This window comes from Symphalangus syndactylus, chromosome 4 (genome assembly GCF_028878055.3).
Source record: "Symphalangus syndactylus isolate Jambi chromosome 4, NHGRI_mSymSyn1-v2.1_pri, whole genome shotgun sequence".
In the NCBI taxonomy this organism is placed as follows: domain Eukaryota; kingdom Metazoa; phylum Chordata; class Mammalia; order Primates; family Hylobatidae; genus Symphalangus; species Symphalangus syndactylus.
The window spans coordinates 159,528,781-159,600,869 of record NC_072426.2 but is presented as its reverse complement, the minus strand read 5'-3'; the positions used below and the strand labels follow the sequence as shown (position 1 = coordinate 159,600,869).

The following is a 72,089-nucleotide window of genomic DNA, read 5'->3' as shown; positions in this document are numbered from 1 at the left end:
TGAGACTCCCTGTGTGTATGTTACCGCACCGAGAGTTAGGAACATGGAAGCTTATAGGATAGGACCTGTTCTAGGACATTCTGATGTACGTGGGAAGGGGGAGAATACTAATAAAACATAAGAAACCACACAATAAATTATGAGGAAAATGGCAAACAAAAGGAGGAACAATGGCAACAAATACATATTTCACATGAGGACTGGAGGAAGTCAAAGAGGCCCTGAAGGCGGAGGTGGCCCAGGATGGTCTGTGGAACTGAGCCAGGCAGTGGAAAAAGCACAGGAGCTGGCTGTTTGGCAATAAGGAAGCTCATTTAAAAACAGGCACAGTTTTCCTTTCTGTCCCTGGTCGACATCATCCCAGACTGCTTCACGGATGAATCTGCTTCATGGATGAATTCTTATGAAACATTTAAGGAAGAAATAATTCAAGTCACAAAAAAGCGTTTAGAAAACCCTAATACAAACCTCTGACAAGAGCTTCTGACAAGAACACACACACCAGCATCCCTCATTAACATGAATGCAAAAATCTAGAACAAAATTTTGGTAAATTAAATCTAATGTTATAGAAAAATAATGTATCATCACAAAGTGAGGTTTATCCCAAAACTATTATGTTAAAGTTTGAAAAAAAATCAATATAATTTAAAGAAGAAAACTCAGATGATCAGCTCAAGATTCAGAAAAAAACATTTAACAAAATCCAACATTCATTCATAATGAAAAAAAAAAAGGGCATCTGTGCAAATCTTACAACTAACATTACACTTAATGGTAAAATACTGAACTCATTTCCCCCGAAATGAGAATCAAAGCGAATATGTCCCCTCTCACCACTTGCATTAATTATTCTACTAAATATCTAATCCAATGCAATAAGGAAAAAAAAGATAAAAGAGAAGAAATATTGGAAATGAAGAAGTAAAACTATATTTGCAAATAACATGATTTTATATAGAAAACTCACAGAAATCTAAGAAAAAAATCTGCATTTATACTAAATTGGATAAGTTGAAATCAACATGACTTCAGGATATGAGGTATATATATATGTAAATTTTCTATATTTCTATATACAGACAAATTTATACAGACCAGTTCCAATAAAATAAATATAAAAAATAGAAAAGAATTTTTTAATTGATTAAAATATATAAAAATATTAAAATATATTAAAAAACTCTACAATTAAAAACTACAAAACACTATTGAGAGAAATGTAGAAAGACCTAAGTACGTGGAGAGATATATAATCCTCATAGTTGTAAAGTCATTAATTTTTCCTAATTTGTCCATAAATGCAATTGAATTTCAAAGTTGCAGCAGGGTTAGAATTTTTTGAGGGGGAGTATATATTGATAAGTTGATTCTGACATATATATGGAATGTAAAGGACTCAGGATAGGCAAAACAACTTCAAAAAGAATAACAAAATTGGATAGCATACTCCACCTGATTTTAAAGCACATTATAGAGCTATCGTGAGATGTGATATCAACATGTGGATAGACAGACCGATCCACAGAGCAGAATGGAGATTTCAGATACAGCTCCACAATACATGGTCAATCAATTTTCAGAAAAAATGCAACAAAATAATTTATTTTTTAATTTTCATTTTTTGAGACAGAGTCTCACTGTATTACCCAGGCTGGAGTTTGGTGGCATGATCACGGCTCACTGCAGCCTCAACCTCCCTGGCTCAGGTGATCCTCCCACCTCAGCCTCCTGAGTAGCTGGGACTACAGGTGCACGCCACCACGCCCAGTTAATTTTGGTATTTTTTGTAGAGAAGGTTTTGCCAAGTTGCCAGAACTGGTTTTGAACTTCTGAGCTAAAGTGATGCTCTTGCCTCTGCCTCCCAAAGTGCTGCAGTTATACGTGTGAGCCACTGTGCTCAGCTGCGACAAAATAATTCAGTAAGGAAAACTTCCAGCCAAAAACACATAATCAATTAAATATTAAAATGATTGAAAATTGGTCCATATATTATGCCATATATAAAAATTAACTTGAAACATGTTACATTTTTAAATTGAAAAGCTGAAACTGTAAAGCTCCTAGAAAAATATAGGATATCTTTACAACCTGTGGTTATGCAAAGATTTCCTAGAGAGAACTCAGAACAAATCACAAAAGAAAAAAATAACTACATTTAATCAAAATTAAAACTTCTTTCAAGGAATGCACAATAAAAAAGCAAGCCACAAACTGAATATAATTATTCATTAACAGCAACAACAACAACAAATGCCCATAGGGAGAGAGCGGCAATGAGCTACAACAACAGCCTGGTTAAAACCCCAAGACTAACAGTTAATGCTGGAGAGAACGTACAGTTAACTCTCATTCTCTCTTGTTTGGGTGTCAACTGGTACAACCATTTTGCAAAACGATTCGGTATTATCTAATAAAGCTGAATAAAAGCTTTCCCTTTAAGCTAGCAATTTCACTCCTTGCTGTATACCCAACAGAAATGCACAAATATGTGTACCTACATATGAGAATGTGTGCAGCAGGATTATTCATGGTTGCCAACATTGGAAACAACTGAAATGTCCATCAACTGTTGAATAGCTCATTCATGTTTTGTGTGTTTATAAAATGAACCAACTTATAGCTTGAAAATGAATGAACCACTGCTACCCACAATAGTATGCAGTGAGAGGAAAAGAATAGAGAGGAGGAGTGAGAGGAAGAGCGTGGAGATGAGATGGGAAATGCAGTCCACTGTTTGCAGGGACTTTTCAGTTATGGTAAGGAGATTGAGGTTTTTGATCTCTCTGATGACAAGGGCATGAAAGATTTTAGGGAGGGATTGATTTAATATGATTTACATATTTTTAAAGAGTTAACTCTGGCTGCTCTGTGGAGAATGGGTTGGGTTGTGGGTTAAGTGAGGAAGCCAGGAGACTCATTAGGATGTTGCTGAAGAGGTCGAAGAATAAGTGCCTGGAGCTAGAAGGTAGTGAAGCCTGTTAAAGATTGTTGAAAACGAATAGAATAAACTATCCCCAAAAGCCAAAGAAAAAAAAAAAAAAAAAAAAAGCCAGCATTTGCTTCTTGGTATATTTAATTCAGACTAATTATTTTTAAAAAGTTTTAGCCAGACGCAGTGGCTTACACCTGTAATCCTAGCACTTTGGGAGGCCGAGGCAGGCGGATCACCTGAGGTTGGGAGTTTGAGACCAGCCTGACTAACATGGAGAAACCTCGTCTCTACTAAAAATACAAAATTAGCTGGGCGTGGTGGTGCATGCCTGTAATCCCAGCTACTCAGGAGGCCGAGGCAGGAGAATCACTTGAGCACAGGAGGTGGAGATTGCAGTGAGCCAAGATCACACCATTGCACTCCAGCCTGGGCAACAAGAGCAAAACTCTGTCTCAAAAAAAAAAAAAAAAAAAAAAAAATCGTTCTTCTCTTTTGCCATACAGATTCTGCTTATATAAGAGCTAAGCAGAATTTAGACTCCCACATAGTTTTTAATTATGTAGGAAAAAATAACTTGTTCGTCTCAAAAAAAAAATTTTGTTCTTCTCTTTTGCCATACGGATTCTGCTTATGTAAGAACTAAGCAGAATTTAGACTCCTACATAATTTTTAATTATGTAAGGAGTCTAGCACATCACACAGTCATTTAGAGCCAGCTGCCAAGCTAGGCAGTATTCCATCCTAACTCTCATGAGGCAGCGCTCTCCGGGTAGATGGGAAGCTGGCCCCCACAGAGCTTTGTTTTCCAAATTCATGAATCACTAGACTTTTATATATTATTTATGAGAGTTCTAAGGATGCCATGTTTAGTTATTAGGTTACAGAGGCTTTCTGTTATTTTGGTGTTTATGCTTTAACAGAAACAGTGGTGGCTGGCACCATGCTGTTATGTTTCTGCTTATGTTCATGGTAATGTCAGTTATTAGCTTGTGTAGTTTAGGGGAAAGCTCAGGTCATTTGATTGCTAATGATTAATGAGAATAGATTCAATTCAAGTTATATTTTTTTATTTTGCAACAAACAGATGACCTTTTTTTCAAAAACTCCCTCCCACATATCTCTTAATGAAATCTAGCAATGCAGAATCACTAATCATGCACTCAGAATATGAATGAGACTATTATTAGAGTACATAGGAACTGAATTTAGCACACTTGTGTTATTGGAGAATCCTCCAGGTGTTGATTAATTGAGATTGATGGTATTGTCAGTGAATAAAGATCCCGTGATTTTTGCCCTTGTACTTCTGATTCAAATGAGATGCAGTGAAATACAATTCCCACCTGTATCGGCAGCACTTTACAAGAAGTGACAGCTATTGCTTTCCTGAAGAACTCAGATGAGGAACCCATGTAGAGTGATAGATTCACAAGTGATGGTTTCCTGCATGCTGGTTCATGCAGGGAACTTTGTGCTCTAAACAAACGGAGAATATGTTGTCCCTGTATGCAACATGTATACGAACTCGAAGTCCAATTAAAAATGTTCTGGACATTTATTTCAGTCAACTCTGCCATGAAGTTGGTCTATAAAATCCACACGAAGTCACTTCAACTGTATTATTCGATTTTGTTGTGAATTCTAGAGCCACGATTAAATTGATTCCTGATGCTAGGTGGATTTGGTCCAAGGAGATTTTTGATAGCAGGCAATGTTCTAAGGTTACAACCCGTTCTGAAACTTCAGGCCCTTCTGCAATGCTTATTTGCTGTCTCTCCCCAGTGAGAATATCATCTTCGTGAAGATAAATACTTTGTCTATTGTATTCACCCTGTATTCTCAGCACCTATAACAGGGTCTGGCACAGAGACTGGAGCTTAATAGATACTGTGGTGGTATTAATGTTGTCCACCAACTATTTCCATTTCTACCATGAAGCTCATGAAAAGACTACACTTCCACACACACTTTCCTTGAATTGAGGTCTAGCCTGTGACTTGCTCTATAAGCAAAAGTGACTTGCATCACTTCTGAGTGGACGCTGTATACTGGCCAGTGTGTTATTCACCATGCTGTCTTTCCTTCTGACATGGTGACCAGCAATGTTCCAGGTACAGACTGCTCTTTCTAGCTGATTGAGAATGACATGGAGCAGAATTTTCAGTTGGCTGAGGATGGAGATCAGAGAGTTGTTTGTTGCCGAAATACGAACTATCCTATCCTGATGTATGTGGATATTGAAGAATGAATGAATGAATGGGCACATTTTTAGGAGGACCTTTAAACTTAAATCTGGCCTTGTTTGCAAGGATGCTACACTTGAAAGAATAACAGTTTGAAAAAAAAATTAGTCCATATCCAAAAACAAAATTAATAATAGGTACTTTTTACTGAGGACTTAGGAAACTTAAGTATAGTATTTATTAACTTTAGTGTTTAATTTTGTAGATGAAAAAGCTCAAAGTCAAGCAGACTCATCTACTTTCCCAGAGAACACAGTTCATAAGAGGGATGGATTTAAACCAGGGGTGACTGTCTTTAAAATCTGTGTTTCAGACAGACATTTGAGTTTCAAGAATTGTGAAGTTTGCTTAGAAAATCCACAGATGGCCGGGCGCGGTGGTTCAAGCCTGTAATCCCAGCACTTTGGGAGGCCGAGGTGGGCGGATCACAAGGTCAGGAGATCGAGACCATCCTCGCTAACATGGTGAAACCCCGTCTCTACTAAAAATACAAAAAATTAGCCGGGCGTGATGGCGGGCGCCTGTAGTCCCAGCTACTCGGGAGGCTGAGGCAGGAGAATGGCGTGAACCTGGGAGGCGGAGCTTGCAGTGAGCCGAGATCGTGCCACTGCACTCCAGCCCAGGCGACAGAGCAAGAGTCCGTCCCAAAAAAAAAAAAAAAAAGAAAATCCACGTGTAATTTTTTATACTAACATATCAAAAGATGCAAAAAAATAGACTTTATGTACAGAACTCCTAAGTTCATATAAAGTTCATATATAGAACTAGGTTCATATAAAGAATTCCTGAAACCAGTCAGAAGAGCCAAATAGCAAGACACATGCAACTCACAAAGGGACAAATAAACAAAATAAATGTATACAATAAAACATAAAAAATGGAGAAAATCATCAGTGTTAAATTAAGTTTAGCTTAAAGCTGCCTTCTCACATATTTTAAGTTTGGATTTAAAGTTTTTCTCTATGTAGTGAACTGTAACCTAACTGGATGTGGAAACAAGTAGATGAGTCTCAGCCAATTACAGCAGCTGAGTTTCAGCCAGTCATAGGTGGCCAATTGTTCAGATGTGTTCAAATAAGGCAACCACAGAGCTGTAGGTAATCTTGCTGTTGTACTTCACTTCTGTTTGCTGTTCACTACTTTCCCTGTTTTGTCCATAAACATTATCTATTCCAACCATGTAGCAGCTCTGGAGTAGATCTGAACCTATTCTAGTTCTGGGAGCTGCCCAATTCATTAGTAGGTTTTCACACCAACTACCATTGATTGCTTATATACCTAATGACTCAGTAACTCTACTTCCAGGTGAGAAAGTGTTTCATACACAGAACAGGAGACCTGGCCAAGAGTGTTTAAAGCAGCTCCATTCACAATAAGCGAATTCTTGTAAACAACTCATTGCCCATTAAAGAAGTGTGGGTGAATAATTCATGGTCTGTTCACACTATGAATGTCATATTATTATAAAAACAAATGAACCACAGAAACAACAATAGGATGAATTTTAACAATACTATATTTAGAGAAAAAAGTAAAGTTCCAAAAAATTGCATATGGCACTTTAATAAAACAAACAATCGAGATTTCAAAAGAATTTACTTATGCACATGCATAGATAAAACCCTGTTGAAAGAAAAGCCAGGGAATTATGAATCTAGGATTAGGATGTTGGTTACCTTGAGTGGGTTGATAGGGGTATCATACATTTAGACATAAGTCATTGTAAAGGACCTACATTTTGTTTTGAGCCGTGGGTTCCTTAATACTCATTTTATTTATTTATTTATATGATACTTTAAGTTCTGGGATACATGTGCAGAATGTGCAGGTTTGTTACGTAGGTATACATGTGCAATGGTGGTTTGCTGCACCCGTCAACCCGTCATCTACATTAGGTATTTCTCCTAATGCTATCCCTCCCTTAGTCCCCCACCCCTCAACAGGCCCTGGTGTGTGATCTTCCCCTCCCTGTCTCCATGTGTTCTCATTGTTCACCTCCCACTTATGAATGAGAACATGCAGTGTTTGGTTTTCTGTTCCTGTGTTAGTTTGCTGAGAATGATGGTTTCCAGCTTCATCCATGTCCCTGTAAAGGACGTGAATTCATCCTTTTTTATGGCTGCATAGTATTCCATAGTGTATATGTGCCACATTTTCTTTATCCGGTCTATCATTGATAGGCATTTGGGTTGGTTCCAAGTCTTTGCTATTGTGAACAGTGCCGCGATAAACATACATGTGCATGTGTCTTTATAGTAGAATGATTTATAATCCTTTGGGTATATACCCAGTAATGGGATTGCTGGGTCAAGTGGTATTTCTGGTTCTAGATCCTTGAAGAATTGCCACACTGACTTCCACAATGGTTGAACTAATTTACACTCTCACCAACTGTGTAAAAGATTCCTATTTCTCCACATCCTCTCCAGCATCTGTTTCCTGACTTTTTAATGATCGCCATTCTAACTGGTGTGAGACGGTATCTCATTGTGGTTTTTCATTTCATTTTTAAAAATGATTAATTAAATAACTACAGGTCAATGATGAGAAGGTCTTCTCCCTTCTGGCCTGACTGTAATAAATTGTGACTCTGACAGAACTATCTTGCAAAAGCAATGGAATTGTGAGGTTTACTCCAACAAATACATTATTATTATTATCATCATCATTTTGAAATGGAATCTTGCTCTGTTGCCCAGGCTGGAGTGCAGTGGCGTGATCTCAGCTCATGGCAACCTCCGCCTCCCGGGTTCAAGTGATTCTCCTGCCTCAGCCTCCCAAGTAGCTGGGACTACAGGTGCCCGGTACCACGCCTGGCTAATTTTTATATTTTTAGTAGAGACGGGGTTTCACCATGTTGGCCAGGCTGGTCTCGAACTCCTGACCTTGTGATCTGCCTGCTTCGGCCTCCCAAAGTGCTGGGATTACAGGCATGAGCCACCGTGCCCGGCCGAATACGTTATTTTTTAAATGTCATTTTAATCATCTCATCCAGATCTAATTGAATTACTATTTCAATAGAAGGTGCTATATTTTAGTGGCTCTCTCAAACTAAAACTGCAAAATGCTGTTCAAACCATTAGCCACAGTTCACTGCGTTATCCTTTCTAAACTCATTTCTAGTAAACTTCTCCTTTAAGTTAATTGACGTTTACATGTTTTTGTCTTGTTCTTTAAGAAGATACTGAGTAAATGTGGCGATAAAACAATCTACAGTTCTGCCATCTCCCCCCACCATCATCACCTCCATCAGAGAATAGGATGACCGAGAGTTTTTAAAATAAATTAGTGTTTTGTGAGCCAAGCTCATCTGAAAAATATGAAATATTCAATTGAATTTTGTTTTGAGGATCATTGAACAATAGTAGGTTTTGCTTGTTTTTAAATTTCCACTTTGACAAATTTTCTCTTAACCTTCAAAGTTTATGTAGCAGACACGAGCAAGACATTTAAACCAAAGAAAAAAGGCCAAGAAAGGAGAAAGGTGAATGGGTGAGGAAACAATTTTACAGGTCATCACTAGTTTTGTTGAAAGTGATTTGCCGTATATATCTACAATGCTTCTTAAAGCACATAATTTAATATTTAACTTACCTATAATATTATAGTTACTAATACAAACTGCTAACCATAGCATTAATATAACACTTTTCCTGTGGAAGTGTAAGGAGTTATAATGATAGAAACAATTGTATTACAGAATCAGGGACATTTGTTAAATATCCTGAAACTCTCTAGATTTAAGGTTTTAAATTTGAAAACTTTAAAAATATTTTATTATAGGCAATGCAAAGTGGAGAATGGTATAATTAACCTGCATGCATGCATCATGCAGCTTCACCAAGGATCAATTTATGTCTAATCTTGTTTGATCTTGTTTGGTCTTTGTTCACCCACTGGAATCTGGGCTAGGCTGTTGTCATGTTCCTGCATGTATTGGCAGGTGAAGAGGAGCAATTATACAATGCTACTGAAGGCAGCTGGCAAGTCACATCATGTTAACAGGAACTGCTTGAGACATTGTGTCTACATAACGCCAAGCAGCCAGACTGAATGTTATTTTCTGAGGGGACTGGTATTTTGGCTTAATTGACCAAAGAAACAACATGCTTTTTTATGTATGTATACAGTATAAGGTGCAGACCCACCATCAGGCACAGGTTTGCTGGTAGTGGCTGCAGATGCAATTAAAATGGATTTTTCTTTTCACATAGTGTATAGAGGATAGAATGGAATAACTTGGAGGCCTTTTTTCTGTTCAGCCCATACAGGAACAGTAGTCCCACTTAACCAGTATTGCCCTGTGTTCCAAAAGAAAGCAAAGTGAACATTTTAACGTGGACTGGACACCATTACTCCTGCATCTGTCAATGAATATAGTAATCGTGTCAGGCTTGTAGTCAGACAGACAGTTTAAATCCTTGTTCTGCCACTTAGTAGCTGAATGTTCTTGAGCAAGTTACTTGATTATTCTTTGAATCAGTCTTCTCATCTGCAAAATGGGCAGAATAAGAGTACTTACCTCATTGGGAGGGTGTGATGACTAAATATATGGATACATGTGAAGCTCTTCAGCATAGCATTTGGCCCATAGTAAGTCCTCAAATAATATTATTTTCTCTTAGGTTTTATCAGGTGCTATGCTCAGCTTTGTAACTTATAATCCAGCCAGGACTTGGAGAAGTGCTCATCTTTCTTGTAGGAAATTTCCACACTGAGTGTGGACTCGGCTCCAAGAAATCTCAGTTGATTGCTGTGTAGACCTTAAAGTCAACTGAAACCATGATTTTCTTTATTTAAAAGACAATAGAACATTATAGAACATTACTTATCCTGTTGGCATACCCACTGAGCATTATGGTTTTCTTCTTTAGTGAATGTGAATAGATCTCAACTCCTTAAACACAGGGGTTATATCATCTACTTCATTTTTAAAATGCTCTTTCGATTTAAAAAAACATTGTGTCTCTGTTCATAATAGGTACTTAATAAAATTGGATAAGAAGTCAAAAAACTAGAAATGAGATTATTTATTTGCCATGTCTAATATTGGTTATCACTCAAGGTCCATATAAAATTTGAATATTACAAAAATTGTTTGAGCATCCAACCCTAATGAGAAAACAAGGCAATGTAGAAAGTGTATGAAAATAATAAAACATTTCAACCCCAAAATAAATTATTTGCTTCACTTGGAAGAAATAAATATGCAATTTTTCAGCACAAATGTTTACTAGCAAGTGGAAGCCTTTTCTGTTTCTTCTTCCTTCCATTGATTGGGACATAATTCACACCAGACAGTCAACAGGCAAAACTTTAGCCTCGTAAAAAAGGAAATAATTTGAGAGAATTCTGAAGCTAAAGAATGCTAAGTAGATGGGAGACATTTTCACTTAGGAGGGTTTGAATAAAATATCCAAATGAACAGGTATGGACTCACCAGCCTGTGGGACATACTATGCATTTTCTTTTATCCTTAATTATTTTTCCTTTCTCTTAATTATCTCAATACAGGCAGCTGAGACATGAAAGATGCTCCCTTTTTTTAATCATTTAATCTTTAAAGAGACTAGGGCCCACGGCTCACTGGTACAATTCAAAGTTTGAGAACCTTGGTGAAGAAATGCGTATGTTGGGCCTATGCACTAGGCCCAAGAAACCAGGCCCAGCCAAAACAGAGGCACCCATAGGCAAACGCACATCATCAAATGGAAACTTTACGGAAGCAAATGGGTCCTGGAACAAACCAGTTTCCCCTGAAATCAGGAGTTCAGTCTACCTGAGTCCACTAATAAGGAAACCCCTTCTGCTTTAATGCTTACAATAAGAGTAACCTGAAGTTAACCAGTCAGTTTTTCTCCACGGTTCTGTTTCTTTGTTCCTATCTTGCAAAATCTACTTTTCCGGCATTGCCCAGTGGGGGTGCCCATTCTATTTTGTAGAATGGAGGCTGCCCCGATTCATTAATCATGAATAAAAGCCAATTTGATCTATAACTAAATTTGGAGTGAGAGTAACTTTGTCTTTGACATACTCATAGGGATTCAGAATTTTGTGAATATAGAATCTTCTCATCTTAAAAAGCCATTCAAGGATGAACCAAAGGACTTTCGGTTTGCTGACCCTGTGCAATGACCCTGGGCAGAGCCCTTCACACAGTGGGAACATGTCTGCAGCAGGCAGGGTTTATTGATGCTGACTGCCTGAATCGACCTAGGTGACCCAGCAACATCATCCTGTACTCCCCTGCAGGCCCGGGGGAGGAAGGAGGGACTGCTGTCTCCAACTCAACGGAATTTAAATGCTAAAATCCATGTCATTTGCTCACAAACATCACTTCAGTTCTGGTTGTTATGTCAATAAGGATAAAGTAACAGCAACAAAAAATAAGACAAGTAGCCATCTTAACATACTTTAAAAACGTGTATTGATCCTAACCTTGGTGTAGGAGGTCATTATTTCAGAGTAATCTCCAACTTTTAAAAGTTAGATGTGTGAAAGTGTGTGTGAAAGTTTACAGTTTCTTCCTGTTTTGATATCACTACCAGTCCTACTGAGATCCCAGAAGAAAGACAATAGAGGCAACAGATTTAGGCTGCGAAGAACGTAAGTTATCATACACCTGGCTAGTACAAACATTTCTCCCATGGGCTCTCTGTCTGCCAGCTGCCTCAGCAGTAATTTGTTTAAAAATCCTGTATTGTGGAGATTGATATTGATGCATCTCTTTGCAAACTAATCTATGAATCACTTTTGCAGTGATTAAAAATGTTTTGGAAGCTGTCAGAAATTAAGAATGAGTTCGTTAGCACATCAATAGACTCATTAAGGTGACTGGCAAAATCATTGGAGTGATTAACTTCCTAGAAATTTGATTTTGTTTTTAGTATAATTCCTTCCTGCTAAGCAAAATAGTAGTTTATTTGGTAATTTTTATTGTGCTAATGATAGTAATCATTAATATTTAATCATGCCTGGCCTCCAGAAAAATCATGACTTACGCAAAGATTGTTTAGATCCATTTACCACTTTGTAATTTTATTTGTATTTACTTTATTAATTTATGCACCAAATATTTGTTGTCCATGTAAGGTTGTTGGCGACCTTGACCTTGACAAGTGCAGTTTTGGAGGAGTAGAGGAAGTGAAAGACAGATTGAAGTGGACTTGAGGGAGCGTGGGATGAGAAAATTGGAAATAACTTTGAGAAGCTTTGCTACAAAGGATGACAAAGAAATGGGGTATTAAATGTGATGGAATTGAGTGCAAGAGAAGGTGTTTTAAACAGAAGAAATGACAACATGTTTGTGTGCTGATGGGATGACTCAGTGGATATTGAAGACATGGTGATGGAGGAGACAGGGGACAAATGCTGGCGTGTTGTCTTTCAGTAGGGGAGAGAGGTTGAGGTAATGAACAAGTAGAGAGGTCGACATGATTCATGACTGTTACTCAAGGCAGGCCATTTGGGTATTTGGGTAGCCAGGTTAGAATTGTGATGGTGAGTGAGTGAGGACACCATCTTCTGAGGATAACTTTTGTTTTCTCATTGAAGTAAAATGCAACTGTGAGAATTGTGGAGGCATTTTGGGGATTTGAGGAGGATGAAGGTGGGCAGCTGGGCGAGTGAGAGGACTAAGGAAGAGCAGAAATGCCTCCTGGTAGTACACATGGTTCCCTTGAGGTACAGGGTCATGAATTTACTGCGTGGCCATCATGATAGATAGTCAGCTGTCTGGGTACTGGGATGGAGCAGGCAGTGAACTAGATCTACCCCTCGGTGGGCATATTAAAGTGACAGGAAGAAAAGGCAGTGGTGTTGAGGCCTGCACAAGAGATGATTATTATGAGAGCCATAGCATCAGATTCGGAGGTGGAGAGCAGTGCATTCCTGAAGGCAAGGGGAACAGGAAATGCTGTGGTCACAGGACACACAGTCATGATTACAGAGGAAATCTCTGAGCAGGGTGTTAGAGAGAGCAAGCTAGGGAGTGGAAGTGCTAGGCAGAGCACAGAAAGCTTGATATTGAAATTCCTCATTTTCCCATCTGTTGGGGTGATCAGAAGCAACACCAGGTCGTTGGGGCGATGAAGTCCAGCAGAGTCAAAGGAATGAGAAAAAGACAGTTTGAGAGAGAAAGTGGGACCAGGGGGCCATCGCGAGTGTGGAGGCTGCAAAGGCCTGGAGCTCTGGGAGCCCACGCTATTTATTGGTGCTCAAACAAACAGGTGGTGAGGATGGGGGAGGTGGGTGTTGAAAGGAAACAGTGTATCAAGTGAATGAGAAACATATGGCTGCTTGAGATAATGGGAGTGCTAGAAGCAAGGATCCAGCAAGTCTAGCAGACATGCAAGCCCTGCCAGTCAGCTTCTCTCCCAACACTCAGCTTTTCTCCCAACACCATCCATACATATCCCACCTCACTGAGCAGCTGGGACAGTTAAATGGGCAATGCATACAAATAGAGCACACAGCACAAAGCCCAGAACAAAGCAGATAGCAGATGAGGCTGGTTTGCTCTTTCTTCTTTAGAGTGCTGCAGTCTCAGCCCTTGGCCAAGGGCTCTAGTAACTCAAAAAGGAATGGAAAATTGAGAGGCAATGCTGGGTATCATTACTGATTAAGCAACATTAAATAATGAACTATATAGACAACAAGCTTCTCCGGAAAGCTGCCTTCTGCTTAACAGTCTTATTAAATACCTATCCAGCTGCTCCTTTGGATGAGGTCACACTAGAGACAGGATATGCCATTCTAGCTGCTGCATCTCAAGGAAAGCAAGGAAGCCCCCAAAATGGGAATGAGATGCTTAAGAAGATGATTCCATCAGCTCCGGGGGTCAAACAGTGGTGGGATACATCAGTCTGCTCAGGCTGCCATATAAAACATCATAGACTGGGTGGCTTAAGTGACAGAGATTTAGTTCTGGACACTGGAAATCCTAGATCAAGTGCCAGCAGGCTTGGTGTCTGGCTCTCCTGTTGGGTTGCAGATGGCTGCCATCTTGCTGTGTGCTTGCATGGCCTTTCCTCAGTGCATGCATGGGATGGGGATGCCAGGAAGGGCTGGTGTTCCTTCTTATAAGGACACTAATCCTATTGGATTAGAGCCCCACCCTGATTACATCATTTAACCTTAATTACCCCATCAAGGTCCCACCTCTAAATGTAGCCACACTGAGGGTTAGTGATTCAACATATGAATTTTGGAGAAGGTGAGACATGCATTCAGTCCATATCCTGGGGACTCTTACATCTAAAAAGAAGGCTTACAGCGAGGATGTCGTCTGGTTGTAAGTGATCAAATTCAGATTGCTACTAACTTTTGAATTTGAATGATTATTAAATTATAATATAGAACACATGATTTCTAGGGAACAGTCTTCTTAGTGGGGCTCTAGCCAGAAACCTCTTTCTTCTCTCCCTCTGCAAGAAGCTAACTGTGTTCAGTGACAGGCAGCTAGAGACACCTCAGCTAATGCTGGTCCTCAGTGCTTGCAACAGTGTGGAAGGGCTGAAGATGCAAGATCCAGACTTGGCTCTTGAAACAACTCCCAGCTCCCAAAGTCACTCTGCCTCTGCCCTGATTGGGAGAATAGCTTTTACTACCGGCACAGGAAACCAAGAAATCAGGAAGCTCTTGCTTTGAGAGCTTTCTAGGTTCTGATACAGGCCACTCATTCATTCATCTGTTCATTCTTTCAACAATAAGTGACACCGATTGAATAAACGAATGAATAAGAATAAATGCTTCCATCAAGTGTCATTAGTTTGAGAACCATGTCACCTTGGCCAGGACCAGTAAAGCTACCATAAGTGCTGCAGGAAGCTGCAGAGTTGGGAAGCCGCCTGCCAAATCCTGATTTGGCTGCTACTAGCTCCGGCATCATGCCCCCTCTACCGGGATCCATGTTAGCAAAACGGAGTTATGTTTTTTTCCCACTTGACTCAATTCCAAATCTAACTCTCTTTGGTCATCTGCTGGATAGAACCTCAGTCACTTCCAGAACTCCAGGCTCCAGGCTTAAGTATGTTAACATATTTCATTGTCTACTTGGGAAGAAAGATCCAAGATCTTGTTTTTAATAAAGGTCTTTGTTATAGACTGAACTGTGTCATCCCAAAATTCATATGGTGAAGCCCTCACTAACCCCCAGTGTGACTGTGTTTGGAGACTGGGTTTTTAGGGAAGTAATTAAGGTTAAATTAGGTCATAGGGTGGGGTCCTAATCTGATAGGATTGGTGGGTGTCTCCATAAAAAGAGGAAGAGACACCTGAGATCTTGCTCTGTCTCCACTGGGAAAAGCCATGTGAGGACACCGTGAGAAGGCGGCCGTCTGCAAGCCAGGCAGAGAGGCCTCACTGGGAACCAACGCTGATGGCACTTTGATCTCAGACTGACAAGCTTCAGAATTGTGAGAAAATGTGTTTCTGTTGGTTAGTTACCCTGCCTGAGGTATTTTGTCATAGCAGCCCTAAAAGACAAATGTAGTCATTATGAAACAATTGGAAAAGTTGGTAAAAATGAAGCTTGCCAACTAATTAAACTGCTGTTTTCCACTAGGCATTTTTTTTTAATGCAAAAGAAGGAACTAAACAAAATGACTGAATGAACTGATAATCAGGTATGTTCCTGAGACCAGAAATAGGGACGTAATGGGATTAGCCACGTGAGGTGTAGCTTTGCAGTGAAGGGCATGAGTGGGTTGCTGTAGACTGTTAGGAACATTAGCATAATGCAAGAAGACAGCAGCCGGGAATGACAGAGGCCGCATTCAAATTATGGTGGAGACCAGTGTTTTGAAAATTGTGTTTTCACAGCACCTGTGGTTCCTGAAGATACCTCAGATACACCACAGGCCACTCGAGGGAGGCCATGCAGGGTAGGGTTTAAAGCCCCACCCTTCCCACCTCAGTTAAAGTCACTCTTCATTATTTGTTTTGCGATTTGACAGTTTCAGGATTCAAATAGAAGAAAGTGAGACCTCATCCGTGGGTAGGTTCAGTGATGAACACTGGACAATGGATATGTTTCTAGCAACGTTTAAGGCTGGATATTCATGAATCAGGAGCAAAAGCAGGAGTTTTAGGAGCTGGTATTAGAGAGACTTGTAGAAGAAATGAAGAAGACATCTGGAAGATCGAATTTGGGCATTCTAGGAAAGAAATGTCCTTTCTCATGAAGGATCCAGAGATGACAGCCAATGCTCAAAGCCCCGGAGCGGTTGCAGAGCGGAGGTACAGAAACGCCCTGGACAAGAGGGGAATGCAGAGCCTCACCTAGAGAGCTGCAGACCGTCCTTTCAGACCTGGGGCAGCACAAGCCAAAAACGTGCAAACCGGAGATTCATTCCCAGACGCCGACCCACAGTATGTGTGCACAGGGAACCGTAAGAGAGAGAGGCTGAGCTCTGTTTATATTTTTTCTAACAATAATTTTTATCAAAGTACCTCTTTTGTTCAATCTCCTCCTCATTTCCCCTTCCTTCCACCATCTCTCTATATACATACATATACACTGTGTGTGTAGATGTGTACATATGTATGTGCGTATATATACAGAGAAGCACAGTGTGTATGTGCGTATATATATATATAGAGAGAGAGAGAGAAGCACACTGCATGTATACTTTTTTCACAAATACTACCTGCAGGTAAGTTGCAGACATCATGACACTTCACCCTAATAATGCAGCAGGCATATATAAAATAGGACATTTTCTTCACGACCTCAATGTCATTCGTGTTCAAGAAACATAATTCTATATCATTTAATGCTAATCATTATTCAGAATTTCTCTGTCAACTCTCCAAAAAGCTTTTACACAGTTGTGCTTTTCTAAACTCTGAATCCAAACACATTGATGTACTGCTGAGCTTTTATGCCACTTAAATCTCTTTTAATCTAGGGCAACGCCCCACCCCCAACCACTTCTTAAATTTGTCTTTCATGACATTAAGTTTGGGAAAAGAAAAGGCTTTTTGGCTTGGGGAGTGTGTTATATTCTGATTTTTAAATTTTTCATCATGATATTATTTAACTTTTTCAATTATCCCCTTTATTTCTTGGCACCTGGAATTTAGATGTAAATGTTTCATTCAACTCAGATGACTATTAGGCAGAACAACTTCATAGGTGATGCTGTGTGTGTAGTGCATTCTTTTTTTTTTTTTTTTTTTTTTTTTTTTTGAGACAGAGTCTCACTCTGTCACCCAGGCTGGAGTGCAGTGGCGTGATCTCGGCTCACTGCAATCTCCTCCTCCCGTGTTCGAGTGATTCTGGTGCCCCAGCCACCCAAGTAAGTGCGACTATAGGCACATGCTGAAAAAGCAGCTGTCCAAGTGGCCTGGTTGGGGTAAAACTGAAGAACTAGTCAGCTAGGGCTTGGAGCAGGTAAAAACCCAGCTCCCTATCTCAAGGATGGGAAATTAACCCTCGTAAAATTGAAGGAACTGTACAAACTGTAAAATTCCTTGGCATCCTATGGAATGCAGGGCAATAGTCCATTTTTCTGAAAGCTAAGGCTAAAACACTAGAATCTGCAACCCCTACCACTAAAAAGGAGGCCCAAAAATTTATTGGCTTGTTTGGATTCTGGAGACATCATATCCCCCACTTGGGTAGCATTTTAAAATCTCTGCATGCAGTCACTAGAAAACGCCATGACTTTCACTGGAGAGAGAAAGAGAGTATGGCTTTTAAACAAGCCAAACTTGCGGTGCAATTGGCCCTGGATCCTTGGCCCTTATGGGATGGGCCAGTAGAACTGCAAGTAACCATCCTAGATCAACATGCTAACTGGAGCCTTAGGCAGAAACAAGAGAGGGTATTTTTGGGGTTTTGGACCCAGAAACTGTCAGAGGCTGGCAAAGCTCATACACATATCAAGAAGCAATTGTTAGCTTGCTATTGGGCTTTCCTGGAAATGGAGGGCTTGTGCTTCAACCATGATGTCTTTACGAAGGCCTGAAATTCCTATTATGGGCCATGGGTTCCCCCAAAACTCACCGGATAGGGCACACCCAAGAAAGTAGCAACATGAAATGATACATACAAGGCCAGGCTAAGCCGAAACCAAAGGGGGTATCACTTTTACATGAGGACGTACAAAACTTGCCAGTTGAGGAAGCCACCAAGCAAGTCCTGCAGATAGGGAAGGAAAGCTCCCCCGCCCAGTGGGGCAAATCCTTTAAAGAACTAGGCCCAGAGGATCAGAAACACGTCTGGTCTACTGATGGATCCGCCAGATACATGGGTGGGACTCAATGCTGGAAAGCCATGGCTTGTGATCCTGTTAAAAACGTAGGCATCTCTGATGAAAGAAAGGGTGGAAGCGCCCAGCTGGCTGAACTAGTATCCACCCTCCAAACTAATTAGGAGGAGGCGGGAGGGATTTGGCACTGGTATACCAAGCCTTGGTCAGTAGCATATGGCCGTACTACCCGGATGCCCCAGTGGCAGCTAAACAAATGGTTAATTGAGAATAAAGAGGTTTGGGGAAAACAATACTGGGAAGGTATCTGAATTCTGGCGCACACCACCATGACCACTGTTTTCCACATTGATGCCCATGTATCTCTGCTTTCTCAAGACTAATCAGCAGGCAGATCAACAGGCCCAAATTTCCACCATAACTACAAACTTGAATGCGGATGAATGAATTACAACACATTCCTGTCTGGCAATGAGGGACATTATAATGTATGGTGGTATAATTGATAGTGGTTACCGGGGAGAGTGAAAGGTCATTTTATACAGTACCACTCCAGATTATTTTGCTATAAAACCACAGATGTGGGTTGCTCAATTGTTAATGGTACCTTGTCAACAATCAACCCCTGAGGAACTCTCTGCCCCAACAGAGGCTACATACAGAACTGAGGGATTCAGATCCACTGGTACAGATAAAATCCTAGAGCCAAAGTATGGGAGCCAAATTTTTTGGCCTCCTTTTTAGTGGTAGGGGTTGCAGATTCTAGCCATACTTTGGGGCCACAACAACAGCACTTGCAATCCAACCTGGACTTCCTTTGACCAAATCAAGCAATCTATCTTTGCCCAAGTGAGATGAAAGGTGAACTCCACCCTTGCCTTGTGGCAAAAGCCTTGGTATTCTGCCCCGTATGACTGGAACAGTTTATATTGGGGACCTGCGGTGCTGGTGACCGGATTCCATATAGCCCCCCACTTTGTCTGGAGGCTTAAATGGCTCCTCTAATGTTACTCTGGGGTTTCTTCCTCCAGAAAATTGTCAACACATGCTCCAAATCGACAACATTGCCCCCAGTGAAACACTATCTCTTTCCCTTGGGGGGCCCTCTGGGTATGTGGATCCTATGGTGGGGATACCTGCCCCCACATTGGACGGGGAGATGCACTTGGGGGTGGCCATTAATTCCATTCACTATCCAGGATAATATTCCCCTCCCCAGTAATCTAGATGCTTACGAACATCACTGGTTGCGAATACGCCAGACTCCTGGTGGTGGTACCCTATCAGTATTCTCTCCTGCCGCCAGTACAATCCTGCTTCAGCAACAAATTAAAATGTTAAGCTTACATGGAGTAAAAGCCCTTAACGATAGTAGCACTGGGTTTACGTTGTTATCAGATGTATTTGCTCAGCTTTGTACTGTTGTGTTGCAACATCGAATGGCATTAGATATGCTTACCGCAGCCCAAGGAGGGGTCTGCACCTTACCGCATACTGAATGTGTGTAGATCCCTGGCAATTCTCACAATATGACTCTCCTTGCAAAGTCATGCTGGGTGTGGTTTTTGTTAACTGTGCTTTTAGTTCTCCTGTGCTAACCCCGTGTCTTAAATCTATATCAACTATGCCTTCCCCATGTATCTCTGTAAGGGCAATTTCCTACAATTGAGTATCAAATTGAGGCCGAATGTGGAGGAAAAGTTAAATATTAAATTTGAACTCAATTGAACATGGACACAAACAATGGTCACCAAGTCCCGGAACAGGTCGTGTGAGCCCCTTGAGGCTTCATCCAATGCTGTTTTGGAGAAATCTCTATTTCAATTTATTCCTGTACGTTACTTATTGAAAAATAATAGACAATTGCAAAAACAAGTCGACCTTTCTGTGTTCCTTGAGCCCAGTCTCAAAGGGCCCTCGCGACTGGGCCTCATGCCAAGCAACTCATTACAAAAAGAGCTAGGGTCCCAGACCGCGCCAAAGCTTCAGGAGACCTCTCCTTGTCTGTGCACGGACGAGTGTCCAACTCCGGAGCCCAGACTGTTGCTTCCCGGTCTGTGGTGAATCCTTTATAGCCTGGTGAGTGTATATATATTCCCTTCTCCCCTTCTCATCACAATTTGCTTATTATATCAGTTTGCTTATTATATCAATTTGCTTATTGTATCATTTGCTTATTATATCTGCATTGTCATTTACATGGGATAAAGGTTGTTTATCCTTAAAGATATTGTGTGTGTGTCTTTTCTTCTCCCCTCGTGTATTTCCCACACAGAACAAATACCAGGCTAATTTTTGTTATTTTTGGTAGAGGCAGGGTTTCACCATGTTGGCCAGGCTGGTCTTGAACGCCTGGCCTCAAGCGATCTGCCTGCCTTGGCCTCCGAAAGTGCTGGGATTACAGGCATGAGCCACTGCACTCGGCCTCATTGTGCATTACTTCTTGGTCACATAATGTCAGGGTGTTTCACTATCAGTGGTATTATGTTGAATCCTTTGGATAAGGTAGTGACTTTCAGGTACTTCCATTACAAAGGCTGTTTTTTCCCTTCCAGAGGGCTGATGCTTTGACAGCTTCTGAATATTATATCCCAAAAAGCTTTCACCTAAAGGCTTTAGCGTCCGTCATGATCTTGGCCTGAATGGATTATCTCACTGGGAGTTGTAGCATGGTTGTTTTTCATCCTATCATTCTTTCTACGTCGATTAGCTGGCATTATTCTGTAAAGAAGACCTTTCACCTATTAGCTGGAAAGGAATATAATTTTCTCTAAAAAGGTACAGTAAAATGCTTGATTCTTTCTTTTAAATTACCAATTTTAGAGCAAAGAGTTGATATTACAGTTCCCTCTAATAGTGGCAAATGAGTTAAATTTCTCGGGTTTCTCTTTTCTGATGTCATTTATACGCTGGTGGAATGTTACTTATTTAATATACTGCTATCAATCATTCCTTCTCAAAGCTCGAATTGCCCCACATTTGGCCAATGAGAACTCCTTTACGTTGACCTTTTGACCCACCCGATTCGTTTGTGGAACTCCTTGCTTTCTGCCCGTTGCTTTGCATCACTTCATGCTTTAGGGCTGGGGTCTACCTTTGCTGAGATCAAAATCACAGCGCTGTGCTGTGTGTGCACATTTGCCTGTGTACCTGTCCCTATACCTTTATTTTTCAGCCTTTCTAAAGCTTGTTTAGGTGTGCTTGTTCTATGTGGCAGACCATTGGATTTTATTTTGTGAACTAATCTATAATTTTAATTTAAAATGATGATGTACTAGTTTCCTATTGCTTCTATAACAAATTACCAAAGACTTTGTTGCTTAGAACAACACAGTTCTGGAGGTCAGAGGTACAGGATGGGTCAGCAGGCCTTGCTCCTTCTGGAGGCTCCTGGGAACAATCTGTTCCCTCAGCTTTTCCAGCTTCTAGAGGCTGCCGGCAGCCTTGACTCAGGGTCCCACATCGCTTGGACCTCTGTTTCTCTCTCCCTGGCACACCTGCCTCTCTTCTAAGCACTATTGAGGTTGCATTGGGCCCACCTGGATGACCAGGAGCCTCTCGCCATCTCAAAGCCCTTACCTTAATCACATCTGCAAAGTCCCTTTTGCCTTGTAATGTGATGTATTCCCAGGTTTTGGGGATTGTGAGGTAGATAGACATCTTTGAGGGGCTAATTTTTTTGCCTACCACATGTGAGTTAAGCCAGTTTACATATATTAATATGACTGATGTGTTTGTTCTGTCATTCTTTTATGTTATATTTACCGTATTATATTTATAATGTGTTTTTCACCTTGTCATTTATTGCCTTTGCTCTTTCTGGTAGAGGTTGGAGGAGGGTTGTCTATTCATTTATTTATTCAGTTACTTGACAAGTATGCTTTTGTTGTGTTTTCAAATAATATTTATAATCGACAAATAGAATGGTAACATTGACTTTGTGTTTGGTGTACAGTTCTATAAATTCTAACACATGCATAGGTTGCCACAATTGGCATATGCACCACCACTCCATCATCCCAGAACACTCCTTTGTGCTAGGAATTAGCCTTTATACTGAAGCTCTCATCTCACTCGTAACCTCTGGCAACCACCCGTTGCTCTTTCTGTTCAAAATAAAATTATAGTAGGTATGCTTTGTGTTCACTTTTTGATGGTAACCTTCCTGTTAATACCTTGAATAAAATTCTTAATTTCCTTTTCCCTACTTAGGTTCCCACTACTTAGTTTATTGGCTTTGATTACATATATATATATTTTTTTATTTTTTCTTTTTCTTTTTTTTTTTTTTTTGACACAGAGTCTCGCACTGTCGCCCGGTCTGGAGTGAAACGGTGCGATCTTGGCTCACTGCAAGCTCCGCCTCTTGGGTTCACTCAATTCTCCTGCCTCAGCCTCCCAAGTATGATGATATTTTTCACACACATCTGTTATCCATGCAGCATACAGTGAGCTTAGTCTGCTTTCCCTCTCCTTCTCTCATTTTTAAAGTGAAATTATTTTTACTTTCTCAGGGTTTTTAACATCTACACACTACTCTTCCATCCTTATCCTAATCTTTGTTTAAATCTAAGGTTTACATGTAAATATAATTAATACTCATTACGAGTACTATGTTCAAAGTTTCTCCCATTGTCATATCTGTGGAGGAAGTTTGTTTTGTAGTTGATTTCTCAGGAAAGATTTGTGGTTACAATATTCAGAGTGTTTCTGTATGTTTAAAGTTATTGGCTGGGTGCGGTGGTTCACGCCTGTAATCCCAGCACTTTGGGAGGCCAAGGTGGGTGGATCACGAGGTCAGGAGATCGAGACCACGGTGAAACCCCGTCTCTACTAAAAATACAAAAAATTAGCTGGGCGCGGTGGCTGGTGCCTGTAGTCCCAGCTACTCGGGAGGCTGAGGCAGGAGAATGGCGTGAACCCGGGAGGCGGAGCTTGCAGTGAGCTGAGATCACACCACTGCGCTCCAGCCTGGGCGACAGTGAGACTCCGTCTCAAAAAAAAAAAAAATCAAAATGTAGGAAACTACTAGAATAATACATGGAAGTATATAACTAGAAATATAACACTGGTGTTTGTGAACTCTTCCACAACATATATATTATACTATTTCTGGGAATAGAACCAGCATAAGTGCGTTATGCTTCCCCCTTTTAACAATATTCATAATTTACAACAATTTCATACCAGAAAGGAATCATTTGCCAGAAAATTATACCTAGATGTGTGTGTCACACTTTCTTTACTCCTATAGATTGCATGCTGCAGATAATTCTCCTTCAGGCCCCGAGGCCTTGCTTCTCTGTGGCTTTGTTGTAAATTCCCATCTGGAAGCCTAGGACCAGTCAAATCCTTGCACTTCTTTTTTGAGAAAGGTAGGACACAAGTTCCAAGACTAGACATATGATTTTGCCACGGGCCCAGATCTAGACCTTTGCTTCTCCAGATACTGTGTGAAAAATTGGAGGGAAAGAAATTCCTGCTGCTTACAGATTTGTCACTTGCTAACCCCAAGTGGCACGTCCCTTAGTGACATATCTAAAGAACCCCACGCTCTGCTCCTGGGGTCTGCTCATGGAACTGGGCAGTTGAGACCATGTGAAGGGAGTTTCAGGGAGAGGAAGATCGCATAGGGCTGGTCCAACAGAGGACACATGTCTTCCATCCAGTTCTTACCTATCAAAACTGGGGACCAACTGAATGAGAAGTGACTGGTGCAGGACTATTACCTGAACCTTAGTTTGATGCCAGGTTTTAAGATTGAAATGATCTCAGATGGACATTGTCTATTTCAAGTTAATCTGGAAAAATGATAGGGCTTTCTAGGAAACATTGGTCCTGGATGAGAAGGAAGAGGGTGTTTCAAGGTTCAAAAGGTGGTAAGTGGGAGTTTGGCTTCCCTGGGAATTCAGGAAAGAGAACTCGTGAACTAGTACAAATTATATACCCTAGTTTTCACAGACATTCACTTTGAATTTCCTAACAATTAAATTCCGGTTAACTTTGTCTAGCTCATCTGCTCTTAACTTTAAGGTATTGGCCCCCATAATGCTGGCACTTTGTAAGAAGGTTCATATAAAGCTACCTAGGAATATTTATAACTTAAAAAACAAACATATTGGCTGGGCATGGTGGCTCAAGCCTGTAATCCCAGCACTTTGGGAGGCCAAGGCAGGCACATCATGAGGTCAGGAGATCAAGGCCATCCTGGCTAACATGGTGAAAACCCGTCTCTACCAAAAATACAAAAAAATTAGCCGGGCATGGTGGCGGGCGCCTGTAGTCCCAGCTACTTGGGAGGCTGAGGCAGGCGAATGGCATGAACCTGGGAGGCGGAGCTTGCAGTGAGCCAAGATTGCGCCACTGCACTCCAGCCTGGGCGACAGAGCAAGACTCAGTCTCAAAACAAACAAACAAACAAACAAAACCCAAAAATATTTTTGTGATAATTTTCCTTCACTCAGGAAAGCATGCTGGGTTGTAAATGAGCAATCTCGTTGAAGCCGCCTCATTTGCATGTCAGTACTGTGGTTATTTTTCAAGTGATATGCAGCGCACTTCAGGACAGTTATCACTAAGATGACCACACATGCCAGTTGGTCCACAGCAGTTCATGTTTTATGCTGCTTGTCCCAGTGTAATTGTTAATAGAGTCTCTTTTATCCTCAAAAGTATCTGTTTGTATTAAAATTATATTTTCGTACTATGACTCACTCACCAGCATTTCATGACAACACCTATGAGAAGCGTTGAGTTAGATAATCTACTCATCAATAATGGTGATCTATACCCATGGGAATAGTATTACGTTGAAATGTGATTTATAGTACTATTGAATTTATGTTGTACTATTGGATATATATATAATATTGCATCTGCAAATTTATGTGACATATTGAATACTTCTTGGTAAAATGAATTCACCACTAAGAAAAATTTTGTTGAAAAAGTAACTAAGAGTTTATGTGTATGAGTGCTGGAGGACTGAGTTTCTAAGTAGGAACCATTAAAAAAAAAAAATTGTAACCAGTAGATTATCCACCACAAGACGTGTCTGAGCTTGACCCTCTGTGGTCTGTGTTCACCCATCAGGGCAACTCAAAGGAAGGTGTCCCAGGATGAAAGTAATACAGAATACAGCCTGAAACAGGTCAGGACTTAGGGGACAAATCAAAGGCATGTACAGAAGAAAGAATTAGTCTACAAAACAAACAAAATTCGATAGGAAACTAAAAAGAGCAAGATAGATGGGAAATCAAAAAGAAGGCAAGGGTGAAATACATGAAGAGTCAGAGGGAAATTAACAAAGAAAGGCCTCAGGGGTTCAGATCTTGATTGAAATAAATCTCAAAAACAATAAGCCCTTCTCTGGGTTTCTTCCTCAGTAGTCTGTAAAGATAGCAATCTGCCCCGGTTTGCAAGCAGCAAATCTCGTGATGATTGAGTGATTTAGGAGCACCCATTCTCCCACCTCCCAAAGGCAGGGGATTGTTTTGCAAAAAGCGTTAAGAATTAATTTATAATTCAGGTCAAGTTCAGGATATATTTGAGCTGTGCCAGGACTATCACTACAAATACATTGCTAAAAACAGATAGCTTTGGGCCTCACTTGGAGGTCCTATGATATTCACATGGGTAAAAGAGTTAATATCTTAGAACATTTAGTTGGAAATGATGTACACTTGACCTTACCAAAGAACCTGTCTATATGTAAATAACCAACGTGTTTTTCGTCTGTCCAGAGCTTTGAAGAAGCAATCTCAATCTCTGAGCATTTTTATGTTTTTTTCAATTTATCCCTCTGAAGTTTTTTCTTGATAAACATGAGTTCCTTTTTATTATTATTAATGCAGCAATGCAAAGCAACAGTGACAGAAGACTTGATATAGGGATAATGTGCTGAAAGCGATGAATTTCTGTCTGAGGCAAAAACCCGACAACAAAAACTCCCTGTCGTGAAAATAAGTGAGATGTGGGAAGCGTTTATAGGAAGAATGACGTTTTCTCCACCATCACCTGGGCTTGTGAATGGCTTCATCAGAGCTTCCTGGCAACAACATTAATTATGAAGTGTCAAGGTTGGTGCTTACAGAGGGTGACCTGGACTGGAGCCAGGCCCCCCACTGAGCCTGTGATGAGCACCCAGGAGCCGGTTGAATGAGGGATCAATGACTTGCAGGGTTCCAGGCAGAATAAGGAACAGAAGTGGGCCAACTGCAAGCAAAAATCAACTGGAGACATGAGGGCTCTGAGGTTGAGCGGCCCACGGCAGGCGCAGCTGTAGAAAGCTGAGCAATTGGGGGAACAGGACCTGACCTGGGAGTGCTGACTAGGGGTGACCTGGGTCCTCTGGAAAATCAAGCCTGACGAGCTTTTTTTTTTTTTTTTTTTGAGACAGTCTCATTCTGTCACCCAGGCTGGAGTACAGTGGTGCCATCTCGGCTCACTGCAACCTCCGCCTCCCGGGTTTAAGCGATTCTCCTGCCTCAGCCTCCCGAGTAGCTGGGATTACAGGCATGCGCCACCATGCCAGGCTAACTTTTGTATTTTTAGTAGAGACAGGGTTTGGACATGTTGGCCAGGCTGGTCGCAAACTCCTGACCTCAGGCGATCCACCCGCCTCGGCCTCCCAAAGTGCTGGGAATCCAGATGTGAGCCACTGCACCAGCAAAGCCCGATGAAATTCTAATCCTTCTCTGCTTTTAATGAAATGTGCCGCTGGAGACTTGCTTTATCCTAGGAGCCACGCTTGCCCTGGAAATGCTATGAAGAACAAAGTCAACATTGTCTCTGGCTTGATGACACTTAGAGTTGGTGAGATGAGGCAAATGTGAACTGCATCATTGCACAGATACGTGTCATACTGAAATGTGCTGAGTGGGCCAGCCACGGTGGCTCACACCTGCAATCCCAAAACTTTGGGAGGCCAAGGTGGGTACATCGCTTGAGCCCAGGAGCTCAAGACCAGCCTGGCCAACATGGTGAAACCTCGTCTCTACTAAAAATACAAAAATTAGCCTGGCATGGTGGTGTGTGCCTATAGTCCCAGCTACTTGGGAAACTGAGGCTGGAAGATGGCTTGACAGAGTGAGACCTTGTCTCAAAAAAAAAAAAAAAAAAAATGTGGCCAGTGGCACGGAGGAGTGACACATGGCAGAAGAAAGTACACATAGCAATTTCACCCAGTTGGTCTGAAAGGGCAGAAACAGCTTCCAGAGGAAGTGACCGTGGAGGCACAACTGGAAGGAAGGGCGGAGTTCTGGAAGAGACGGTAAAGGCCTGGTGGGGGTAGGGAACCCTGGGCACTGAGAGGAGGTGACCGTGCTTGAGAACACGAGGCCGGGGCAGCAGTGTGCAGTAGGAGAGGGGCTGGAGAGGGAGTGCGGGCCAGGCTGTGTCGGTGCAGAGTCCATGGGAAGAACCTGGGTCTTTAGCCTAAGAGCATCGAGAAGCTTTGAAAGCTGGAGTGTCCAGTCTTTTGGCTTCCCTGGGCCACACTGGAAGAAGAGTTGCCTTGGGCCACACATAAAATACAGGAACACTAACGATAGCCGATGAGCTAAAAAGAAAACCCGCCCAAAATAATCTTATAATCTTTTTCACAAATTTGTGTTGGGCCACATTCAAAGCCATCCTGGGCCAGATGAAGCCCATGGGCCACAGTTGGATAAACTTGATTTAAAGTGACTTAACACATCAGGTTTTGTTTTGTTTTTGCTTTTGTTTTGTGATGGCGTCTTGCTCTGTCGCCCAGGCTGGAGTGCAGTGGTGCGATCTCAACTTACTGCAGCCTCCACTTCCCGGGTTCAAGTGATTCTCCTGCCTCAGCCTCCCGAGTAGCTGGGACTACAGGAGCACATCACCACGCCTGGCTAATTTTTGTATTTTTAGTAGAGACAGGGTTTCACCATGTTAGCCAGGATGGTCTTGATCTCCTGACCTTGTGATCCGCCCGCCTCGGCCTCCCAAAGTGCTGGGATTACAGGCGTGAGCCACCACGCCCAGCCCAGGTTTTGTCTATGAAAAGACCATTCTGGAGTGAGTAGGTAACATTTGCTAACCTAGAGGCGCCGGCCACACACACACACAGTGTAGAAGGCAATCGTGCACAGCTTGAGGAGTCCTAGCTGTCAGCTCTAGCAGAACAAGAAACACAGGGGAACCTCTAAGGCCAGATCAAGACTTTAAAATAATGATGTATTTTCACCTGTCCAATAGGGATTGCCACCCAGGCAGGCATCCTACACCAGAGCTAACCCTTCTGACTCCGTTTGCTGAGACAGGAGCCATGCTGAATGTCCAGCTGAGTACAAGACCAACTAACTACCCACATTATAGAAAGAGGCTCTTGTTACAAAAGCAAAACATGCTGATGGTAGATGGAGTATGTGACTGATGCACCTGCACCTAGGAAGTCACTGCATCTTAAATTGTTTAGATTTTTTTTTCTTGGTTGCCTATGCATAAGGCCTTCCCATTTGCTTCCATGTGAAGAATTGCTTCAGAAAGCTCCTTCATCTGGCTGTAGCCAAATTACCCTTGCTCAGCTGGGGGAAATTCATTCTTCGTTGAAGTCTTTTACAAGTATTAATAGTTTTGTATAGCACATTTGGGAAGCAGAAGAAGCCACAGAGTATTCTGGCAGAATTTATATTATCTTTATATGATATATTATCAGAGTAAATTATCACCAAGTTCACGTATATTTCTGGAGTTCTCTAATAATTACAAATTATGATTAACAATCGCTGTGAGACTGGGTGTGATGGCTCACACCTGTAATCCCAACAATTTGGGAGGCTGAGGTGGGAGGATTGCTTGAGCCCAGGAGTTTGAGACCAGCTTAGGCAACATAGCAAGACCCCATCTCCACAGAAAATGCAGAAAAAATAACCAGGTACAGTGGTGCATGCCTGTAGTCCCAACTACTTGTGAGGCTGAGGCAAGAGAATCTCTTGAATCGGAAGGCAGAGGTTGCAGTGAGCCCAGGCTGGAGTTCAGTGGTGTGATCTACACCAGCCAGCGAATATATGATAGGATAAAACAAGGTTTGGATTACTGAATTGTATGCTTTAGTGGCATTTATTAATTATTAATCAGAATTCTACTGATACATTAAAAATAGTAGAATAATAAGTTTTATGTTAATTGCCCAAGTGGGGAAATTAGGAATAGATGATAAGATTGTGTTGAAAAGTAAATTGTAACCTCCTTTGATGCAGTTGCTGTTTTTATTCCTTTGTGTAGCCTAACATAAAATGCTCATATGTGAGGCATGCCAGGACCGAAGCCAACAGGAAGGAGACAGAAGCTGGGAGGGAGCCTGGGAAACACACCGTAGTACAATGGTGCCCCCAGCTGTGGCAGCTCAGTGATTCATTGTACAACAGTCAAGCCTAGTCCCTGCTGAGGCGATTTCTGAGATCCAAGGTGATTTCTGAGATCCGAGGTGCTCAGCTGATAAGTGGGGCCCCTGCCCACAGAAGGAAGTCACTGTGTCCGCTGATTATAAAAAGAAAGTGGCATCAGCATCATTTTGATGATTTCGTCCATGACAGAAATACAACCAGTGGCGGGGGAGGGGGGCAGGTGGGAAGAGGGAAGTGGGCAACGGTATTGTTGACAGGGGTAAAAGGCAGGTCCAGCCTCTGAATGGGTGTAGGGGGTGTGGGGGGAGTTTGGCAAAGCTTGAAATAGATACACAGAAATTTGGGCAGGGTTCAAGTCCTGGTTGGCAGGAGGGTCAACAAATCTTAGGCAGAGGAAACCGAAGCATCCTATCACCGAGATGAGCTTGCCCAAGTTATACTCCCATTATTAATAATAAGCACAAAAATCATAGCTGCCATCCACTGGACACCTGTTGCATACCAGTACATCATATGTATCATCACGCTGGGACTGAATCCTTACAGCAGTCCGGTGAGGTGGTTACTAGGTCTCCATTTTCAGCGATGAGGAAAGGGAATGTTGAAAACGTATTAACCTGAGCAAAGTCGCAGCTTCTCACAAGGAAAGACAGCATTTCAGTGCAGGCTGGCTGACTTCCCGCGTCTGAACGCTTGGCTGCTACCGCACACTCCCCCGGACCGACTTCTCTGACCTACTCTGTGTCCTGGTTAGGAGGTGACAAGTAACCAGGTATCCCCAGTCAACTGCTGGAGGGCATCAGGGACTTCAGCTTCAAGGGCTTGTGAAACAACTCTTTCTTCCATAACAAAGAACATGGTGACTTACAGTCACTGTTTTTTTTTTTTTAATTGAGTTTTTAAATGCAAGGTGGGAAGATTAAGGAGAGAAACAACAATAACAACAAAACAACCGCAAACTCTCTTCTCTGTTACCTCAGGATGGAGACTTACACTGTCTGTGAAAAATGAATTTTCTTCCCCATAGAGGCAAGGTATGATGTATGCCTTCTCATAAATCATGACCATCGGGATCCACCGGCTCTCTCCATCTGTACAATTTTTAACAGTTGGCTAATTATATCAGTTGACCCGATTTAATAAATTTATGTGTAACTTGAGTTAGAAACCCATTAGCTAGCCAAATGAATTAAGGCTGTTTGTCTTTTCAGGTAAAGGTATTCTGTGTTCCCACATGTGCCTGACACATAGTAAGCACACAGGAAAAGTTGGCTGAGTTATTATTGTTATGTACAGCGTAATCAGTGTTATAGCTGCAAATGTTTTAGATTGGGAGCCCTCTATTTAAGTACTTCTGCATTTCTAGCAGCCATTAACCAGGAGGTCATTAAAGACTTTGGAAAAGATTAGCTAATGAGCGGCTCAATTCATTAATAAGACAACTCAGCTGTGTTTGTTCTTCCCTTAGCAGTAGATCTTCTTACTCTCCAAGGCACTATTTAAACTATTAAAATAACTAATGAGATCATTACTGTTGTCAGAAAAGTCCCAGCCTGTGCAGCTATCTTACTAGTAAATGTAAAGTATTCGCTCTAAGTAACTTCTTCCATGCTTAGTAGAATCCGAAGAGAGCCAGGTAATCGCAGAGCAGAGAACCAGCTCCAGGGTGCCCGCGTCCACACAGTGGTAAGAGTGCCATATCCCAGCATTACAATTTTCCAGTCAGATGTGCATTAGAGCCATTCCTTTGTGTGAAGACAATTGAAGGGTGGATTTTTCTGTGACTTTAAATCAAATGAACACAAAATCCTTAATTGTCAATCAGACTTAGATGAAATACATGTCACGTCCAGCACCATGGATTTATCCCTGCTCCACTTAAGAGCTGGGCACCCTGAGATCTCAGAATAGCCTCAACAGAGGCGAGGCTTGCCTTCTCTACAGTGTAGTGTTATTTCTGTCCTCATTCCACTGACTACAAACCGGGTGCATGGCCCCACATAACTGGAGCATGCAATCTTTCAGGGTGCCAGGAGAGACAAGAAATGGATATGGAAAGCAGAATTGTCCTGATTGTGCTCTTAATATTAAAATTAAGTTAAAATTAAATTATATCTGTAATGTCAATAAATTATATCTATTTAGTTTTTTTCTTCTTTTCTTTTTTTTCTTTTTTTATTGAGACGGAATCTCACCCTGTCACCCAGGCTGGAGTGCAGGGGCACAATCTCGGCTCACTGCAGCCTCCGACTCCCGGGTTCAAGCGATTCTCCTGCCTCAGCCTCCAGAGTAGCTGGGACTATAGGCGCCTGCCACTACGCCCGGCTAATATTTGTATTTTCAGTAGAGACGGAGTTTTGCCATGTCGGCCAGGCTGGTCTCGAACTCCCAACCTCAGGTGATCCATCTGCCTCGGCCTCCCAAAGTGCTGGGATTATAGACGTGAGCCACCACACCCAGCCTCTATTTAGTTTTTAGTATCCTTATGTCAATACTTTCAGCTGTTTTAGATCATAAAGGGTAGAACCAAGGTCTATATACCTCTCAATGCCCAGCGCCTGGTACATAGATAGGAAGGCAATGGAATACATACCCCTCATACTGATGTTCAGAATGAAAATAATAATGCAGTTAGATGTGTGTTCCGTGAATATGGATGATCGTGGAGATGGGGAGGGAGAGGGCAGACTGCTCCATTGTCACAGCCATGATGACAATGATGATGTTATTATCTTAACAGACTGTTATTGATAACTAGTGGATTGTATATGATACAGACTGTTACTGATAATTAGTAGATTATATATGATAAAGTAATAGCATGTGCAGCATCCATATCTAGGAGTTCCCCAGCCCATCCAACGTGGCTTCCTGAGTGCCTTCTCTGCCAGGAGGAGTTTTGGCTTCCGAGGTAGAGTGTAGTGCTGGGGATAGGATAGTACAAAGCTGCCACTGAGCTTGGGGTTCTCTCAGCTTGTTCATCTTCTGTGTCACAGAGCTCTTTCTGGTGAGATTTCCAACATTCATTCTTCAACGCAGCTGCAACAAATCACAGGTTTGTTGACAATAAACAATCTGTGCCAGACAGACCAGGAATATCGTGCTTGCTAAAAGCATTTCTCGATGAGTAATTGGTACATGGAAACCCCTGAAAGACCCCAGTTTAACCGTGGATGTTTGCAAGGAGGTCTGCTTAGGGTCAAGCTTGCTTCAGGTGTTCCCAAGGAGGGAGAAAAGGGTACAGACCTTTTCCTGTCTGATAACAAAGAGCCATTAGCTGGGATGTGAAATTCATTTGAACTACAAAGCAACCACCTGTTACTATCAGAGCACAAATGCCATCACAAGTCAACTGTTTAAGGTCCACCTGTTTTGACCTGAATGCAGCAAAATATTAAAACCACCATTGCTCGAGATCAGGATAAACTACAAATAAGTTCAATTTAAGTAAATCTTCATGATAGTTCTGTAAGAAAAAAAAAGTTACATTTTCTTGTACTGTAATCCTTTGTAAATTCAACCTGACTGCTCTCAGAAAAAAACAAACATTTCGTATAAAATACAACCCATTACAAAGGGTTTTGTAATATTTGAATCACCTCAAAGAGTATACTTCAGATGTAAATATCCAAAAGGACAGTGTGGTTAGTCATAGTTCTCATATGAGGTAATCATTCTATAATAAAGTTCCTCTATTTTACCTGTTCATTGGTAAAATACAATATTATTAAATACTACTGTAATCTTAAAAATGACATACACTTGTAAGAAATTTGGTTACAATGTATGAAAATCTCATCTAACCAGAACAATATTCCATTTTATAGTAATAAAAAATTAAATATTGGGGGTAAGAAGAAATGAAGATGACTTTTCATTTGCATTATTTTTCTTATTCTTTATTGTGTGCTTAGGCCCAAGGTGTCTTAAGTGTTAGGGACACAGGATTCACATTAGATCATTCGACCTCTCCAGTTTCCAGGAATAAAACAGAAAATAAAAAAACAAACTGGTGGCCAGGTGAGGCGGCTCATGCCTGTAACCCCGGCACTTTGGGAGGCTGAGGCAAGTGGATCACGTGAGGTCAAGAGTTCGAGACCAGCCTGGCCAACCTGGTGAAACCCCATCTCTACTAAAAAAACAAAAATTAGCTGGGTGTTGTGGTGGGTGCCTGTCATCCCAGCTACTCGGGAGGCTGAGGCAGGAGAATCACTTGAACCTGCGAGGTGGAGGTTGCAGTGAGCCGAGATTGTGCCATTGCACTCCAGCCCGGGTGTCAGAGCGAGACTCTGTCTCAAAAAACAAAAACAAAAAAACAAAACAAAAAACCAAACTGACTACCAAGCCAGGGCTGGAGATACATGATGTGCTGCAAACACCTTCCTAAGTTGACTGTTCTAGATACATACGTTCTTCTGGTGAATTTGAGGAATCTGTTCCCTTCTTTGTACTGTGAATCTGTTTTTGGGTGGGATGCTGGGGAAACGTAGAGGATCAATGATGTGTCCCATGTTTATTCATTCAACATTTTAAAGAGCCTTTTATGTGTTTGCTGCTGAGTGTAAAGGGAGGACCAAAGTAACTTCCCTATGAGATCCCACCATCTGGAAGGGAAGTTAAATATCTAAAAAGGTAGGGATAAGCCAGTAAATCCTGCACTATAGAAAGGAAATGCTACAGGAAGACATAGAAGTGAGTGCATAATCGTGCCCAGAGGAAATTGTAACCGAAGTGGTTAAGATTTGTGCTGAGTTTAGAATGGTGCTTAGGAGTTTCCCAAACATAAACAGAAGGGGCCGGGAACGGTGGCTCACGCCTGTAATCCCAGCACTTTAGGAGGCCGAGGCGGGCGGATCACGAGGTCAGAAGATCGAGACCATCCTGGCTAACACGGTGAAACCCCGTCTCTACTAAAAATACAAAAAATTAGCCGGGCGTGGTGGCGGGCGCCTGTAGTCTCAACTACTCGGGCGGCTGAGGCAGGAGAATGGCATGAACCCCAGGAGGCGGAGCTTGCAGTGAGCCAAGATCGCGCCACTGCACTCCAGCCTGGGTGACAGAGCCAGACTCCGTCTCAAAAAAAAAAAAAACAAAACAAAAAACAGAAGGGTAGGAAATAGCATTATATGTAGAAGAGAAACCGTAAATACAATTTTTATTTGTCAATCAAAAAATTAGCTATTTTGTTATTATTATCTTTTTCTTGGAGATCCAGCTCGAAGGAAGTTATTTTAAAAAAGCAATGCAATGACACAAATGTCTGAAGTGCCAGGCAGCCTCTCTCCCCTGGATCTTGTCTGGGAAGGATTTTGGGAGTTTCCCATCCTGGTGGCTTGCGAGCTGCTTGTTTAAATTTTTCTCACCAATCAGGAGGGTATCATGGGGAGGCAATGAAATATTCATCAGACAATGGATTGGCGGAGAAAGTGTCTCTTTCTCATAGTTTAGTGATGTTAAAATCAAGGGGGTATAATGAGATATAAATTAGGGAACAACTAAAGATTATTATTATTTTTTTTTTTGGAGATAGGATCTTGCTCTGCTGTCCAGGCTAGAGAGCAGTGGTTCAATCATACTTCAGCGCAGCCCTGATCTCCCAGGCTCAAGCGGCCCTCCCACCTCCGCCCCCTAGGTAGCTCGGGCTACAGGGGCATGCCACCACATGTGGCTAATTTTTCTATATTTTTACAGAGATGGGGTCTCACCATGTTGCCCAGGCTGGTCTTGAGCTCCTGGCTTCAAGTGATCCTCCCACCACAGCCTCCCGAAGTGCTGGGATTACAGGCATGAGCCACCGTGCCCAGCCTAAAGATGAGTGTTTAAGAGGGACCGATTCAAATGGCTAAATACCTGTGTGTATGAGTCATATAATCATGGTTGTGTTTGTGTGTGTGTATGGTTTGAGCTGTTTCTTGTTACCTTATAAGAGTAATAAACAGCCTGGTATCAGAGCAGTAGCTCTAGAGGACTGAATGTGGGCAGCTCCCTAGGCAAGATGACCCGTCCGTTTCGGTGGGTCCTGTCTGTTACTGCTGAGTGCCCAGAAGTGTTCCTGAATAGGGTTTAGAACCCTGGGAATTCCTCCGCCTACCCAGTGTAGCTGATCTGCATGCCATAAGTAATATCTACATATTTTGCTGCAATAAAAGTGAACTTTTGGCAAGCTTTGTGACCTCATTGGGTTTGAGTTCACCAAACTGATCCAGTACGGGGTGAAGAGCTTACATAGAAGCTGAAGTTGGTGAATTCACCGGATCAAATGGCTCTCCAGAATGGATGGATATTGAGAGCCCAGGAATAAAATGCCAGACACACAAAGCAGACCCAAGCAGGTGAGAGACCCGTGAGAAGACAGTCCTGGGTGCATAGTTGGGCCCATGCTGTGCTGTCACCCGGCCTCACATGCTGGGCTCTCACCCGGCCTTAGTGCTCACCCTCCCAGGAAGGTGGCTGTTAGGACTGAATGTGTCTCCCCCAAATTCATATATGGAAATTTAATTCCCAATATGATGGTATGTGGAGGTGGGGTCTTTGGGAAGTAATGAGGCCATGAGGGTGGATTGGGACTAGTGCCCTTACAAGCTAGCTGGCTCTCTTTCTGCCATGTGACAATACCACAAGAAGTGAGCAGTCTGCAACCCAGAAGAGGGCCTCATAGAACTTGGCCATGCTGGCACCCTGATCTCAGACTTCCAGACTCCAGAATTGTGAGAAATAGTGTCTGTTGGTTAAGCCACCCAGTCAGTGTTATTTTTGTTATAGCAGCCAGAGATGACTAAGATGGGCGTCTTCATTTAAAGGGCCAGCAACAGATCTGGCCCGATGTAAATCACCTCTGGCAGGTCTCTGTACCTTCACAGGACATCACATCCTTGTTGATAGAGGTATCAAAGACCCCAAATTTGGATTCTAATAAGAAAATGCAAACTCCTAGGCAGTGGGTGCAGAACTTTGCACTCTAGCTTTCTCCACAGTGCTGACAAACTTTAGCCTTTTCCCTCTATCTCTAGGCTCCCTCTTTTGAAGATTCCAGAATCTCAAAACTCAGTTTGCACAGCCTCTTCCCTCTCTCATCTCCCACCTTTCTGCATCTTGTGCTCTGAGTGCTATTGCTGTTGTCTTGAAGGATGGCACCTTGCCCAAGTATTCTGTTTATGTTAAACTTGATGTTTCCCTCTTCTACTCTTATGGAAGTTTTGGTGTTCAGTGCATGGTTTACTAATATATATTTAGTAAAATATATGACCCCCATTCTCAATATTAAATTATAGGAATTCATGTGGGTGCGTTCAGTGATATTGTGGCTTTTATTAAATAATTTAAGCTATTAAATTATGTATTGCCTAAACTCAATCTCTTATCAAGTTCATATATTCTCATTTTTAAGTCTGTCCCTGTTACAAGAAGAATTTTGTCCATATGTTTCTAATTAATTTGTATTTAACTCACCAAATGCGGACACAAACAGGACTTTCAATACAATTAATGACCTGAAACTAGCTTGATTTCACATTTTGCAAGTAACAGATTACTTCCATTTTGTACCTTGGTGTAGTGACATATGCCAACCTAATCATTACTTATCAGTAGATAATATAAGGTGAAGGATGATTTACCTACCAGTCATTTAAATTCCAGTCCCAAGAAAATCAATGAACCAAAAATAGCAAATAATCTAAACTGAGGAAATCGATTATGTTTAATTCATTTCAGTACTTAATATACCTCCTGTTCCATTAGGATTTGAGGTGACTTACAAAGGAAAAAAAACACTCACATCGTAAGAATATGAAGTTGGCAATAGATAGTGTCTATTGATTATCCTAAGTCAAGCAAATAGCACATCTTAAAGGCTTTAGCTGAAGTCCTGCCCTTCTCCAAACAAATACCTATTCAGGAGTGCAGGCGGTTATCAGGAGGCTTGGGCAATATTTTTCCAAAGGCATGAACAGCAGGAATCAAAGTCCTTGGCACACTTGAGCGTGAGAATGAAACTGGTCAGCCTGCTTCTGACCTGGAAGGCTGCCTTCATGTGTTGTTCTCAGAACTCTTCCCGGGATGAAACGGAGGTGGGTACAGTGACCCAGGCAGTAAGCTTAGGTGGGGCCACAGTGAATATTGCCGGCAGCTGCCTCTGTCCTCACTCAACTTCCAGTGAAAAAATAGGGCAATCTTAAGGGTCACTAAGCAGGACTGAAATATTGGAGACTAATAAGGAAGTGCAGACTCCTAAGTGGAGGTCATGGAAACATCCACCCACCTTTCTCCATGTAACTTTCAGCATCTCCTCTTCCTCTCCAGTCTCACTCTCTCACATTCCCCCAAACCCAAAACTCAGTCAGCATCGCCTGTTCTCTCTCTTTTCTACTCTTCAACCCTGAGCCCGTGTCCCACCAAAGAAAAGATTTAGAATGTAGAATTCCACAGCTATGGCAGATTGAACTCAAGCAACTAACTTTGCTCCCTTGCAACACTGAAACTCTATCAAATGTCAGTAAAAGTAATTTTTAAAAATGAAGCCAGGAGGATAGAGAGAGTAAGAGAAGAGAAAAACAGCACATTTATGCAGGTGACAAGTAAGCGGGAGATGATCCTACTTAGGAAACTCTAGAAATCCAAATTCTAAACCATCAGGAGAAAGCTAAAAACTAATCTCATTTAAACCCCAGAATTTCCAAGAGACTCAGAAATGGGTGGCACCAAGTATCTCTGAAGCAGAAGTAAAAGGAAGCAAGGAAGCAAGCTAACATACAGGAGATGGATTTTTTTTTTTTTTTTTGACGGAGTCTCGCTGTCACCCAGGCTGGAGCGCAGTGGCACGATCTCAGCTTACTGCAAGCTCCACCTCCCGGGTTCAAGCAATTCTCCTGCCTCAGCCTCCTGAAGTAGCTGTGATTACAGGTGTGTGCCAGCACGCCCAGCTAATGTTTTGTATTTTAGTAGAGACAGGAAGGAGGTGGATTTGTAAAGCTCTTTAGCTAGAAATGTAGCTCATATTCCCCATTTAGCATCACTTAGCAACTTCCCCACTCCATGGCTATAAAAGAGGAAGTTTTATACTCCACGGGAGCATAAAAGAAGAGGGGGAGAGGTCTCTCCTTAAAAATTTCTCCTTAAAGTACAAAAGGCACAGTGGAGGCCTAAGGACTGAGTCAAAAACTAAAGGGTGAAGTGAGGACACGCATGCACCCTGAATGCCAGTGCTCCCTCCAGCCCCTCTCGACACGCATGCACCCTGAATGCCAGTGCTCCCTCCAGCCCCTCTCGCCACTCAGCTTCCACGTTTCACCTCCAGTAGAATATGCAGGGAATCTTCTCCAGGGAACATGACTAGCACAAAAGGGGGAAAAAACCATCGGATTATTTCCAACACCAGGATATCCCCAGAACATGCTTCCAACACCATACAATCGCACTGACAAGAACTTCCAGTCACATTGTTCATTTCTCACTATACATGATCAGATAACCCAAGACCACTGACATCTGAGGAAGGCCTTTAACAGCAAAGATAAACAGCAAACAAAGCAAATTAACAGCTAAAAAGCAACCTGGAATAAAAAGTAACAGAAATTATGCAGAAAAAAAGTAAATCTAAATAATAAACTATTATAAAAATGCGTTGTTATTTATCTATTTGTAGTGATAAGATGTTGCATTCATGAATCAAGAGCAGAATGAGATGAAAAGGAGGAAATGTGGAAATTAAAAAGATCTCTTAGGACTTAAGATTACAGCATAAATAAAAGTACAATAGGCTTGAAAAGTAAAATTAAGAAAAAAGTCTGTAAATAGAATAGAAAGAATAATAATAAGAAACAGAAGTGATATAAAAATTAAAGAGTCAGAGCAGAAGATATATCATCTGAATAAGAGGAATTCCAAAAAATGACAGAAAAGTTGCAGTTCCATTTACAATAACTACAAAACATAAAATAAAATACCTAGAAATAAATTTAACCAAGGTGGTAAAAGAGCTTTACAAGGAAAACTATAAAACACTGATAAAAAAAATTGAAGAGGTATAATGGAAAGACAACCATGTTCATGAATGGGAAGAATTCATATTGTTAAAATGACCATATTGCCCAAAGCAATCAACAAATTTAATGCAATCCCTATCAAAATGCCAATGACATTCTTCACAGAAATAGAAAAAACAATCCTAAAATTCATATGGAGCTACAAAAGACCCAGAATAGAGAAGGCAATCCTGAGTGAAAAGAAGAATGCTGGAGGCTTCACACTACCTGATTTCAAATATACTACAAAGCATTCATAACCAAAACAACATGGTATTAACATAAAAACAGACACGTAGGCCAATGGAACAGAATAGAGAACCCAGACATGAACCCACACATTTACAGCCAACTGATTTTTGACAAAGGTGCCAAGAACACACACTGGGGAAAGAACAGTATCTTTAATAAAAGGTGCTGGGAACACTAGATATCCACTAGAAGAAGAATGAAAGAGACCCCTTATCTCTCACAATTTACAAAAATCAACTCAAAATGGATTAAAGACTTAAATGTAAGATTAGAAGCTATAAAACTACTCAGGAAAAAAATAGGGGAAATGCTTCATAATGGGGGTCTGGGCATGGATTATTTTGGAGAAGACCTCAAAAGCACAAGCAACAAAAACCAAAGCAAAAATAGACAAACAGGGTTATATGAAATTAAAATGCTTCTCTCCAGTAAAGGAAATAAACAACAGAGTAAAGAGAACCTACAGAAGTCAGTGTGGCAATTCCTCAGGGATCTAGAACTAGAAATACCATTTGACCCAGCCATCCCATTACTGGGTATATACCCAAAGGACTACAAATCATGCTGCTATAAAGACACATGCACATGTATGTTTATTGCAGCACTATTCACAATAGCAAAGACTTGGAACCAACCCAAATGTACAACAACGATAGACTGGATTCAGAAAATGTGGCACATATACACCATGGAATACTATGCAGCCATAAAAAATGATGAGTTCATGTCCTTTGTAGGGACATGGATGAAACTGGAAACCATCATTCTCAGTAAACTATCTCAAGGACAAAAAACCAAACACCGCATGTTCTCACTCATAGGTGGGAATTGAACAATGAGAACACATGGACACAGGAAGGGGAACATCACACTCTGGAGACTGTTGTGGGGTGGGGGGAGGGGGGAGGGACAGCATTAGGAGATATACCTGATGCTGAATAACGAGTTAATGGGTGCAGCACATCAACATGGCACATGGATACATAGGTAACAAACCTGCACATTGTGCACATGTACCCTAAAACTTAAAGTATAATAATAATAATAATAATAAAAAGAAAAGAAAAAGAAAGAGAACCTACAGAATGGGAGGAAATACTTGGAAACTATGTATATAAAGGGCAGTTACTATCCAGAATATATATTTTTCTTTGATTAACAAAACTTAAAGAACCATCTCATTCTTTAAAGTGGGTTCATATATAATCTTGATAAACATAAAAGCTTTTTAAAAAACAGAAAAAGAAATAAATAGTTTCTTTAAAAATTAGAAAAACCTGTTGCTAATAGTTGTTTTTAGCCTTGGGAACATATGAGAATTAACTAAGACTGCCTAAAATTAGAGACATACATGTTTGCATCTTACGTTCCCGTGATTTTTATTTATTTATTTTTATTTATTTATTTATTTATTTATTTATTTATTTTGAGATGGAGTCTCACTCTGTCGCCCCAGGCTGGAGTGCAGTGGTGCGATCTCGGCTCACTGCAAGCTCCGCCTCCCGGAGTAGCTGGAACTACAGGCGCCCGCCACCACGCCTGGCTAATTTTTTGTATTTTTAGTAGAGACGGGGTTTCACCGTTATTAGCCAGGATGGTCTCGATCTCCTGACCTCGTGATCCGCTCGCCTTGGCCTCCCAAAGTGCTGGGATTACAGGCGTGAGCCACCACACCCTGCCACGTTCCCGTGATTTTAATATGCAGCCAGCTTTAGAGTGGAGAAAAATATGAAGAAAAGAGGATCAAGCTCTGGATACAGGAACATGTCAGTACTTATGAGTCTGGAAGAAAAGAAAGAAACGAAATGAAGAAAAGAATCAGCCAGTGAGGTAGGGGGAAAACCAGGGGCATATGTGTTTTAAGAAGCCAAGTGAAGAGAGTATTTCTAGGAATAGACATTGATTACATTTTTCAGCTACTAAATAAAAATAAAGCCAGACAAAAACAGAACTGACATGGTGGTGAGTTCCTGGTGTTTCCTTTTGCCTCATGTATTTCAGCTGTGGTATTGAAGCTGGCAAACTGGACATGAGTAGGGGGAAAAACTCAGACAAAAATGCTCTTCTAGCTAAAGAAAAATGAACAAACCAACAAGACAATATTTTGAAACGATGCATGCGTACCTCAGAGATGTTGTGGGTTCAGTTCTAGACAACCACACAAAAGCAAGTATCACAATAAAGACAGTCACATACATTTCTTTGTTTCTAGTGTATTTAAAAGTTATGTTTACACAATACAATAGTCTATTAAGTGTGCAATAGCATTATGTCTAAAAAATCTATGTACAGGCCATAATTTAAAAACATTTTATTGCTGAAAAACGCCAATGATCATCTGAGTCTTTGGTGAGTCATAATCTTTTTGCCTCTACGTTGATGGCTGCTGGCTGATCAGTGTGGTGGTTGCTAAAGATTGGGGTGGCTGTGGCGATTTTCAAAAATAAAACAACGATGAAGTTTGTCACACTGATCAGCTCTTCTTTTCATGAAAGATTTCTCTGTAGCATGAGTTGCTATTTATAGCATTTTACCCAGAGTAAAGATTCTCTCAAAATTGAGTTAATCCTCTCAAACTCCGCTTCTGCTTTATCAGCTAAACTTGTGCAATATTCTAAATTCTTTGTTGTCATTTCAACAATGTTCACAGCATCTTCACCAAGAGTAACTTCCATCTCAAGAAACCACTTTCTTTGTTCGTGCGTAAGAAGGAACTTCTCATTTGTTCAAGATTTATCATGAGAGAGCAGCAATTCAGTCAGAACTTCAGGCTCCACTTCTAACTCCAGTTCTCTTGCTATTTCCACCACATCTGCAGTGACGTCCTGCACTGAAGTCTTAAACTCCTCAAAGTCATTCATGAAGATTGGAATCAACTTCTTTCAAATTTTCGTTAGTGTTTATATTCTGACCTCCTTCCAAGAATCATAAGTGCTTTTAATGGCATTAAGAGGAATGGTGACTCCTTCCCAGAAATTGTTAAATTTAATTTTCCCTAATCTATCAGAAGAATCACTGTCTATGGTAGCTACAGCCTAACAAGATAGATTTCTTAAATGATAAGACTTGAAAGTTGAAATTACTCCTTCATCGGGGTGCATAATGGATGTTGTGTTAGCAGTAAAACAACATTAATTTTTTGTATGTCTCCACCAGAGCTTTTGAGTGACCATTGCATTGTCAAACAGCACAAATATTACGAAAATAATCTTGGTTTTTTCCTGAGCAATAGTTCTCAATAGGGGGCTTAAAATATTCAGTAAACCATGCTGTAAAAAGATGTGCTGTCGTGCAGGCTGTAATCCATATCTAGAGCACAAGCAGAGTAGAGTCAGCCTAATTCTTAAGGATTTTTGGAATGGTTAAATGAGCATTGGCTTCAACTTAAAGTCACCAGCTACATTAGCCCGTAACAAGAGTTGCAGGTCCTTTGAAGTTCGTGTCTTTGAAGTCAGGCATTGACTTCTCCTCTCCAGCTATGAAAGTCCTGATGGCATCTTCTTCCAGTAGAAGTCTGTTTTGTCTACCCTAAATGTATGTTATTTAGTGTAGCCACCTTAATCAAGTATCTTAACTAGATCTTCTGGATAACTTGCTGCAGCTTCACCATCAGCACTTGCAGCTTTACCTTGCACTTTTATGTTATGGAAATCACTTCTTTCCTTAAACCTCATGATCCAACCTCTGCTAACTACAAATTTTTCTTCGGCAGCTTCCTCAGCTCTCTCAGCCTTCATAGAATCAAAGAGAGTTTCAGCCTTTCTCTGGATTAGGCTTTGGCTTAAGGGAATGTTATGGCTGGTTTGATCTTTTATCCAGACGGTTTTATCATTCATACGTTCACTGGAATAGCACTTTCATTTCTGTCAAGAACTGTTCCTTTGCATTCACAACTTGGCTGACTGTTTGGTGCAAGAGACCTAGCTTTAAGCCAATGTCAGCTTTTGACATGCCATCCTCAGTAAGCTTAATTATTTCTTGCTTTTGATTTAAAGTGAGAGATGTGTGACTCTTTCACTTGAACATTTAGAGGTCATTGTAAGATTATTAACAGGAAATAGGAAGGCCTGAGAAAAGGGAGAGAGATGGGAGAAGGCGGGTCAGTGGAGATGTCAGAAGATGCACAACATTTATCTATTAATTTTGCTGTCTTATATGGGCATGGTTCATGTTGCTCCAAAACAATTACAATAGTATCATCAAAATCACTGACAACAGATCACCATAACAGTTATAATATTAATCAAAGAGTTTGAAATACTCCAAGAATTACCCAAATGTAACAAAGACACAAAGTGAGCACATGCTTTTGGAAAATAGTGCTGATGGACTTGCTCAACCTAGGACTGCCACAAATCTTTAATTTGTAAAAAAAATAAAAATAAAAATAAAAATAAATTTAAAAAATTATGCAAAGTGCAATAATACAAAGCACTGTGATAAAATGAGGTGAGCCTCTAAAGCCTCAACTCAAAGCAGACATCACAGAAAAAAAAATTGGCCTTATCCCCACCTAGTCCAGCAAAGGCCGCATAGGGGCACCTAGACTTCCACCTTTGTGAAAATGCACCAAGGTACAACACAATGCCAGGGTGATATCAGAGAAGGCCAAGTAAGGAGCTAAGACTTTCATAATAACTAGTCAGTAACAGGAGTGTTACCTCATTCCACCCTTCCTCCCAGTGTCAATGGAGACCATGCAAGCAAACTGACTTCCACCCATACTCTGCAATCATGAGGTTCCTCACTCCCCTAAGAACCCCTACACTTGGGTGGCATCAGAGGAAGCCTAGTGGAAAGTCAGGACTTACCCATCATCCCAGTGTAATGAGATCGCTGTGATGTCAGTGGAGATCAGGCATAGAGCTAGAACTTCTAGCCCCACTCAGAATTACAAGAAACCCTCTCTCAGATGCCAGTGAAGACCAAATGAGGAACCTGGGACTTCCACCTCCACTTGGCAGTAACTAGACAGCACCCTCCACATTTTTTCTGCCAGAATAGTGTCAGGAAAAGCCAGTTAAGACAGAAGGCTTAAACAAAATCCAGAAGCTCATAGCATAATACAAAAATGTCCACGTTTTAATTGAAAGTAACTTGTCATATGAAGGACTAGGGGGATCTCAAACTAAATGAAAAAAGAGATCCTATAGATGCCAACACCAAGGTGACAGAGATGTTAAAATTATCTGACAAAAATTTTAATGCAGCATGATAAAAATGTTTCAACAAGCAATTGCAAACACACTTGAAATAAATTAAAATAGAGGTATTTAGCAAAATTATAAAATCTTAGCAAATAAGTTGAAGATATAAAGAAGCATCAAATGAAAATATTAGAACTGAAAAATACAATAACCAAAATATGAAGCTCAGTGGATGAGCCCAGTAGCAGAATGGAGGGAACAGAGAAAATACATCAGTAAACTGGTAAATAAGATGACGGAAATTACTCAATCTGAACAACAGAGAGAAAGTGACTGAAAAGAAAATGCAAACAGCCTCCAAGAGAGGCCTGTAACAAAAGAACTAAAATAATTGTTATTTGAGTCATAGAAGAGAGGAGAAATAGAGAAGAGCTGAAAAATATTTGAAGAAATAGTGGCTAAAAACTTTCTAAATTTTGCAAAAGACATAAATCTATCAGTTCAAGAAGATGAACAAATCCTAAACAAATCCACACCAAGTCAAACTGTAATTAAAATTAAAAAATATGAAGAAAAGGAGACATCTAAAAAGCAGTCAGAGAAAAACAACACTTTACTTATAGGGAAATTATCACATTAAAAAGGTTTCTTATCAGAAACCATAGAAGGCAGAAAGAAGTGGTATAATATTTTTCAACTGCTGGAAGAAGAGAATTGTCAACCCAGAATCTTATACCCAATCAAAATATCCTTCAGCAATAAACTGAAATCAAGACAATCTCAGGTTAATGAAAATAAACAGAATTTGTTGCTAGGAGACCAACTTTTAAAGAATAGCTAAAGGAACTTCTCTTAGACAAAAAGAAAAGCCAAAACACCCAAAACAAAACAACAACAACAAAAGACCATGGAACATCAGAAAAGAAAAAAGGACACTGGAAGCAAATATATGGGGAAATACAGTAGGCTTTCCTTCTACTCTTGAGTTGCCTAAATTATGTTTGACAGCTGAAACAAAAATTATAGAATTGGCTGGGCATGGTGACTCATGCCTGTAATCCCAGCACTTTGGGAGGCCAAGGTGGGCAGGTCACCTGAGGTCAGAAGTTTGAGACGACCAGCCTGGCCAGCATGGCATAACCCTGTCTCTACTAAAAATACAAAAATTAGCTTGGTATGGTGGCACATGCCTGTAACCCTAGCTACTCAGGAGGCTGAAGTAGGACAATCACTTGAACCCAGTAGGGGGAGGTTGCAGTGAGCCAAGATTGTGCCACTGCACTCCAGCCTGGGAGACAGAGTGAGACTCCATCTCAACAACAACAAAAAAATATAGAACTACTTTGATATGGCTCTAAATATACATAGAGAAAATGTTTAAAATTATATTAAAAAATTGTGGAAGGCTGGGCATGGTGGCTCATGCCTGTAATCCCAGCACTTTGGGAGGCTGAGGCGGGTGGATCATGAGGTCAAGAGTTTAAGACCAGCCTAACCAATATGGTAAAACCCCATCTCTACTAAAAATACAAAAATTAGCCAGGCATAGTGGTGTGTGCCTGTAGTCCCAGCTACTCAGGAGGCTGAGGCAGGAGAATCGCTTAAACCCAGGAGGTGGAGGTTGCAATGAGCCAAGATTGCACCACTGCACACCAGCCTGGGTGACACAGTGAGACTCCATCTCAAAAAATAAGTATAAATAATAAACAAAAATAAAAAATTGGAGGAATACAGGGACATAAAGGAAGATAAGGTTTTTATACTTCACTCAAACTGATGAAATAATCACATCAGTAGATTCTAATGTTATGTATATATTGTAATACCTAAAACAACCACTAAATAGGCTATACAAAGAGAAACACTAAAAAACATCATAGATAAATCAAAATGGAATTCTAAAAAATGTTCAAAAACTCACAAAAAATCATGAAAAAGCAGACAGAGTGCAAAACAAAACAAAACAAAAAAACAGAACAAGGGGAAAACAAAATACAAACTGGCAGTTCTAAACCCTAACATATCAATCATGACATTAAATGATCTAAATACAACAATTAAAATATAGAGATTGGTAGCATATATTAAGAAACATGGCCCAAATACATGTGTTCTTCAAGAAACTCATTTCAAATATGGTACAAGCAGGTTGAAAGTAAAAGGATGGAGAAAGGTATATCAAACAGACAGTAATCAAAGAGAAGAAAGGATTGGCTATACTAATATTAGATGAAACAAACCTCAGAGCAAAGAAAATTACCAGAGACAAAGAAGGACATTTTATAATGATAAATTATAAATGTCTTTCAGCAAGAAGATATAGCCATACTAACTTTGAATGCACCAAACAATAAAGCTGCAAAATGTGTGATGCGAAAACTGACAGAACTGAAAGGAGAAATAGAAGTATCCGCAATTATAGTTGGAGACTTCAATTCCCTTCTCTCAACAGTTGGGAGAACAACTAGACAGAAAATCAGTGGGAATATAGAAGAATTTAACAATATCACCAACCAACAGGGTCTAATTTACATGTATAGAACACTGCACCCAACGACAGCAGTATACACATTCTTCCCAAGAGAACAAACCCTACACAAGGTTTGTTTGGAGCATACACGAGGATAGACCATATCTTTGGCCATAAAAAAAAACTCAACAAATTTTAAATAATTTGGATTATGCAGAGGATATTCTCTGACCACAATGCAATCACTAGAAATAAAAAATAGAGAGATAAAGGAAGGTCTCCAAACACTTGGAAACTAAACAATACACTTCTAAATAATTTATGGGTTGAAGAGAAAGTCTTAAAGCAAAATTTAAAAATAGATAGAACTAAATGAAAATACAACAGACCAAAATTTGTGGGACATTGCTAAAGGAATGCTGAGAAAAAAAAAATTTAACATTACTTTCAATGGCAAAAACCACAAATATTTTTGCACCAACCTAATAATATTAATATATTAGTAAAGAGAAAAAGTCTCAAATCAGTAAAGCAAGCTGAAGGAATCAAATAATAAAAAGAAAATTCAGTAAAATTGAAAACATAAAAAAATGGAGAAATTAATCAAAGAACTGGTTATTTGAAAAGACCAACACAACCGATAAACCTCTAGCAAAATAGACAAAGACAAAAAGAGAGGGGAGGCAAAATATTACTATTAAGAAGGAAACATGTACTACCATTACAGACTCTTGAGACATCAAAAAGATAATAAAAGGCCATTACAAATAGCCCTATTTACATAAATTTGACAACATAGACAAAAATGGACTAATTCCACAAAAAAACCCCACACGACCCCAACACCCAATATAAAACAAAATGCAACTATTAAGAAAATTGAATTCATACTTTTAAAAATTACGAAAAAGAAATTCCCAGGCACAGAGGGTTGCACTGGAAAATTCTATCAAATATTAAAAGAGAATTACCAAAAATTCTACACAATCTCTTTCAGCAAATAAGACAAGAAGGAATACTTTTCCATTTATTTTATGAAACGAGTATTACTGTGATACAAAAACCAGATGAAGACAGAGAAAAAAGAAAACTACAGATGAATATTCCTCATAAGTATACAAGCAAAAATCCTTAACAAAATATTAGCAATTAGAATTCAACAATATAAGAAACAGGCCGGGTGCAGTGGCTCACGCCTGTAATCCCAACACTCTGAGAGGTGGAGGTGAGCGGATCACTTGAGGTCAGGTATTTGAGACCAGCCCGGCCAGCATGGTGAAACTCTGTCTCTATCAAAAATACAAAAAAAAAAAAAAAAAAAAATGGTGGGATGTGCTGGTGCGGGCCTGTAATCCTAGCTACTTTGGAGGCTGAGGCAGGGGAATTGCTTGAACCCAGGAGGTGGAGGTTGCACTGAGCTGAGATCACGCCACTGCACTCCAGCCTGGGCGACAGAGTGAGACTCTGTCTTGAAAATAAAAGAAAAAGAAAAAAATATATACAAAACAAATTATAGACTATGATCAAAGAGGGTTTATTCCAGGGATGCAAGGCTGGTTCAATATTCAAAAGTCAATCAGTAACTATCCACCATATTAATATAGACTAAAAAAGAAAAATAACGTATCAAATCAAGGCAGAATAAACACTTTATAATATTTTTGTACTTATTCATAGTGAAAATTTCCGCCCTGCAGCCGCAGAGTCAAAGCTTGTTCCTGCCCAGTCCTGTCCCACAGCCGCCTGCCTCCTCTTCCTTTCAACATGACAGATGCTGCTGTGTCTTTGCTAAGGACTTCCTGGCAGGTGGAGTGACCGCAGCCATCTCCAAGACGTCAGTAGTACCCACGGCGGGGTCAAGCTGCTGCTGCAGATGCAGAGTGCCAGCAAGCAGATCACCGCAGATACGCAATACAAGGGCATTGTAGACTGCATGGTCTGTATTCCCAAGGAGCAGGAGTCCTGTCCTTCTGGCACGGTAACCTGGCCAGTGTCATCAGATACTTCCCTACCCATGCTCTCAACTTTGCCTTCAAAGATAAATACAAGCAGATCTTCCTGGGGGGTGTGGACAAAAGGGTCCAGTTTTGGCACAATTTTGCAGGGAGTCTGGCATCAGGCAGTGCCCCTGGGGCCACATCCTTATGTTTTGTATACCCTCTTGATTTTGCCCGGACCCGTCTAGCAGCTGTTGTGGGTAAATCTGGAGCTGAAAGGGAATTCCAAGGCCTTGGTGACTGCCTGGTTAAGCTCTACAAATCCGATGGGATTAAAGGCCTGTACCAAGGCTCTAACGGGTCTGTGCAGGGTATTATCATCTATTGAGCTGCCTGCTTCGGTGTCTATGACACTTCAAGGAGCATGCTTCCAGATTCCAGGAACACTCACATGTCATCAGCTGGACGATCGCACAGTCTGTCACTGCCGTTGCTGGGTTGACTTCCTATCCGTTTGACACTGTTCGCCACAGAACGATGATGCAGTCAGGGTGCAACTGACATCATGTACACAGGCACGCTTCACTGCTGGAGGAAGATTGCTCGTGATGAAGGAGACAGAGCTTTTTTCAAGGGTGCATGGTCCAGTGTTCTCAGAGGCATGGGTGGTGCATTTGTGCTTGTCTTGTATGATGAAATCAGAAGTACACATAAGTTATTTCCTAGGAAGCTTCACCCTGTGAACAGGCATGTTGTATTGTATAACATATCTTGAGCATTCTTGACAGACTCCTGACTGTCAATTTATCAGTGGCAACTGTTTCGTGGTTGAAAATGGGAGGCAATAGTATTCATCTGACCAGATACTTTAAGAGAAATCTTAAAGCCATTTCCGTAATAATGATGATAGGACTCAATTATATTTTTTATTTCAGTCACTCCTGATAAATAACAAATTTGGAGAAATAAAAATATCTAAAATAAAAAAAGAAAATTTTCAGAACATATACAGAACTTCCTCAACTTGATTAAAGGACATCTACAAAACACCTACAGTAAATATTGTAGTCAATGTTGAAAGGCTGAATTTTCCCCCAAGAAGAGAAACAAAACAAGCACACCTACTCTCATCACTCTTATTCAACACAGTACGAGAAGTTCTAGTCAGCAGAATAAGACATAAAGTAGAAAAGAAGACAAACAGATTGAAAAGGAAGCAGAATAAGACACAAAGTAGAAAAGAAGACATACAGATTGAAAAGGAAGCAGTAAACCTGCCCTTATTTATGGGTGATGTGACTTTCTGCAAAGAAAATTTCAAGTAATTGAAAAGCAAAAACAAAAACCATAACCAAAAAACGTTCATGGTTTTTTGTATATGTGTTTGCAAATATTTTCTTCCATGCCATAATTTTTTTTCTCTTTTCGGGATCTTTTGTAAAGCACAAGTTTTAGTTTTGATGAATTCCGATTTTTCCATTTTCATTGTATGTATTGTGCTTTTGGTATCAATTCAAAGAACTCTTTAGGCTTAGCCCTAAATTCTGAGGATTTCCATAATTTTCTTTTTCTAAAAATTTACACATCTACCTTTTACATATAAGTTCGTGACTCATTTTGAGCTAATTTTCTATAAGACGTGATATTTTGGTGAATAAGTGAATTCAATAAGATAAAGAATAAATTGTATTTCCATACACTGGCAATGAATACACAGATACCAAAAATTAAGATAGAAAGCACCATTTACACCACTCAAAAAATGAAATACTTAGATGTAAATCTAGAAAACATTTATATGTGCTGACAACTATAGAATACTGATGAAGAAATCAAGATCTAGATAAATGGAAAGACATTCTGTGTTCATAGATTGAAAGACTCAACAGAGTAAAGATATTTATTCTTCCCAAATTGATGTGCAGGTTTGTTACGATTCCTATCAAAAGTCCAGAACAATTTTTATTCATACAGGTAAGATCACTGTAAAATTTCTATGAAAAAGCAAATAACAGAAATAATAAAAACAGTTTTTAAAATGAAGAATAAAGTGAGAAGAATCAGTCTACCCAATTTCAAGACTTCATATAGCTACAGTAATCAAGGCTGTGGTATTGGCAAAGGGATAGACATGTAAATAAACAGAACAGAATAGTGAACTAAAAAAAAAATCCGTTCATAAATATGCCTAACTGATTTTTGGAGCAACTGGATATCCATAGGCAAAAACAATGTACCTTGATCTATTCTCACATCTTATACAAAATTAATGAATCACAGACTTGAATGTAAAATGTAGATGTGCAAATTTTTAGGAAAAAAACTTAAGGAAATCTTCGATATCTAGGACTAAGCAAAGAGACGATACCAAAAGCACAGGACATGAAAGGAAAAATTGAAAATTGAACTTCATCAAAACTAAAACTTTTGCTTGCTTTGCCAGTGATCCCGAAAAGATGGGGAAAAAGCAAATTAGAGAGTGGGAGAAAATATTCACAAAACACATATACAGCAAAGAAATAATAGCTAGAACATAAAAGGAACTCTGAAAACCCCACAGTAAAAACCAAAAATCCAATTAGAAAATTGGCAAAAGACACAAACAGACATTTTACGGATGGCAGATAAGCATATGAAAAGACCCTCAATAAGTTAGTCATTAGAGAAGTGTAAAGTAAAATCACCCGGCATCACTATATACCTGTTAAAATGGCTACAAAAAAAAAAAGGACACCAAAAGCTAGCAAGGATGCAGAGACAGTTGACCCGTCACACAAAGCTGGTGGGAATGTAAGCTGCTACAGCCACTCGGAAAAGAGTTTGAAACAGTTTGGCAGTTTCTTAAATACAGACACACACACACACACACACACACACACACACACACACACTATCATATGACCTAGCAATTACTCTTTTGGGCATTTATCCCAGAGAGGTGAAGACTGTTGTTTATACAAAACCTACCTGGATGTTTATAGCAACTTGATTCATAAGAGACAAAAACTGGAAATAACCCAGTTGTCCTTCAACAAGTGAATGGTTACACTGTGGTACATCCGTGTCATAGAGCACTACCCAGCAATCAAAAGGAATGAACCACCAATGCATTAAAGAACCTGGCTGAATCTTCAGGGAACCACGAGTGAGGGAGGGGGAAGCCAGTCCCAAAAGGTTCCCGTGCTAGATGGTTCCATTTACGTAACATTCTTGAAATGACAAAATGATAGAAATGGAGGCTAGATTAGTGGTTGTCAGGGTTGGGGAGGGGTGGGGACAGGTGGACAGTGGGGTAGGCTATAACTTGGGGGGCAGTGGCATTGCAAGGGTGGCTTAATCACTGCCGATCTTAAATAAAGATCTTTCTTTAAAACTGTGATTATCTCTAGATGAAAGGGAATGCTTCTCAGCTACCCTTCATCACGCTCAATGTTGCAAAATTTGTTGTTGTTGTTGTTGGTGTTAGGAATTGGGAGCCGTGAATAATGCCAAGTGCCTACCTAAGAGCCAGTCTGGAGATGTTTATTTTTGGCAGAAGGTCAGGGCCACATGAGAGATGCTTGTGGTCTTGGGAATGTTCTGTGTCTCCACTGCATCCATGTTAATATCCTGGTTGTGCTATTCTACTGTAGTTTTGCACGGTGTTACCACTGGGGAAAGCTTACTAGAGTACCTGGAATCTCCCTGTGTTGTTTCTTAAAACTACATGTGAACTTACCATTATCTCAAAACAAAAAGTTTAATTTAAAAAAGTAAAGTTGGGGAAAACATTTTTCTCTTCACCATCTTCAAACTCTTCAATTTATTCAAAGACCTTTTCAAAGTCAGAGCAAATACAGATGGTAAATAGACAAGGAGGAATGAGACTCTGGACACTTTGGACTTCACTGGAAAATATTTTAAAAATTATTGACCAACATTTTATTTCTTGCTCATGACTAATTTATGTTTTATTTTTCAAGAGACAGGTTCTTGTTCTGTCACCCAGGCTAGAGCGCAGTGATGTGATTGCAGCTTATGGCAGCCTCGATCTCCTGGGCTCAAGCAGTCTTTCCTCAGCCTCCTGAAGTGCTGGGATTACAGGTGTGAGCCACCATGCCAGGCTACTTTTTTCATTTTTTGTAGAGACAGGGTCTTGCTATGTTGCCCAGGCTGGTCTTTAACTCCTGGCCAAAGTGATCCTCCTGCCTCAGCCTCCTGCATATGACTTATTTGTCTTTGCAAATTATAACTACCACCACTTGACAGACTTTTAAGAGTGATGTGCTGTGCTAATAAGCACTTCATAATTTATCTCAGTCAATCCTTTGCTATGTCTGAGATAAGTAATTGTGCCTAATTTGCAAAGAAGAAATGATTCTCTCAAAGGAAAGTGATTGTTAACCAAAAACTGGAGAGTGATGAGTCCAGAATGTAGTCATGCTTTTCTCATTGCAATTCCACTACATCATGCTGCTCCTTCTGTGTGACACGTTCATCTTGTGCTCCTCCTGGAAAACTCCTATCTGGCTCAACTAGAATTACTCCTGTTAATTCTTCCTGTTAATTCTTCACTCTTGGTTACTGTCCTGATTCTTTGTATGTACATATTTCGAAGCACTTTTTACACTCCTGCAACTGTTTATCTAATTCTTTGTTTTGTTTTGTTTTTGTTTTTGTTTTTGTTTTTGGAGACAGAGTCTTGCCCTGTTGTCCAGGCTGGAGTGCAGTGGTGCAATCTCGGCTCACTGAAACCTCCACCCGCCAGGTTCAAGCAATTGTCCTGCCTCAGCCTCCCAAGTATCTCGGATTACAGGTGCCCACCACCATATCTGGCTGATTTTTGTATTTTAGTAGAGACGGGGGTTTCACTATGTTGGTCAGGCTGGTCTCGAACTCCTGACCTTGTGATCCACCCACCTCGGCCTCCCAGAGTGTTGGGATAACAGGCGTGAGCCACTGTGCCCAACCTGTTTATCTAATTCGTATAGGAGAATCAGAGTTCCTGTAGGGCTGGTACCTAGTCCCTTTCTTTTTGTTGTATTGCTAAACATAACAGCATAGTCTACATTTGTAAGTTCACAAGAAATGTTTGTTATTTGAAAAAGATTAAATGGTGAAAACTTTTTCACAAACTAGATAGAATGGAATCCAGACTCTACGTGCGTGAAATATAAAATCAGGGCAAACACAAGCCTGCATGTTAATTAGGCTGCGTCTATGTATTTCCTATGAGTGATACTCCCCCAAATAAACTTTGGATATTTCCACTAATTTGATGGACTCTGAGTGTGTGTGTGTGAATGTACGTGTGTATTAATGTAAACCAAGCTACAAATTAGTAGATAGAAGCACGTTATTTTTTATTTGAAACATCATAAATGGCCAAGCTTACGCAGAAAGGGGATAAGTTATGTCCTTTACTCCCAGCCCCATCTGAAGAGTTCAGTACAGCAAACATGCACCAGGCTAGTTGGTTGACATAGTGATGCACGAGGCACAGTTCTCACATTCGAGAGTGGTGAGTGACAGGAGCCCTTGGAAACATGCTTGAGAGTCATGCCCAGATATTCATAAATAAGGGTGGGCAGATGGCTTGGAAAGGTGGGAGCACGATCACAAACCGCAGCTTGGCCAGTCCAAGTTGGGCACGCTTGCCGCACTCAGGCCTCACTGGAATTCAATCATGATAGCAAGGCAGTCCTTCCAGTGAATGCAAGTAAGCATATGCATCAATAGGAATCATGTGACTGCATATGGTGCCTACATGTGGGAAGCATTCCCTAGTATTGCTGTTGCATTGACATGTTTCCATTGCGCCACTCTGAGTGGTAGATGCGTAGAAAACTTGGGGGCAGTGGCATTGCAAGGGGTGGCCTAATCACTGCCTATCTTAAATAAAGATCTTTCTTTAAGACTGTGATTATCTCCAAATGAAAGGGAGTGCTTCTCAGCTACCCTTCATCACGCTCAGCGTTGCGCGTTGCAAAATTTGTTGTTGTTGCTGTTGTTAGGAATTGGGAGCCGTGAATAATGCCAAGTGCCTACCTACGAGCCAGTCTGGGGATGTTTATTTTTGGCAGAAGGTCAGGCTGGATATTCTAAAGAGTCCATTCACTGAAAAACATCTACGTCCTCCGTACAACGTGTATTTTTCTTTTGTGCATTTCTGAGCTCACCGGAAATCAGAGAAATATCAAAGGGGGCAATTACAGAATAAAGAAAATATATTTTTATTGTAATAATTTAAATTAAAATCAGGGCCCTAAGTACTAAGTATTAGTCACATAAACTATTATTCAGTAGGTATTATTCACATAAAAGTATCTATCAATCACTAGGTATTATTCACAGAAGAGTATCATTCACTAGGTATTATTCACATAAAATATCATTCACTAGGTATTATTCACAGAAAAGCTTGGTTTCCCTGAGGGCCAGACGCCAGCAGCAATCCAGAGGCAGCAGGGCCACGGTCAGGGGAGTGGGACCCCACAAAGGCGCTGAAGTGGCTCTAAGTCAGACATGCTCCCTGGCTCCCAGAAGAAGAAAATTCAGTTCCTCTCTGCAGAAAAATGTTTTTAACCTCTTGCTGTCTTTAGATATTCTATTAAGACAAGTATTTTTGCCATTAAAATGACTGAATCTATAGTCAAAATTGTTTGTACAGAGAAATCAGCAGGTCCAGGTGGCTTTACAAGTAAAACATACTAAAAAAGCAAGACACCCAGAAATACAATTAGTGAGAGCAATTTGCTGAAGACTGCATACAGCCTGGAAAAATATTTAATGTAACTTAAAAACAAACAAAGCTAAACAATATAATGTTAGAGATACAGATAATGTTGTGCTAACTTAAAAAAAAACAGTTTTTAAAAGAGGTAATGATAAGCATTACCTCTGGGGGAAAGACAAAGTAATAATATGAAGAAGACACACAGGTAGCTTCAAGGTATTTTGAGAGGGTGAGTTCACAGGTGTTTATTTTATTATGATGCTTCATAATAGGTAGCATATAGTTTACTTATGTTCTTTTGACTATATCAAATATTATAAAATATTTTTAAAGAATTATTATTAAGACATTATTTCTTTAGCCAAACAAATGACTTTGAATCAAGCATATTAAGTAGCTTCTGTAACACCTTATTTCCAAATAGCAACAGCAAGTGAGGCCACACCAGATTAAGAAGCCAGGAGACTAGTCAAAACCCACTTCACACACCAGTTGGCTCTGTGAATGTAGGTGAGTGAAACTTCTCTGAAACCCAGTTTGCCATCTATAAAATGAAGATTAAAATAAAATTCTGTCCTGTCAACTCCATAAGCCTATTACAAAGAGGTAATATAATAGTGATTTGAAAATTGTTTAGCGTGAAGGTGCTATTATGATGTTAGTAAGTAAATGTCATCACCCACGTGTTGTAAATTTTTAATTTGCAGCGTTGTAGACATAGAACAGCAAATGGGAGCAACTTCTACAAAGAGTGGCAGCTGGAAACATTTTCTCCCAAAAAGGCGCTGACCGATGACCGTGGAGCTTTGAAGAGGCACTCCAGAAAGAAAAACCAAATTATCTCGGTTTCAATGCAAATGTGGGGTCTTTAGGATTCTGAAACTGTTACTGTGACTAATAATAACGATGGCAGCGTATGTAATAAAATGAGTCCTGAAGTGAGGTTTAGAGCCACAGCTTGAACTCAGCTTTATCACTGATTAGCTTTGTGACCATGGAAACTCAATCTTTTAGTACCTCTTACTCCACATCTGTAAAGTGTGGCTGATTTTATGAGCACTGATGTTTTCTCCAATGCTGATACGATGTAATTCCAAGGCTCTGTAGAAATTTGTTTGATGATGAGCTGAAATGTGCAGTAAAAAAAAGACGATCTGCACAATGTCTTGAATGTTTGGCTTTTACAGTCTCCTAAGTGGTTTTACACGTCACCGTCTTTCAGACGATTCCAAAATGCCAGCACATTAGAGAACATACTATTTGATCATCCTGATGATGCCGTGTTTCTTTTCAAAACCAATACTGAATACTGAATTAATCAATCAGTCTGTGCTTGAATACTTGAGCGACGTGAAACTATTTCAGAAGAGAGCCCAGTCCCATTTTGAGTAGTTCTTATTAGTAGAAATTATCTTACGAGAACTCTATCTAATGTTATAACCATCTGGAGGCACTTGGCCATCTGCTCCCCATGGATCTTCATCTGCCCTTTCAAACCAGCCCTATGGCCAGGCACCGTTCCTGCTATTTTCCACACCTCGTTTGTCCCAGCTCACTCAGGCAGTCCGGACCCAGAGTTCAGGCTCACCCATCACGCTCAATGTAGTAGGACTTATTTCCAAACCGGTGCACGCTTTTAAAAATTAGTAGACTTTATGTATAGAGCAGTTTTAGATATGCAGAAAAATTAAGCAGAAAATACAGAGGGTTCTGGCCGGGCACAGTGGCTCACGCCTGTAATCCCAGCACTTTGGGAGGCCCAGACGGGCGGATCACGAGGTCAGGAGATCGAGACCATCTTGGCTAACACAGTGAAGCCCCGTTTCTACTAAAAATACAAAAAATTAGCCGGGCGTGGTGGTGGGAGCCTGTAGTCCCAGCTACTCGGAGAGGCTGAGGCAGGAGAATGGCGTGAACCCGGGAGGTGGAGCCTGCAGTGAGCTGAGATCGCGCCACTGCACTCCAGCCTGGGTGACAGAGCAAGACTCCATCTCAAAAAAAAAAAAAAAAAGAAAAAGAAAATACAGAGGGTTCTTATGTATTCTTCTCTTCCCCTTCCAGGTTCTCCTAACATCTTGCATTAGCGGAGGACATTTGTTAAAACTGATGAACATATTGTTACATGATTCTTAGCTAAAATCTATAGTTTACATTAGGGCTAACTCTTGGTTACATGTAGATGTTATGGGTTTTGACAAATGTATAATGACATACAACTGTCATTATAGCAGCATGCCGAATAATTTCACAGCCCTAAAAACCTTGTGTTCCACCCATCCATCCTTTCCTTCCACCTCGCAAATCCTAGACAATCACTGATTTTTTTTTTTTTTTTTTTCATTTTTAGATGGAGTTTCACTCTTGTTGCCCAGGCTGGAGTGCAATGGCACGATCTCGGCTCACCACAACCTCCGCCTCCTGAGTTCAAGCGATTCTCCTGCCTCAGCCTCCCGAGTAGCTGTGATTACAGGTAAGTACCGCCACACCCGGCTGATTTTTTTGTATTTTTACTAGAGACAGGGTTTCTCCGTGTTGGTCAGGCTAGTCTCGAACTCCCGACCTCAGGTGATCTGCCCACCTCAGCCTCCCAAAGTGCTGTGATTACAGGCATGAGCCACCGCGCCTGGCCACTGATTTTTTTTTTACTATTTCCATACTTTTGGTTTTTCCAGAATGTCGTAGTTGTATTTATACAGCATGCAGCCTTTCAGCACATTGGCTTCTTTCTCTTCTTTCTCTTTTTTTTTTTTTTTTTTTTTTTTTTGAGACAGAGTCTCACTCTGTCGCCCAGGCTGGAGTGCAATGGCGTGATCTCGGCTCACTGCAATCTCTGCCTCCCGGGTTCAAGTGTTTCTCCTGCCTCAGCCTCCTGGGTAGCTGGGATTACAGCTGCATGCCACCATGCCCAGCTAATTTTTGTATTTTTAGTAGAGACGGGGTTTCACCATGTTAGCCAGGATGGTCTCGATCTCCTGACCTTGTGATCCGCCCACCTCTGCCTCCCAAAGTGCTGGGATTACAGGCGTGAGCCACCGTGCCAGGCTTAGATTGGCTTCTTTCTCTTAGCAATATGCCTTTAAGATTCCCCCATGTCTTTTAATGGCTTGACAGCTTGTTTCTTTTTATTGCTAAATAATATTCCATTACAACCTTGTCCTACCGTTTGTTTATTTATTCTCTTATTAGGTAACATCTTAGGTGCTTTCTAGTTTTGGCAATTATGAATAAAGCATATACAATCTACATTCAGGATCTTATGTGTGCATAGTTTCTCAGCGCTTTTGGATAACTACCAAGACATGCATTTTCCATGTTATATAGTAAGAGTTTATTTCGTTTTGTAAGGACTAAACAATGAATGAGAGCTCCTGTTGTTTCACATCCTCTCATTTTCCATGTTATATGGTAAGAGTTTGTTTAGTTTCGAAAGGAGTAAACAATGAATGAGAGCTCCTGTTGCTTCACATCCTCTCTAGCATTTGGTGGTGTCAGTGTTTTGGATTTTAGCCATTCTAATAGGTATGTAGTGGTGTCTTATTGTTGCTTTAGTTTGCATTTCTCTAATAACATATGATGTGGAGCATCTTTTCATATGCTTGTTTGCTACCTGTATGTCTTTGATGAGGTATCTCTTCAGATCTTTGGCTCATTTTGTAATTGGGTTGTTTGTTTTCTTATTGTTGAGTTTTAAAAGTTCTTTGTAATCCCAGCACTTTGGGAGGCCAAGGTGGGAGGATCACGAGGTCAGGGGATCGAGACCATCCTGGCTAACACAGTGAAATCCTGTCTCTACTAAAAATACAAAAAATTAGCCCAGCATGGTGGCACATGCCTGTAGTCCCAGCTACTCGGGAGGCTGAGGCAAGAGAATCGCTTGAACTGGGGAGGTGGAGGTTGTAGTGAGCCGAGATTGCACCACTGCACTCCAGCCTGGGCGACAGAGGGAGACTCTGTCTCAAAAAAAAAAAAAAAGAGAAAAAGAGTTCTGTGTGTATTTTGGACTCAAATCCTTTATCAAGTGTGTGCTTTTGCAATGATTTCTATTAGTCTGTGGCATGTCTGTTCATTCTCTTAACAGAGTTTTTTGCAGAGCAGAAGTTTTTAATTTTAAAGAAGTCTGACATAATTTTTTTTCTTTCATGGACCATACTTTTGGTGTTGTATCTGAAAAGTCATCTTCATACCCAAGACCACCTAGATTTTCTCCTATTATCTTCCAGGGTTTCAGAGTTTTACATTTTACATTTAGACTTTTGATTCATCTTCAGTTAATTATTTGCGAAATATGTAAGAAATATGTAAACTCTGTCTAATTCATTTCTTAACGCATGCAGGTATCCAGTTGTTCCAGAGCCATTTCCTGAAAAGACTATCCATTCTCCACTGAAACGTCTTTGCATGCTTTTCAAAGATGGCTTGATTGGACCTGTGTGGGCGTGGGCTGTCCACCCTGTTCCACTGGTCAATTTGTCTATTCTTTCACCAATACCACATTGTCTTGATTACTATATCTTTACGATAAGTCTTGAAGTTAGGTAATGTCAGCTCTTCAACTTGGTTCTTTTCCTTTAATATCGTGTCTAGTCATCTGGATCTTTTGCCTTTCCTTGTAAATTTAGAAGATGGGTCTTGTTAAGAAGCACAGAATGCTCTGGGCATATCTCAAAACGGCTCCCTTTGGGAAGCAAGAGGGGATTTTTTTCTTTTCTCACCATGAGAACAGGGCTTCTGGAGGTAAAACTCACAAAAGTGTGCCCCCACCCCAGACCGGGCCCCCTTCTGGCATTTTTAATACTCAAGCTTATCTACAAGAGCCTTCAGAAATTTGTCAATTGCAGTCTACGTTTTCCTACCCCAGTACTGGCTCCGGTGGGGGTTGCTGCTCCTGGGCTGTGTTTGAATTAAGCTAGAATTCTCTGTGTTTGTCTGTCTGCCTCTCCAATTTTAAGGCTGTGGCGTGTCCAGTGACCTCAATTCTCTGATGAATCCAAGAAAAGTTGCTGGTGTTCAGTTCGTTCAGCTTTGTTCCTGTTGTTAGGACGTGAGGGGTGATGTCAGGCTCTTTATGTGCTGGACTGGAAATCAGAAGTTCAGATTACACTTTTGCAAATGAGAGGCATTTCTCAATGAAATAATAAAGCTTATTTTAAAAAATAAAATAACTTTTACTTTTTCTTTAAAGTATGCTTAGGTATGAACTTAGTACTGTTCGTATTGATTCTTTTAATTTGCATTCATTGTTGTTTTACTTTAGTGATTATTAGAACAATGTATTGTTGTTAAATAAAATATCATGTAGTATTTTTTTAAAAATAGTCCATATAATTTCACCATTCATCAATAACCATTGTTAATATTTTCATGTATTTCATTCTAGTATAATCCAATTTTCCTTCCTTCCCTCTCTCCCTCCTTCTCTTACTCATTTCTTTCTTTTCACCTACCTATATATTCAAAATGCTTGTTATGGTACATATGTGTATATATATGTGTACGTGTGTATATACACAAGTGTACAATTTAACTTTATTCTAATATGTAATAACCACATTTAATGTATAATTATATATAAATGCATATAAACTAATCTATCAATCGATCTATAATTTTAATCTAGTCCTAGATTTGAGTCAAAGTCTTCCTTTTTTTTTTGAGACAGAGTCTTGCTCTGTCACCCAGGCTGGAATGCAGTGGCGCAATTTCGGCTCACTGCAAGCTCCGCCTCCCGGGTTCACGCCATTCTCCTGCCTCAGCCTCTCCGAGTAGCTGGGACTACAGGCGCCCGCCACCACGCCCGGCTAATTTTTTTGTATTTTTAGTAGAGATGGGGTTTCACCGTGGTCTCGATCTCCTGACCTCGTGATCCGCCCACCTCGGCCTCCCAAAGTGCTGGGAGAAGTCTTCCTTTTCATTCACACTGATTATCTGGCAGTCAGTGCTCTTGGGATTGAAATTTCAGGCCAGGATGGCATCCCAAATTCTCTGCGTTTCCTCTAAAGATTCCAACTGTGCAAATAATTGCTGAAAAGTAAAATACTTCAAAGTGTAAAAATAATGATAGAATTCAGAAAAGTGACTAATTCTACCATTTTATTAAATAAATGGTATTTCATTGAGAATCAATTCTATAATTTTACTTTTACCCAAATAGCCCTGAAATATATATTTGCATATATAGAGAAAATATATATGCATCTATTATATATAATATATATTTATATAATTTATAATATATTATATATTTTATTATATTTTACATAATTTATATATAATATATTAATATATTACATATATTATGTATAAAATAGATGCATATATTATATATGTATAATAGATGCATATATATTATATATATAATAGATGCATCTATTTTTTATATATAATAGGTGCATCTATATTAATAGATTCATATATATAAAATAGATGCATCTATAACTTAGATGCATGTACACATGCAAATATATGCATCTATTTATTTTTGAAACAGCATCTGGCTCTGTTGCCCAAGCTGGAGTGCAGTGGTGCAATAATAACTCGCTGTAGCCTTGACCTCCTAGGCTCAAGCAGCTCTCTTGCCTCAGCTTCCTGAGTAGCTGAGACTACAGGTGAGTGCCACCACACCCAGCTAATTTTTTACTTTTGTGGAGACAGGGTCTCACTATGTTGCCCAGGCTGGTCTTTAACTGGGCTCCAGCGATGCTTCTGCTTCAGCCTCCTGAAGTGCTGGGATTACAGGCGTGAGCCGCCGCACCCAGACTTGCATTTGTTTTACTAGAATACTTATGATTTAGTGAAATGTGACCTCCGTGACTGTTACAGTAGCTGTTGAATGTGAGCCCACTCCACTCAACACAAGGATTCGGTGGATAACAAACTCCATCCCTACCAATAAATATCTTCACAGATGTTGATGGTGTTATAGCTTGAATTTCTGCTGCCTCAAAAAATGGGGTAAATAGGAAAGCTAAATATCACTAATTTTATTACAGTGTATGAGCTGAAATAACATCTTCCTTTTTTTTATTTTCAACACTGAAGAAAAGTAAGAATCATTTCTAAAGTGCCCAGAAACACCTGAGCCTCGGTCCAGGTCCTCAATAACCTTGGTGACAGAATCCATTTCCAACCCCTTCCCTGCAGTAGGCACAGCACACAAACCTGACTCCTTCCCTCTGTAGGAAATAAGAGATCATAGGAACACCTTTTAAAATTGTGGCTGGTGCCTACTCTACGGGGGATCTTGAACCTCCAGACTGAAGTAAATGACAGAAGCTTTTCCAAAGAAGTCTGAATTATTTCAAAATTCTACAAGATAAATTGTGAGCATGGCGGGGAGGGAGCATGCCACAGTGTGCCTGTCACCTAAACTGGAGGTAACAGGCTAATGCAGAGCCCATTTGCCGGGAAGGCTGGGTGATGCCACGTGAACCACCAACCCTCAAGTCTCTGTGGCTTAAAACCAAACGAGCTGACTTCTCATTTGTGCAAATTCCTCTGTGTGTCTGGGCAACTTTGTAGTTGACTGACCCCCGGGTAATCCCAAGTGAGATTTCTCCACATGAATCCAAGTGATCGTCACAATAGGAGGCAACATTTCTGACCATATTTCTCCACCTCCTGGGTCCAAGTGATTCTCCTGCCTCAGCCTCCCGAGTAGCTGGGATTACAGGTGCGTGCCACCACGCGCGGCTAATTTTGTATTTTTAGTAGACGGGGTTTCTCCATGTTGGTCAGGATGGTCTTGAACTCCCGCCCTCTGCTGATCCGCCTGTGAAGGCCTCCCAAAGTGCTGGGATTACAGGCATAAGCTACTGTGCCTGGCCTATTTCTACACATTTTATACCAACAAGGAAATACATGTTCCTGCCTATTAAGCTATATTTAAGCTACATTATTTTTCACCACAATTCATTCATCAGAAATAGTAGCATGGCTCTGCCTAATTGCAGCAGAATCGGGGGGGTGGGAGAAGCCCAGATGGAGAGGAGGCTGAAATATGGATGAGCCTTAGAAGTCTCCGCCACTGTACATTAGCTCCATCCCAGCCTTAATTTCCCCACTTCTGATTTTTGCCAAGCAAAGCTCCCCTGCCAGCTCTCAATTTAATCTTACATAGTTACAATTCATAGTACCAACTGTAAGTGAAAAAATTCTGTTCAGTATACTCTCAAACTTGACTCTTCATCCGTAAGATAAAATTAAAATTCAGCTGAGTGATTGGAGATCCCTCTGGCAGCAGGCACCGTGGCAGGGGAGTGGAGAGTATTGCTGATGGAGTCAGATCAAGCCTGCCAGCCAGCCCTGCTCTGACTGAGGGAGTGCCCACAGACAAGCCACCTAGCCTGTCAGAGTCTCAGCTTCTTCATTCATCAAACAGGGAAAATACCATCAGCTCTTGCAGGTGATTGGGAGTATTAAATGAGATCCTCTTTATACAAATTGGCATAGCCCCAGGCTCACAATAAAAGCATGATAAACATTGCTATTACAGCATCAAAATCCAGTTCTAAAGCAATCCTATGACAAGTTTGGGTGATGGCAGTTTACAAATAGGGTGGTCCTGGGATATTGTCTTAGCACCATATAAAATTGAAAAGAAGAAGAAAGAAGATGAAGAAGATGAAGGAGGAGGAGGAGGAGGAGAAGAGGAAGGAAGGGAGGGAGGAAGGGAAGGAAGGAAGGAAGGAAGGAAGGAAGGAAGGAAGGAAGGAAGGAAGGAAGGAAGGAAGGAAGGAAAGAAGGAAGGAAAGAAGGAAGGAAGGAAGGAAAGAAGGAAGGAAAGAAGGAAGGAAGGAAGGAAGGAAGCTTGTATTGACATTTAAAGAAATGGCAACACAGAAGACACTTGTTTTAGCAGTCTGAAGGTTAAAATTCTACTTTGTTTATTCTATTACTGATAGAGTTAGGAGAACACAAAGGCAGGCCAAGAGAGGTGCTGGGCCCCCCACATGTGAGCACCTTCCACAGTGGAACGATCCCATCTCTGGAGCAGATCATGCATGTGGAGGGGGGGTTGGGCACAAGGGGAGGCTGCAGTTGCCACAGTCCAGTTCAACGTGTCCTTTGATGCAACAACTAAGATATGGATAATGTTTCACTAACAAAAGTGTCAGAATCCTCCTTTTTGACCACCTACAGCCATTATTTGAATCTTTCAATGGTCCAAATTTTACATTATTAAAAATGAGTGAACGTGTTTCCACTCTTACAGAACTAGCCTGAGACCAGTTACAATGTTTACCCTGTCTCTTTTCCAGCTACATTTTCCAGTGTCCCTTCCTTCTTCTTTCCTTCTGCCACAGGACCTCATGCTGCCCTCTGGCTCCTCAGAGCCATGCCAGCCAAACCTGTCCCCACAGGGTAATAACTGGGGCATGGCTTGGAACCTAGACATAGAATTTATGTCTTTCACAAAGATTAACTCAAAGTGAATCATAGGCCTAATTTTAAAATGCAAACCTGTAAAACTTCCAGAAGAAAACATAAAATAATTTATATGACCTAGATTTTGGTGATGAGTTTTTGGATACAACACCAAAAATATAATTCATGAAACAAAAAAAACAGTAAGTTAGACTGCATTAAAATTAAAAACTTCTACTTTGCACGAGACACCGTTAGGAGACGCTGGCGAGGTTGCAGAGAAAATGGAACGCTTATATACAGCTGGTGGGAATGTAAATTAGTTCAGCCACTGTGGAAAGAAGTTTAGCAATTTCTCAAAAAACTTAAAACAGAACTACCATTTGACTCAGCAATCCCATTCCTGAGTATATACCCAAAGGAAATACGTCGTTCTACCATAAAGACACATGCATTCCTATGTTCATTGCAGCACTATTCGCAATGGCAAAGACATGGCATCAACTTAGATGCCCATCAATGGTAGACTGGATAAGAAAATATGGTACATATACACCATGGAATAGTATTCAACCATAAAAAGAATAAAATTGTGTCCTTTGCAGCAACATGGATGAAGCTGGAGGCTGTTATCCTAAGCAAACTAATGCAGGAACAGAAAACCAAATACCACATGTTCTTACTTATAAGTGGGAGCTAAACATTGAGCACACAGGGACACAAAGAAGGGAACATTAGACACCAGGGTCTACTTGAGAGTGGGGGCGGGAGGAGGGGGAGGATCAAAAATCTACCTATGGCACACCATGCTTATTACCTGGGTGATCAAATAATCTGTACACCCAAGCCCTGCAATATGCAATTTGCCTGTATAACAAACCTGCACCTGTACCCCTGAAACTAAAATAGAAGTTAAAAAATAAAATCAAAGTAGAACTGGAAACAAAAAGACACTGTTGGAGGATGAAAAGACAAGCCAAAGACTGGAAGAAAATTTTGCAGAACACATATCTGATAAAGGGCTTGAATCTAAATATACAAAGAATGTATAAAACTAATCAATAAGAGGACAAACAGCCCCATTAAAAAAATGGGCAAAGATCTGAACAGACACTTCACCAGCAAATGAGCATAAGAAAAGATGCTCAACATCCTATGTTCTTATGGAAATACACATTTAAAAAGAATGAGATACCACTATATACCTATTAAAATGGCTAATTTTTTTTTTTTTTTTTGAGACGGAGTTTCACTCTTGTTGCCCAGGCTGGAGTGCAGGGGTGTGATCTCGGCTCACTGCAACCTCTGGCTCCTGGGTTCAAGGAGCCTCAGTCTCCCGAGTAGCCAGGATTACAGGTGCCTGCCACCACGCCTGGCTAATTTTTTGTATTTTTAGTAGAGACGGGGTTTTGCCATATTGGGCAGGCTGGTCTCGAACTCCTGACCTCAGGTGATCCGCCCACCTCAGGCTCCCAAGGTGCTGGGATTACAGGCGTGGGCCACCATGCCCAGCCTCAAATGGCTAAAATTTTTAAAAATGACAATACAAATTGCTGGTGAGGATGTGGAGCAACAGCAACTCCCTTTCATTACTGATAAAAATGCAAAATGATACAGCCACTTTGGAAGACAATTTGGCAGTTTTTTTCACAAAGCTGAACATAGTCTTACCACACAATCCAGCAACTGTGCTCCTAGATATTTTCCCAACTGTTTTGAAAACTTGGGTCTACACAAAAATGTGCATGCAAAAGTTTTTATAGCGGCTTTACTCAAAATCATCAAATAGCTGGAAGCAACCAAGATTTCATTCAGTAGATGAGTGGATACGAAAAACTGTGGTACATCATATGATGGAATATTATTCAGTGATAAAAAGGATGAGCTATTAAGCCACACAAAAGACACAGATGAATCTTAAACAAATATTGTTAAGTGAAAGCAGTCTGTCTGTAAAGGGTATATCCATCTAGTTCCAACTGTATGACATTCTGGAAAGGGTAAAACTATAGGGAGATCTGTGGTTGCCAGGCGTTTGGAGTGTGTGTGATATTAAGCAAGAGAAGCACAGGGGATATTTTGGTGGTGAAACTGTTCTATATGATGCCATAATGGTGAATGCATGACACTGCATTTGTCAAACCCCATAGAAATTTACACCACAACGAGTGAGACTTACTGTGTGTACACATTTAAAACAAGATTTAGGAGGTCAGGAAACACCAGGATGAAATAAAGAATATTACAAAAGAATCTTTCTGCATTATGAATGTCCAAAACAACCTCCCTGAAAAGGACGGAATAACTCTGGAAACCAGTGGGGTGTGTAAAGACTGAAAGCATCTAGATGTGTGTGAGCTCCGGTCTCTAGATTGGTAAAATGTTTCCCATCATGTGCAGGTTAACAATTCTGAAACATTATACGTGCATACTAGCATCAAACAATTAAATAAACAAACAGTGGATGCTGAGAGCCACTTTTCTTGCTACTGGAGTTGAGGGTACAGGTAAACCAAGGGAGGAGGCTAAAACCGTCCTGTGTTAATAGAATACAAGTGAGAGATCACCAGGAACTCACATTTACTTTAGTATAGATACATATGTTAGAAATATTTATACATATATGTGTATATATTAGCATCACACACATACATATGTAGGTGCTGACACGTGTACAGCACATATGTATATACATTTCCTTTTCGTTTTGAATTTCCTTTCTCTGTCAGCTGAGAGGTCCTAGCAGCAACAATTGCCTGGCATCAGTGAGCACATCTAGTGTCCAGATCTTGATTTTGAATACTATTGTCCAAAAAAAGGGAACCAGAGCTCCTAAGAGAAAAGACTGATTCTAGGACTGGGATAGGAAATGTATAAATGAGTCTGGAGCATTTTGTAGTGCCAGAAAATAAGAATATGCTAAAAAATAATGAGCTAGTACTGGATTATAACCCAAAGTATAATCCAAAGTATCTATAAATCCATTTTGATATAAATGAATAATTGAGTAAATAAATGAATGGCAAACCGTAGGTAAATCTCTATGCAAAACAACTCCAAATAATTTATGTAAATACCCCACCCTTAAGGAAGTCGAGCATAATTCCCAGCTCTTTACATGCTGGCTGGCTTGGCGTAGCTACTTCCTTCCACAGTGCACAGTATGGAAATGGGGGAAAAGAATAACTTTATAGTGGAAGGGCTTGGTGCACTCTGTGTCAACCAGCTGGTCTCCATCAATAGATATAAGTCACGTTGAGAGCATGTACCTTGATCTAACGAGTGGGAATGGTACTCTGTGTTCCTCTCAAAAACCCATTGTCCAGCCCAGTCATAAGAAAAACAGCAGACAGACCTAAGCTGAGAGATACTCTACAAAATATCTGACCAGCACTTCTCAAAACTGTCAAGGTCATCAAAAACAAGGCAAGTCGGAGAAACTGTCACAGGCAAGAGGACCCTAAGGAGGCTCAATGACTACTTATAATGTTGTATTCCAGATGAGATCCTGGGACAGTAAAAGGACATTAGGAAAGAAATAAGGAAGTGAGAGTAAAGTATAGGCCTTAGTTAATAATAATGTATCAATATTGGTTCATTTATTGTGACAAATGTACCATAATGTAAAATGTTACTCATAAGGGAAATTGACTTGGAGATACATGGGAACTCTTGCACTATCTTTGTAATTTATCTGTAAATCTAAAGATTTTTTTGTTTGGTTGGTTTTTTTTTTTTTTTTTTTGAGATGAAGTCTTGCTCTTGTCACCCAGCCTGGAGTTCAATGGTGTGATCTCGGCTCACGGCAACCTCTGCCTCCCGGGTTCAGGCAATTCTCCTGCCTCAGCCTCCAGAGTAGCTGGGATTACAGGTGCACGCCACCATGCCCAGCTAATTTTTGTATTTTTAGTAGAGATGGGGTTTCACCATGTTGGCCAGGCTGGTCTCGAACTCCTGACCTCAGGCCATCTGCCCGCCACAGCCTCTCAAAGTGCTGGGATTACAAGCATGAGCCACTGCGCCTGGCCTAAACGTTTTTTTTTTTTTTTTAAAGCTCATTTAAAAGTGTATTCTCTTGGCACTGTTTTGTATGCCTTAGAATAAGTACAAATTTTGCCCAAAGAGATATGGTAGCCCTTCTCCTGAACCACAAAAAGCTACAACTGGTTTTCTTCTTTTCTGGATATTTGTTCATTAGCAATCCATCAGAAGAACAAAAAGAGCAACTGATTTATCTCTAATAGGATACTTTGTACACCTAAAATATGCCAAGCACTCCTCAAAATGTACTTTCTATGGCTCATTTAATCCTCATAGTGACTTAGGTAACTATTGTCATCACCATCCCCGTCTTATGGGAACTGCATCATGGGATGGTTCAGTAAAGTTGCCCAAGATGACCCAGTCAGTAAATGGTAGACGGAAGATTCCAATTCAGAACGGCAAGCTCCTGGCCCCACGCCTTCCCTCCTCCCACAGCAGCTGATTCTACAGCGAGTGGACTGGCAGGAAGCAGTTCCAGGACTGTCTCGTATGCTTTATTCCTTTTCTCCACCATAAGAATGTCACCTCTGCCACTCCTGTCTTGCAGAATGTCTTCCCAGCATTCACCTGCTCCCCCGTGCTTCTGAGTGTGGCTCCTGAACCAGCAGCAGCAGAGGCGCCTGGGAAGTTGTTAGAGACGCCGACTCTCCATCCCAAATCTACCCAGTCAGAAACTCCAGGGATGGAGCCCAGTAGTAGCAAACCCTCCAGGTGATTCCGATGGAAAAGAACGTCTGACACCCATCGGCACGCCCAAGGACAACTCGCTTCATCGTTCTGAGCCCAGGTTTCTGTTAGGAGAGCATGTGGAACCAGGTATGTCAACATTTCTTCTATTGTGAGCAGCTGGTTCTGTGGCCAGAGTCTGATACCCACAGGGGCATGTGAAGCCGAAAATGGTGGATACTGTGTTGCACTGCCCAGATCCCCCTCAGAACTGAGGCCAGAATCTCTCCTGCAGTGGTGACTGATGATGGCTTCTAGCTGGGTTTCTCTTCAGGAATGGTTCTCAGCAGACAGGATCAAGCCAAGGTCATGCCTCCTTCCCTTGCCAGGGGTGGGCAATAGCGTAGACCTCCTGTTTTAGTTTGGGACAACTTGGTTGGATCCCTCCAGTTCCAGAGCACTCTTTGGGGTTGGCCGGGGCTCTGTCCCCAAGTCCCTCTCTTGCCACACAACGTCTTCGCAGGCGTTGGTCCCCAGTGCATGTCCCCAAATCTCCTGCATGCAAGTCTCCATCTTACAGTGTGTCTGGGGAACCTGACCTGGGGATAAAGTCTAAAATGATTTTTAGTATAACCGATACAGTGGGCTGGGATGAGGTTGGGGACAGGATTGGACTAAACTTAAACTGGAATCCATGAAACATAAGCTTTGTCTAAATGATCTTCTATAGCAATGACCAATAACTCAGATTTGGCTACAACAGATTTAAATATTTTAACTCACGTTTTGGATATTTGCACAGAACATAGTTAAATTACGTAATGAAGTGTTTCTTTCTCCTCTCGTCTCCCCTCTTTCTCTGAACCCTCCCTCTCTTCCCTACCCTCAATAGGCTGACTTTGCTGGAGCAAGGTGCCCTCATCCCTGTCACATTTCATGAAGAATTGAAGCTGTGCTTTATGTTGGGCTGTGACTGCCACTGAGCTCTTTTTTCTTTGCCCCCAGCATTGCACACTGACCTATCGGGGTGGGCTCCTTGGGCCCCGGCTAGACACTGTCCAGGCCAGACTCAGGGCTGGAACACTGCAGTGCTAAAGGCTTGGGTGCAGCACTGAAGCCACAAGTACGTCGTTCTTAGCCAAGCCCTGCCATAGCTGACTCTGGGAACTTTCTAAATTTGTTTTCCTACAAGTAGTGAATTTCATTGGTTTGAAATTTATTTCCTAAGTGCCCAGGGGCTCCTCAGAGGGCCTCTGTTTCCAGGTAAATGCATGAAGCTGAATCTTCCTTCCAGCCCTCCCCGGCAGCCTGCCTTCCTCTCATTTCTATGGCAGGCTTCCATGTAAAGTCTGTCCAAAAACAGTTTTGGCAGACAAGAAATCCACTTGAGAGAACAGCTATGGTTCCTTGGAGTTTTGTGGGTTTGAGAGATGATAAATGGATGTTTGTATTAGTCTCTCTAGAAACCACTTCCATTTTAATCAGAACCTTGGCTTTCTATAACCTCTTTCCTCGCCCCATCCCTGGCCCCGGAGGCATTTTGAGATGAAGTCTTTCCCGGTCTGGTGAACCTCACTCCACAGCTCTCTGCTCAGCCTTGAGCAGTATCAGTGCCAGAGTGCCAGTCTAGCCTGGCAGGCACAGGTGATTTGAGCACTAGCGAAGCCGGAACACTTCGGCTCTTATTTTATATTTGATAATTTAAAAATGCA

At 40.8% G+C, this 72,089-nt stretch overlaps 1 long non-coding RNA gene and 1 pseudogene across 1 annotated transcript; both read left to right on the top strand.

Moving 5' to 3' along the window:
- The first annotated feature begins 36,034 nt into the window (after nt 1-36,034).
- On the top strand, nt 36,035-70,514 carry LOC134736538 (uncharacterized). The gene is made up of 3 exons (XR_010120634.1): nt 36,035-36,093; nt 58,652-58,774; nt 70,259-70,514. It is a non-coding gene; the product is annotated as an uncharacterized lncRNA (long non-coding RNA).
- On the top strand, nt 49,417-50,436 carry LOC129480191 (ADP/ATP translocase 2-like; annotated as a pseudogene).
- Nucleotides 70,515-72,089: the final 1,575 nt, after the last annotated feature.